This window comes from Sturnira hondurensis, unplaced genomic scaffold (assembly GCF_014824575.4).
Source record: "Sturnira hondurensis isolate 20B ecotype Veracruz unplaced genomic scaffold, ASM1482457v3 Scaffold0010128, whole genome shotgun sequence".
In the NCBI taxonomy this organism is placed as follows: Eukaryota; Metazoa; Chordata; class Mammalia; order Chiroptera; family Phyllostomidae; genus Sturnira; species Sturnira hondurensis.
Genome location: NW_028082759.1, coordinates 2,014,055 through 2,086,143, shown reverse-complemented (window position 1 = coordinate 2,086,143; position 72,089 = coordinate 2,014,055). Strand labels below are relative to the sequence as shown.

The window sequence follows — 72,089 nt, the reverse complement described above, 5'->3', positions numbered from 1 at the left end:
GTTCAACGAAGTAACATATACATAATCAAAGTTCTAGGTTCCATACTATAATGGTACCGAAGGGCAATGGATTCCATTCTGGGGCAATTTTAAAAGTATCAAGAAAAATCTTGGGAAAATGGAATCTCTCAGTTTAGACTGATTTGAGAGAGAACTGTTTGAAGGCTTAACTGTGCAGTCTACTTCATATATAAAACTGTACCTAGTTTTATGTGCACAATTTATATTTATTTATTAAATATTATCTGAATTTAATGGCTGTGATTGACATCTGGTTTGTCATAAGTTCACAAATGGAGGAACATTGAAGGGGAAGAAGGCAAACTTACCTTATGGAACTTCTAAAATGTTTTGCAATGTAATAAAGAAGAACATATTAGATTGCCTGTCTCACAAATAGAAGTGAACTCCCTGTGGAAAAAAGGCAGTTACTACATGGAAACTTACCTTGAACAGAAGTCTACAAACAAAATAAAAGTTAAAAATGGCCTTGTAAGTTCAGAGCTGGAAGAGCATTTAAATGTCTGGCCAACTCTAGTTCACAATGTGATATATAGTTCTCTTGGGTAGAAACTGTCAAACTGAGTTAGTGTCAATGAAAGAAAATGGGAGATGGACTTGCAGATGTTCTCATGCAGCTATAAAGAAAAATATAGTCAAAAGAGCTTTTATCCACTGAGCTGTTCAAATATCCACTCAGTAGGATGGACATAGTGCTTTGAAGAGAAGGCTCATAGGAATACTCAGACAACTTTGTATCTATCATCATTTTTTAAAAGTGAATCCAGGCAATTGCTTCTGCTCTTTTACTTTAAAAGAGTGAACAGGTGCTAAAGATAATATAATCTCATGGTCACTTATCTGGTGAAGTGAATTTACAATAAATAGATGTTCTCAAACAGCTTTTAAATAACTAATTCTCTGTATCAATCAACTGATGCTTTTCATTTCCTTTTTATATGTTATTGGGGACCGCCCTGCCTGGTTTCAGGAGCTGAAACCCCCCCCCCATGGCTATATCTGAGTGAGTGACCTTCATACCATAAGCCACTAAGGAGACAAAGCTTATCTCCCTGGTAGGAGCACCACTTCTGCTCCTTTTTTCATAACTGGCCCCCAGTGCTTGATCAGTCAGCCAATGACAGGTAAGATTCCCCAAGGGGGAAATCACCTAAGACAGGCATGATCCTGTGGAGGCCCCAGGGAAGGACTCGGGGGGCTATGGAGAAAGGGGGTGATGGACCCTTGCCCTCAGCTTTGACAAAGCCTGAGTCCTCAGTCTGTCTGCGAGAAGTCTCTGAGAATTCCTTGGCTATCTTCCTCCTCTGCCTGACTTAAGCCTGAAAACAATGACAGAGGGTGGTGCAGCCTTGTGCTGGGAGTGGCAGGTTCCCCGGGTGATCTAGCATGAGAAAGAATTTTTAAAAGTCCTGTGAAGCCTGCTTTTCTAAGAGTGCTTTCATTCATATGATAAGGGTATGAGCAGGAAATGAGTATGTCTCCCAAAGTTTCTGCATCCTCTTTCCTGACAGACACTGACTCAGACTAAGCCTTCACATTTCTTTGAAATGTTATCTACTGTTTGATCCTTGCCACCCTGTATTCCTGTGTATAACAACCCAATAAAAGCCCCTAGAGGAAGGGACTCAAGGCCTTTTTTCTCTGAGAAACTGGCCACCTCTCCTCCCCAAGCAAATCATGTCTTCCTAGTGTTTACTTTTATCCATGGTGGACAGGGGGACTTGCAGGCAAAGTCGCCCCCACAATATATATGATCCAATGTTGACAGTGGCCTCTGATCTTCTAAACTTCACCTTCTACCACAAATTGCTCTTAAGTTGGTAACAGGGGCATTTGAGATAATCCAGATGGGGTCTTTGTAACTTTTTTCCTCTGGATACATAGCAAAACCTAGACTTACTGTTGTGAAATGCAAATGTAAAATTTAGACTCACATTTTTTAAGTTCAACTTTTATGAAAACTATACTTGTAAATACTGTTCCTTGGTAACCCTAATGCCTTCCACTTGCCAAATTCAGGCATTTATATGGCATCTGGCAATTTCAATATTTGGAGATATCTCATTTTGGATGGTCCTCTGACCAACAATTTAACTTCAGAATACCACCATCTTTGACAATAAAGTGGGGATTACGCTATTATTTGAATGTTTTTTCTTGCTTATCGACTATAATAGAGCATCTGCTCTTGTGCTTTGTAAAACATAGAGTAGAAAACAAAAATACAAGTGTTGATGCTTGTAAAAAGTATAGTCTCAAAAACCTAATGAGGATGGATAAGATTAAGCTGGCCATCTGCCTCAATAAGGCCACTCATCTGGCCTGGTCAGCTAACTATGAGTGCAATCATGAAAGTAGAGGTCGAAATGTAAGACACATATACAATCCTGAAAATACATCATCAAATCTTGTATCTTAACATTTCCAGGTATAATTAAAGATTTTATCTACTTTTTTACTGTCTAGAGAGTTGAGTTAATTACACCTTTTCATTTAGAATGTAATATCAAGGAATTCTGTATAGATCTTTGTTTTTTTTCAGTAAACTTTTATCTCTTCAACTTAGAGATAACTTTCTGTGTGTTGATGAGAGACAAATGCTTTGCCTACTGCTATGAAACTAGCTATTTACTGGTTAGAATAATTCCCAGGTAACTTAAATTGCCATAGATATTTGCCATAGATTTTTTCTAATTGCATAATTATGCATGTTATATTTTTTAATTATGCAATTAGAAAAATAAACTCCACATATATATAAATGTTAAGGCTAACAGTGTATGAAGTCTTAAGATAAGAAACTACTGAATATCTGCACTATAAAAGAAATGTTCCTGATTGGTTCCAAAGGGGAAGATATTAAAACAGAGGGTGGAAAAGAAGTGTTTGATATTAATTCAGTCCTAACTCCAATGAAAAACCTGTGTAACTTTAAGTAAACTTAGGCCAAACATGAAAGTACTAGTAAGATTTAATTAAATACTGAGCACAGAGTCAAAGAGAAATTCTCAAATTGAGAAATTGTCTAATTCAGGAAAGCTAAGGGAAAGATGAGTATTGGAAATATTAATCTGTGATTTTAGGATCTTGGGATTTTTTGAAATGGGAAACCTGAGTAAATTACTCAGTCGATGCTTGCCTTCAGAGTTGTTCTACTAAAATCCCCAGCATCAAAATAACTTAAACTACCATCTTTTCTGCCCAGTTCTTCATCTTGCTTCTTCCTTCTCCACCATTCGCTCTTCAAAATGGAAATTGAAACCTCAGAAATAGGAACCAGAAGCCAACAGAAAAGAAAACTAGTCATTCAAGGTGAGAATGTGTCAAGAGAGAAGGTTTGAGTCCAATCCAAATGGCAATGTGCCAAGAAATGCTAACAGAACTACTTATTTTCAGCAGAGAGCAAGAACAGGCAGTGTTTACAATGACGTGTTAACATCTGTGTGTGACTGACATCTCCATGGCACCCAAGTACACCACCCAAACAATGGAAATTTACAATAAATAAAGGCAAGACTGTACGCTTTTAATAGGGAATTAGTATCTGAACTGGCAATGAATCATCCTATACATTTGACGAGTCCAATTAGAGTATATTGTACCTCAGTGAATGATTTTCATGCTAGATTAGACAGCCAACAAAAAAAGACACTGGGGGATTTTTAGTGTGAAGTTTGTCTAACCATGCACCTCCGTGGATGGAATGGAGACGCTTAATGTCCTATTTACCTAAATTTAGTCCCAAATCCATCATTCACTTTCTGTGTATGTCTGGGTAAGTTACTTAACTTCTCTCAGCTTCAGTTCCACTGTTTAAATGAGAAGAAATATAGGCAACTTATTGCAAGAATAAATAAGATAATTAATATTGACTCAGCAAACTATTTACCTGCTAATGTGCAGCAAATCTTAGTTTTCTGTCTGTTTTCCTTACCATATAGTCTCCATTTCTCTGATCTAAAGTTATAATTGTTCATTCATTGTCAAAGCAGATTATTGAGGCTATAAACACAAATGGCTTGATTTCTTTTTTTCCAGTCACTACTTTCAGCCACATTCATTTGCATCTCCTTTCCCATCCCTGAATGTCACCTCAGGCAGATTTTGTAATTTTTTGAATATTTTTTCTTATTGCAATTTGGTCCAGCCTAAGTTTATAATCCAGTCTCATATCTAGTTCAATGCTTTCCCTTTTGCCGTTTGTGGTTATGCTTGTGACATGGTCAACTCTCACTGCATCTCCTGTCCTGTGGTAACTTTCAAGCCCCGGTCACCGTGATCAGGAGGATGGATGGGGGAGGGACAGGCACATGTCATTTTGAGAGTCAGTGACAGTCAGGAGTCAGTGACAGTCCTCCCATTTTGAGTTGTTACTGCTCCTTCAGCTAATGCTGACTGGCTGTCAGTGCCTCTGTGAGGCAGACACCCCGGTGCTGGCCCCTGCTTGCACACCTGTGTGAGGTCCTTGGAAGGCACTTCAGGGCCCCCTAGTGCAGAGGTCCTGAAATGAGGAACTTGGGTCTGGTGTAGTTTCCTGTTTCCAGTACCTTCCAGCTCCAGACGCTGATAGTCCACCCTTACTTAGCCCATTGATACTAAGATCCCCTGAGGGAGTGAGCACACTAGAAAGCCAGCTCTCCTCAACCCCCTCTGGAGCTAACTGCTTGATCCAAGAGAAACACACATTCTTGCCGTGCCAGCCTGACTGGCACTGCCAGTTTCATTTCTCCTCCCTCTCTGTGGCCTGCCTTTTCTCTCCCAGACTGCCTTTCCTCTGCTCATTGAACACTGAACAGAGAGGTGGGAGTGTTGCCTAAGCAGGCATCCAACGGCAGATGAGAATGCCAGGCTTCCCCTGTTCCCACTTCTCACAGACCGGCTCTCCATCATTTAGATCCTACCTTTAACCATGGCTGCTGTCAACAGGCACCCGGAGTGGGACTGGTGTGACTCTTACTTAGCTGGGAAAGGAGGGACTCAGTTTTCACCACCGACACTGTACTGTCCAGAAGTCTGATGAATTTTTCTTCACCTCTTCAGGCTTCTTTGAGAAACACGACTCCTCAGTGTCATGGGCTGATTCTGCACATGTCTGGCTGCAATTGTTGGTACTTCTCTTTAAAATGTGAGAAGTGTGCCCCAAGTGGTGTGGTGCAGATGGTCAGGCATCCTCCAGCAAACCGAAAGGTCTGCAGGTCCATTCTGGTAGGGTACGTGTCCAGGTTGCTGGCCAGGTTCCTGGTTAGGGGTGTGCAAGAGTCAATCAATCGATGTTTCTCTTTCACATCAATGTTTTTCTCCCTCTCTGTCTCCCTTTTTTTCTCTCTCTCTATAAAAATAAACAAATCAAACCTTTAAATAAAACATAAATAAATGAATAAATAAAATGTGCTGTTAGATTTCAGTTGTGGAAACAGGCCACCAATTTTAGGGTAAAAGAAAAAGCGTCAATAAAAATTGGATTGCAAGCCCTGGCTGGTATGGCTCAGTGGATTGAGCATGGGCCTATGAAGCAAAGGGTTGCTGGTTCGATTCCCAGTCAGGACACATGCCTGGGTTGCAGGCCAGGTCTCCAGTAGGAGACACATGAGAGGCAACCACACATTGATGTTTCTCTCCCACTCTTCTTCCCTTCTCCTCTCTCTAAAAATAAATAAATAAAATATTTTTAAAAATTATTCTAATTTAAAAAATTGGATTGCAATATCATCACAAATATAAAGAAAGTCAAGGAAAATCTGAGAAACCGAAATTGAATAAATAACAGGAAACACAAATGTGGAGTGTACGCATAAATTTGATTTTCCCTCTGTAGTGTGGTCACAGACTTACTCCAACTAAACTTAATAACTGACCCCGTCTTCTTCACAAGCTCCCAAGCAGGAGGGTAGGAAAGAGTCAGCCTTCACGTTCCTCTCTAAGGCAGCGTTTGGTGTGTGACACAGTGAAAGCAAGGGCACTCATGGGATCTTGAGAGGGCATGGGGAGTGGATTCTTGGCGTGTAAAGTGTCCCCGAGATCCTTGCCAGTCTTGGCTAGACAGTGGCCAGCCTCATACTTCTTGAGGTGCACATGCATGACTCCATCTCTGGGTGTCCTAAGAGCATCTGTGGCTGAATCAGCAGCTGACTAACTAGAGGGCTACTAGCACGTAGCCCAGGCAAGCCACTTCTGCCTGCAGGCTCAGCCTCTACTTTGCTGTCCGGAGTTAGACACACTACCTTCTTTACCAGGTGGCTTGGCCATTAGAGCTTTTGAGGCAAATTCATCTCGCCACCAGCTGGGTGGGTGCCATGACAGGCCCACTGGCCCTCTACTCAGCACCTACGCATATGGGAACCAAGTAAGATTAGAAGCGCCAACAAGAACCTTTACATCTGCCCATTCTATTCCAACCCTTAATGAGAATATGGGTTCCTTTGTCTTCTGTGGGATGATTTTAAACATATGGTGTGCTTTTAAAATCAATTCTAGGTTTCCTTTGGAAATTTCCAATAATCATTGGGTTAAGAGACTGAACTACTAGATACTTAGTTTAGTGAGATTGTTCAAAATGATCATTGTCTCCAATGTAATTTACAGAAGGAAGAAGCCACCATTAGTTACTCGGTAATTTCCACTATGAATTTTGTAACATTGGTTGTTGCTTCAATTTAAAAGAAACTAAAATCTCACTATAATGTTGTGATGCGATTTTGTTGCCTTCATTAAAAATTGAGAACTACTGGTGGGAAAAGTTTCAATAACAATAAAACTGACAATTAGGTTACCATTGCCTTCTCAGTGGAGGGGGCTCTTGCACAGGTACATATCGTAGTATTCTACGGTACAGAGTCGAAGTGGCACTTAAAAGTAGTCACAATTACTGAAGAAAATAAACAGGTTTCCATAGTTGCCAGAAGTTTGCTTCTTTTTGAAAAAGATACATTAATATCATTAAGATTTTTTAAATGCATGGCCTCTAATTCGAGAGTTGAAAAAACATATAATTGTACATAACAACTAGGAAATGACACATTTGAGATAAAAGTTGCTTTTTCCCAAGAACTCTATTATATAACATAGAAATTATTTTAAAATAAAACAAGTTCCATTGTCTTCCCAGCCTCTTTAATTGACATTGCTTTGTAAACTCTATCATCTGTAACTTTGAAAAGACTCAAACCAGTCTTTCAATGTTGTAGCTGGAGAAGATTTTAAAAGTATTTATGCCTAGAAGTATCTTCTAAAACATGCTGAGGTAATTTAATGGCTTCTTCTAATGTTACTAAAAATTTTAGGTTTGAATCAGTTTTGCTACTTTTAAAAAATAAAACCATCAGTTCTGGGTTTGTATGATGATCATATGTGTTAAGCCAATCACATAAAATGTCTCAGAAACTCTGGATATTTTTAATATTCAGAGCAATAGAATAATTTGTCCTTTAAATTAGATTGCACTTTTTGTTAATGTATTAACTGGAGCTTTGCTTCCAAGCATCACAATATTTACCCCTTGTTATAAATAGTAATGTTCAATTCTTCTAAAGAAATGATTAACAGCTGGGACAAAGGTGGGATTCTTTCGAACAGAGTCTTTGGCCTGGTCTGTAGAAGCAAAGTGCAGTGTAAACCAGAGGCAGTTAGCATCAATTACTGCATACTCACTTTTCACAGAATTTTCTGATATGCCTGTAGATAACTTTTTTAAAAACCAACAATCTCTACCTTCACAGTGTTTAAAATTAAGTAATAAATGTTTTTCAAAAGCATCTATACATGTGAACAAATATGTTAATAGCTTAAAATATAAACAAATACACTAGACATTAGCTTTTGTTTGTAGCACATGCAGTTTCAGAGATGAGAATAGTGCTATTTTTTTTACTTGTTTGCAACAGGCGCAGTTGCAGAAAGAAGAGTAGGTTGCTTCCATATCTCGCCTATTGTAAATAATGCTGCAATGAACAGAGAGAGGCATATGTCTTTTCAAATTTGTGCTTTGGGTTTCTTCAGACAAATACCTGAAGTGGAGTTGCTGCGTCCAGTAGACAAATGGATAAAGATGTGGTGCATATATGCAATGGCATAGTACTCAGCCATAAAAAAAGAATGAAATCTTGCCATTTGCAACAATATGGATGGACCTAGAAACTATGTTATACTAAATAAAATGAGTCAGACAGAGGAAAACAAATGCCATATGATTTCACTTATATGTGAAATTGAAAAAAAACAAAATAAACAAACAAATAAAACAGAAACAAACTCATAGGCACAGAGACCGGTTTGGCGGTTGCCAGATGAAAGGAGAGTTGGGAGAATGGGTGTAAAAGGGGATGGGACTCAGATCTGTAAATCAGAGGTTATAAAATCAGTCCCGGGATGTAAAAGACAGTATGGGGAATATAGTCAATAATATTGTGGTAACTATGTATGGTGTCAGAGGGGTTCCAGGCTTTTCAGGACGATCACTTTGTAAATTATATAAATGTCTAATCAATATGGTATACAACCGGAACTATTATAACAGTGTATGCCAACTATAATTGAAAATAAAAAAAGTATTTTAAAAAATGAAAAAAAAGTAAGGTGCAAATAATACAGGAGCGTTGGACTCTGATACAGAGCAATAGACATAGACTTTCCACATTAAAGGAATCAGCAGTTTCATACACTACTTTGTGTATGGGATGCATGGTTTAGTCAAACTAATAACACTGTGTTCCTCTAAAGAGTTCACTGGGAAAACCCAATTTGGAAAATCACGGTGCACAGGTAACAGTGTCCCAGCACAAGTTTCCTGCTGGCTCTTCCATAAAATAAAGCCTTGTCCCAGGATTGCTTTCTAGCTTGCAGAGAGATACAGTCACTCAGAGGCCAGAGTTGCCCTAAGCAATCTGGGTTGTTTTCAGACATGGGGGTAAATCACTGGAGTGATCCTGAAGGGGTCTAGCAGGCCTCTTTAAATAAATAACAATGGTATCATTTTGGTCAAGGACATTGGATGTCACCTTCAATTTCTTTCAGCATTTTCCAATTAATCATTTTAATCTTCTCATCAGTAAATTCACTACATTGTTAAGTATACTTTAGCAGTGGGTGAATTACTCAGGTTAATGCTGTAAGCATGCTGTGTGACATCCACCGAATTCCTAAAAAACAATCAGTTTCTCATTCATTTGCATGTTGGTGGGTGATCAGCTATTTGGCTGCTCTCAGCAGGACTTGCTTTGTCTTTCCTGAGCCAGACTGGACCACAGGCTTTGGTATGGGGTGTGTCTCCATGTCAGGATCCAGGCTGAAGAAGCAATAGCAGCCTGAGCTTCGCTCCTCTGGTGCTAGAGGGTCCAAGGATACCGGCTGAAATTTGCCATTAAGACATCAGTTTGGAACAAGCACATTCTCATTTCTGTCCAGTGAATATTTCCTTAGCAAAAGCTGGTGTCGCTCAGCCAAACCCAAAGCCAAGGGGATAAGAAAATAAACTCCACCCACAGAGATGCAACAGCACAGCAGGGAAGGAAGGAAGGATTAGAGACACACAGCACAGTCTGCCCCAGTAATGTAAGTAAAGGGCTAGATAATAAAACTGGTATCGGCTGAGAACCTGCAAATACAACGCTAACAAAATCACGATGGCAAAAGAAATCAGGATGGAGCCATTTAAACCACTTAAGAAGGATGACTCAGGCTCCTACCCAGCCTCAGAGCAGCCCCATACCTACTGGGCATCTCTCAGGCACTGGTGCGGATGCTTCCCCGGCCCAGTTCCATAGAACGTCCTCTCCACCTTCATTCGCTTTAGTGTTTCTGCACTGATTTCCCAAATAATAGTTTTTCTTCTGGGTTTAGCTTTGGCCTTTGTTTCAGATATTCACTCCTTTCAAATCCGTTATTCTTATTCACTGGACTCCGGCCAGTTATTCCCGATGTCCACGTTCTCACCATAAGCATCTGGCTCTCAGCACCAAGCAGCCATGGCTTCAGACCCTGTGTTCTCCCTTTAAATTAATGATCAAACTTCTTATCAAGAATGTTTATTCTCCAAATAGGAAAGTTATAAATCAATAAAAATAATTGTGAACTTAGTACTTAATAATTCAAAAACAACTGTGATTAGATTTAACATATTTTTATTTAAAACAAAGGAGAAAATATTAGAGTACTGGGCTTTCTAAATACCGGAGAAGTCATAAAATATGGGAGAATAAGACTATTTATGCTTTTATCCTCACCTCTGTTGTTAAGATTCAAAGTTACTTTTCACAAAATATGTATCTCTGTGTTTGATCTCTTTGGAACCTCATTCAAATGATGGCAGTGTGAGCTTTCAAATAATCTTACTCAAATGGTACTAAATATTTGAGACAATGCCATGAAATTTTCTTTATTAAAGACATGCATATATTTTATTCAAAATTATTCCCAATCGCCTACCTATAGTCTCTCCAATAGAAAGTTTAGAAATTACTTACAAATTTAACAAATAAAATTAAATAATGCAATTTCTTATTTAGACTGCACTTGAACATACATTTGAAATTTGACTTTGTTATTTAAACTTGAACATTTTTGGATGAACATCTGATATAGAAGTCTCATTCCCATGAACCACATCCTCACACTATTTTTTTGTTGTTGTTGAATCAGAGTTGCTCATTTCAGAAACTAGTCAGTGACCATGTAGCACGCATTGGGCGTTATGTACTCTACAAAGCACCATCCAACAGTATAGGCAGGCTTCTGTGATAAAGATCATAGTTTAGAAGTATTATTAGCCAGGGATACAGACAAGAAAGGATGAATCTAAAATTACACACGCGCGCGCACACACACACACACACACACACCTTTGGGTAGTTTATTGTTATATGAAGAAAATAAACAGAAATGAATTTGAAGATTATTCCCAATATGTGTGCTGCGGGAATTACAAAGGTCAGGGAAGACATTTGAACTGAAAGCTAAAGGAAGAAAGTGATAAGCAATGTGGCTGTCCAGCTCTCTGGAGATCTGTGGTGTTCAAGAGACACAGGGAAGAAAGTGCAGGACTCTGATTCCCAGTGAGCAAGGGGGAGAAGGGATGTGGTACCTGGTAGGGTCAGTGTGGTGGATGGGGGCAGGTCACTGCGTGAGTTTTGACACAGACAATGGTGGTGTCCACAGGGTTGCACAGGCAGGCCAACAAAGAGAAGCAAAAAAATGGGCATTTGAGAACCTGATTTCTAATAGTCACTCTCTCATTCACAAACTATATAAGCTTGGCCAAACAAACTCATCCTGTGGCTCTCATTTTTCTTTTTTTTTAAAGATTTTATTTATTTATTTTTAGAGGGGAAAGGAAGGAGAGAGGGAGAGAAATATTAATGTATGGTTGCCTTTCGTGTGTCCCCTGCTGGGAACTCGCCTGCAACCCAGGCACGTGCCCTGACTGGGAATTGAACCGCGATACTCTGGTTCACAGTCCTCGCTCAATCCACTGAGCTACACCAGCCAGGGCTGGCTCTCATTTTTCTTACCTCTAACATTTAGGAGTCTAAACTATAAATGTGCCACTATAGGCCTTAATAAATTAAACTGAACAAAAATCTAATGCTCCAATATTAATTGACAACTAACACTGTTATAGTAAACCTCTGTATTTTATGTTAATCATACTAGAAATCTGTTATATCTTTCACCCTAAACTATAATATGCATACCTGGTTACTGACAAAGCAGTATCTTAGCAACAGACAAATAAGCACTAAGCTAATATCCTTAATATGCTCACACATAAATGGAAGGAAAAACGCTAGATCTCTGAGAGAAACAAAAATTATTTCACAGGATAACTAGTAGAATAGAATTCAGAAAATCAAGGGTTTTTTTGTTAAATGACTGCTAAATGCCAAACTCCTTGGTGACTACTGAGGACATAAGGTCAATGCCCAGGGTAAGGTAGGGGTTTAAGGCTTTAAAATTTAACAGATTATTTTTTAATTGATGAAGAATCCTAATTAGTAAATTATTATACAAATGACACTGGTTTTAATCAAAAACATATAAAAGAGCCAAAGTGTCTGCATTAGTCAGGGTTCTCCAGAAGCAGCAGAACTAATAGGGTGAAATAGGATGGTGTATGTATGTAAAAATATATAGAGAGAGACATTTATTATAAGGAATTGACTCATGTGATTATGGAGGATGGCAAGTCCCAAAATCTGCTGGGTGAGTTAGCCAGCTGGAGATAAACGTTAGTCCATAGCTAGAAGCCCGAAGGCCTGAGAACAGGAAAGCTGGTGAGGTAATTTAGTACTGAATGAAGGCTGACAGCTCAGGACCCAGAGTCCACCCTTCAGTTCAAGTTTGAAGGCTGGAAAAAAAGCCAACATTTTAGTTTGAAGGCAAGAGGAATTCCCCTTGCTTGAGAGGGTTAGCCATTTTGTGCTAGTCTTTCCAGTTAGCTTGTGACAGGTCCAAGGTGGCCCACCCAGATTATGGGGGACAACAGGATGTACACAGTCTTCTGATTTAAGTGATAATCTCATCCAACAGTGAGCTCGCAGGCCAAATAGCTGAGACCCCATGGCCCAGTCAAATTAACACATGATACTATCACAGTGCCCAATTTTTGAGGCTGGAGTAATGCAGATGAGCAGTAATTTTGGCAGAAGAGAAGGAAAAAGCTGTAAAGATTTAGAAGATACTAGGGAGGCAGAGAGAAATGGGAGGAGTGAAGTTGTGTAACAAGCTTATCTTGACTCACATTATCTGATGCTTATCCACAAGGCTTGGAAAAGCTGTGTATGTACAATGCACATTATCGGTGCAAAATTAAAGTATCTTCTTCCACCCAAGTACTCCCACTATGGTACCGACACGGGTAAATGCGTTTTGTGTTTTGCACATTTCTATCTGTATGTGTGTGTGTGACTATGTCACTAGGGAAGAAGATGCTGAGAAAAACATTTAAGAAAACACACACAAGGACATTTACTAGGAAAACGGGTGTGTTCTCTGCCTTTGTTAGCTCCTGCTTCTTGGAGAGAGTGCTGGGGTTTCAGGGCAACTGGAAAATACATGGTTGTGAGCAAAATATTAATGACAACCTTGAGAAGTCATACAGTTCAATCTTTTGCCTTCCAGTATATTCCTAAGTCTCCTAGAAATGAGATTCATTTTATTTTTCAATTTCTCCAGGAAGGCACATTCCTGTGGCTAATTCATTATGAGAAATGTTCGATTTCCTCTAAAATACCATCACACAAAATATTAGTGCAAAATAAAATGTCTCTCGAGTACCTGGGTGCTCTGATAATGCAATTACGGTTACCGTTAGTGCTGTAAACTGGTTCTTTGCTCCATCAGCAGACATCAGCTGCGTGACAGGACTTGTGGATTAGCCTCTTTGGACCTCAATTTATTCCATTGTAAAATGAAAGTTTGGATTAAAGAATCATTATAGAGTCTTCTGGTTTTATGTATCTATGATTTCTATAGCTTTAGTACTAGATTTTTTTTTTCCTCCAGCCAATTGACCTCTTTCCCTTAAAAGGTACCATGCTGCCCTCATGTGGTCAGCATTGAAATAACACAGTTGCTGAAATCAGTAAATGCATCTTGTTCTGTTTTCCTTAATGGCAAGTGGAACCCTCTACTTTCAATTAAAATTCATAAACGATCTGTAAAAACTCAACTTGAACCACCCATCCACTGAAAGTGTTGGGGTTTTCCCCATTCCTAATGGTGCAAAATTTTCATGTGGGAATAAGATGGTTACAAATACTAGTTAACATTAATTTGCATTGAGGGTAAGGCACTATAAATATTTTGCATGTCATTCCATTTGATTTTTCAAAGACAAGTTTTTTTTAATATGTTATTTTCCAAGTGTGGGAACAAAAACACAGCTGGGGGATGTTCTGGGACATCACAACAGCTACCGAGGACCTTGCAGTCTCCATCCAGCTGTCAGACTCCACAGTGTAAACCGTTCCACCAGGCTAGTCTGGCTCCTCGCTTTCTAGCACTCAAGTGTCCCAGGAGAAATTTATAAGGAGATGGTCAAAGAATTTGTGAAAATATCGTGAGAAAATATACACAAAGATTACACAGTACAATGCCTGAAATGGAAACGAGAGTCCAGAGAATGTTAACTTATTTATGAATTACTTATCTTACTACTAATACTCTTCTGTTCAATGATTATATATTCACTATCATTCAATTGTGACATAAATGAATAAAGACATTAAATATCTTACACCAACCAATAACCATTTTCTCAACAGAGTAACCATTTTCTAAACTTTATTGCTTGAGAGTGTGAAATGATCTGTTAAAAATGCTGTAATAATAGGGGACTTTTTTTAGGTTTATAGCCATATTGAGTGGCTTCAGGCAGATCAATAGTGGCTATGTTTCAACTCACAAAAAATAGTCACTTACTGTTTTTAAAGTGGAAAGGGACACCGGGGCTGGCATAGCTCAGTGAATTGAGCGCGGGCTGTGAACCAAAGGGTTGCGGTTTGATTCCCAGTCAGGGCACATGCTTGGGTTGTGGGCCAGGTCTCCAGTGGGGGCCACATGGGGCAACCGCACATTGATGTTTCTCTCTCGCTCTTTCTCCCTCCCTTCCCCTCTGTAAAAATAAATGAATAAAAATCTGTATTTAAAAAAAGTGGAAAGGGGCATATTTACTCCAAGAGGCAGCATAAGATACTAGAAGTATGAGAGTAGGAGTCGGGATACCATGTTCACTTGTGGTTCTCCAGGGGCTGGCGATGCACCATTATGTAGAGGTTCTTCATCTCCTTGGGAAATTTCTCACCTATAAATGGAAGAGACTAATCTCTAGGATTCGTATATGCTCTACCAGCTTCTATAGTCCATTATCCTGGCAGCTCTAAAGAGCTTTGGGTCAGATCCACCTTTATCTTTGGCCCGCTTTGTTTAATAATGTCATAGTCATCCCTTGACCCTATAGGTTAAGTTTCAGAAACCCCCATGGTAGAAGGATCTGTGTTTGCTTAGGGTTTATTTGGCTTATTTATCTGTTTCTCAACCAACTCCAAGAATCGAGGTTAGTGATCTTATCTCTGTTCATTATAAGGCAATGACAAAGCAGGTGCTGTAACAGATACAGAAAGCTAGTGACTCACTTTCATACCACACCTTCTCTCCCCAAAGGCCATGCAGAAATCACACCTCCAGCTTTGCCATTCATGTTCCTTCTACTCTCTACTACAAACTTCAAGAAATCTCTTTTCTTAAGGCAGAAAACTATACTTTAACAACAATAAAAACGTGTTTTGAAAAAAAGAACTTTATTTTCTTAAATACCTCTAAGCACAGAAATACAATATAAATTTACACCAAAATGTTCTGTGTTTTTTTTGGGGGTCAGTGAGAATATCTAAGAAGAAATGGTGACTGTATTTATAAAATCTAAGCAGAATCATTAGGAAATGGCCTTATTTCCCTGATAATGACAGCTCCTGTACTATATGACTACAAATGCAGATATGACAACAGTAAAGGAGACCAGTCAGATGCAGAGAAGACAGGCAAAGACTACAATCTTCAAATATACAATTACTTTTGTCTAAGGACTTAATGATAAAGGTGGTAAAGTCCACAAACTTTGGTTCTGAATCTTGTCCCAAAGGAAAACTTTATAGCTGAGCAATTGTAGCTATGGTTGCAAGTCAACTTCTATTACTTAAGCACTCTATCTATTTTCTCCAGCCCTGTGACATGAGAACGAGAAATTATTTCCAAATTATATATAATAAAATTAAGGCTCGAGAAGACTAAATAATTTTAAGGCCACATAGTCAATATGAAACAAGAATAAAAACTCACATTAATCCAAAACTAAGATTGTGTTTCAGCCACTGTAGATTGCATCATACTTTGACTTTCATTCCAAGAATTACCTCAAAGACTTTGTGGTACACAAAGAAGTTCAAAATGGTAATCATCAGAAAAGCAAGGATGTCTCCTCTTGCCACTCTTTTTCAAATTATACTGGAAATTCTAGCTAAATAAATAAGACAAGAAAAATACAAGTTATATAGACTTAGAGAAAAGGAATAAACTGCCTTGGTTCAAAGATGACAAATTCATTTATGTAGAAAATCTGAAAGAATCAACCAAATACTTCTGGAACTAATAAGTGATCATAGCAAGGTTGCAGGATATAAAGTTAATATGCAAAAGTCCATGTATTTCCTATAAATTAATTAAGATTAAAAGCACAGTCCCATTTACATAAGGACTTTCAATTTAAATAGGAATGAATCTAACCAAATATGTACAAAATCTATATGAGGAAAACTACAAAATTCTGGTGAAATATATCAAAGAAGAAGCAACTAAATAATTAAATACTTCATGTCCATGGATAGAAAGATTTAGTATTGTCAGTTCTTACCAATTTTATCTGTGAATTTTTATCTCAATCCAAACCGAAATCCTGACAAGATTTTTTGTGGGTATTGAAAAACTAATCCTAAAGTCTATATATAGAGGCAAAAGACTTAGAAGAGCCACCTAAATATCGAAGGAAAGGAATAAAGTCAGAGAGCTGACGCTGCCTGACTTGAAGACAGTATAAAGCTGCAGTAGTCAAGGCAGTGGGATACTAGTGAAAGTCTAGGCAAACAGATTAATGGAACAGAATAGAAACCCCAGGGGTAGATTCACACAGATACAAACAACTGATCTTTGATAAAGCAGCAAAAGCAATTAAATGGAGAAGAAAAGTCTTCAATAAATAGTGATGCAAACACTGGACATTCATATGCAAGAAAAATGAAGCTGTACACCTTCACAAAAATTAACTCAAAATAGATCTTAAACCTAAATATAAAAAACAAAACCATAAATTCTAAAAGCTATATAAGGGAAAACCTTAATGACATTGTGTATGGTAATAGCTTTTTAGATTCAACACCAAAGGCACAATCTATGGAAAAGTAAATTATAAGCTTGACATCATTAAAACTGAAAAGTTCTGCCTTGTGAAGAATAATATTAAGAGAATGTGAAGTCAAGACACAGATAAGGAGAAAATGTTTGCAAAAGACACATCCAATAAAAAACTGTTTTTCAAAATGTACAAAGAACTCCTAAAACTTAACAATAAGAAAATTAACAACTAGGCCCTGGCTGGTGTAGCTCAGTGGATTGAGCGCGGGCCTGCGAACCAGACGATCACAGTTCGATTCCCAGTCAGGGCACATGCCTGGGTTGCAGGCCAGTTCCCTGCAGGCCAACTCCCAGCAGGGGACGCACGAAAGGCAACCATACATTGATGTTTCTCTCCCTCTCTCCTTCCCTTCCCCTCTAAAGATAAATAAATAAAATATATTTTAAAAAAAGAACAAAAAAAACAAAATTAAGTTGTGTGTGTGTGTGTGTGGGGGGGGCAGTAGTAAAAAAAAAAAGAAAATTAACAACTAGATTTCAAAAATGGGCCAAAGACATTAACAGACACTTCACCAAAGAAAAGACACAGGTGGCAAGTAAGCATATGAAAAACGCATTGCAAATTAAACGAGATACTACCACACAGCTATTAGAAGGCTAACATCCGAAGCACATACATCACCAGATTCTGTCAAGGCTGTGGCGCTGCAGAAACTCTCATTCATTCATTGTAGGAATGCAAAGTGGTACATTGCTGTGAGAGACCATTTGACAATGTCCTGCAAACTAAATATATTTTTACCATATGATACAGCAGCTGAGCTCCTTGGTATTTACTCAAATGGAATTGAAAATATGTGTGTACACAAAACCTGTACATGGGTGTTTACATCAGCTTTATTCAGAATTGCCAAAACTGGGAAGCAGTCAAGATGTCCTTCAGTGAGTGGATAAATAAACTGTAATATATCCAGATAATGGATTATTATTCAGCTCTAAAAAGAAATAAACTATCAGACCATGAGAAGACATGGAGGAAACTTAAGTGCATATTACTAAGTGAAACAAACTAATTCGAAAAGGCCACAAACTGTATGATTTCAATTATACAACATGCAGAAAAAGGCAAAACTATGGAAAAAGTAAAAGATTGGTAGTTGGCAGGGATCAGGCATAGGATGAAAGAAGACTATGTAGAACATTTAGGGAAGGGAAGCTATTTTGTGTGATTCTATAATGGAATACATGTCATTATACATTTACGAAACAAGTGGCAGAATCCACACCCAATGTGATCTATGGACTCTGGGAAATGACATGTCAATGCAGGCCATCAATAGTGATGACTGCAACCCTCTGGTGAAGGATGTCCATAGTAGTGGAGGAGGATATGTGTGTGTGTGTCTGTACTTTTTGCTCAATTTTGCTCCTAGCCTAAAACTGCTTTAAAAACTAAAGCTTATCAATTTCTTTAAAGGGCGATTACTTAATAATCGTATAAACCAAGTGATCATTCAAAGCAATGAAAGGAAATCATCCTCCAGCAAACTGCCTCTGGTTTGGCAGCAAGCGCCAACCTTTTCCTTTTGCTGCCTGAGTGATGGGGTTTTCTAGAATTGTTAAATGTAAGGCTAGATTTGCAGCCAAGATGAGTGGTCCTCATTTATACACATTGCACCTAAAGACTGTTTTTTTCTTTATGTGTCTCCATTCCCAGGGAGACTTCCTTTTTCCTTACATCTAACATCTGCTCTTTGGGACGATGCCGTTTTTGCATGGGCATAGAGGTCTAGAGTAGATAATTCTCACAGACTCCATCTAACTAAAGGAGAATGGAGAGCCATTAGAAAACAGGTATGTTTGGATTAATGGCATCCTCAGAATAAAGGGTGCCAGAATTTTTTTCTTAGATCATAAAAATTTCCACTACTTAAAATTATTATATAAGAGAGAAGGAGCATCCTGAGCTCTGGCGAAATATTATCAGCATGCAAAATGTGTTGTTTTTGATCTACTGATGATAGATTTTTCTGAAGTGCCTTAGAACTGTAGAACAGTCTTTATCTATGAAGAGACAACTGACTATTTTGCTATGAGTAGTTAATAATTTTTCTAAGATAAACCCATCACCTCTGTCTACACCGTGCACGCAAGGCGGCAGGGCTGAAGCGGTTCTCTGTTCACATTCATTCAAATGTCAGCAGAATAAAAATGGATTGAGGTTTCCATAGAAACCACTCCTAGCTTCAGGTGTTTCTCAGGGCCTATTGTTCCATTAACTGTTTGGAGTAAGAAGGTATACATTATGGCTTTCCTGAAAGTTTTTATTTTTTAAATTTTATTAAATTCTTTGGGGCGATGTTGGCTGATAAGGTTATGTAGGTTTCAAGTGTAATGGTATTTTCCCTCTTTCTAAGAAGCAGGTCAGTGGAGAACCACATTCTCCTTTGTTGTCCTGCGTTTTTGGCAGCCTCTGTAACACAGCCTTTCCCTGCCAACTGAGAAACTGGAATGAGCTATTTCGAAAGCCTGACAAATCCTGCCCATTAGCAATGGCTGTTCAGGCAGCATTTCTTCTCTTTGGCCAGAAAGGAAATTTGAAAGCCTCGGACCTAGCAATTTTGGTAACACAATTTAATATCGGGATTTTTGTTGTCTCTATGAAATGTCGCCAATACAAGAGATTAAGGAGAACTGCAAGGACTCTGTGAACCCAATCAACAATAGCCAAAGGGGTGGGTGTTAGTAAAGTTTTCAGTGTAAACTCCTAGACCAAAAATCATTAAATCTTTTACTCCAGACAATAACTAATTAATTGCCTGAAGGTATAAGATCCCATGCCATAACATAAGGAGATAAACGAAAAAAGGAAAAAAAAATCCTCTTCAATTCAGAGGTAATACAACGACTTAAGTATATTACCAGGTGTCATGCTTTCCCGTAAGCTACACTAGAAAATGGAAAGTGAATAGTGGACTACAGAGCAGTCCCCGGCTACAGGTGGTATGATTAATAGAGAAAAGCCAACACAAAATAGGATAATAATAGCAAACCACCACAGCCATGCCTTGGAGTAACCAAAGGCAGGCTGAACTGGTTGGAAAGCACACCTGGGCTCTGAAGTTTGACAGGTCACTTGACATCTTACCATGGACATTTGCTGCCTAGGATTTTGAATAGACTCCTAAATCACTATACAAGTCAGTTTCCTCATTTGGAAGGGAGGGTAATTCCTACCTTGCAGGGGTTTTGTGAGGATTAGAGGTAATGGACAAGATCCTTTCTTGTCAATCCATTTATTACTTTGAAAACCTGCAGTCAGGGAGTGGTGTGGGATGAACAATTCCTCACATCACAAAACCAAGCCTTAAGGAACTAATCTCATAAAATTAAAATCCTTTCAAACATTCCCCCCACCTCAACACCAGCAACTTTCTCGGTTTGTTTGAAATTATTTGACACAAAGATACAAATTATTTGACAATCTTTAGCTGGTTATTTGAAGTTTATAATATCTCATGCAATTATAGTGCTCATTAATAATGAATTAAAAATGCACAGAATTTCATGAAACACATAAAAATGATAATGGAGAACTGGAGAGAGAAATAGCATAGATTAGTGCTAGGCTCTACTTACTCAAACACTAGATCCACAAGTTACTAAATATATAACCTTGCATGAATATCTTAACTTTTCTCTGTCTCAGTTTCCCCATCTATACAATGAAAATGATAATACTATTTACTGCAATGATTTGTTATAGGAATTAAATAAAGGCAATATTTATGAAGTGCTTAATACAGTGCTTGATAATCATAATAAATACATGAATATTAAGTAAAAATTGGGAATATAAGACAGAAAACTGTACTTGAACAAGAATTAAATAAAAATTAAAATTAAAAAAAACAAAAACAATCACAAACAATGAAACAACTGCATAGCAAAGCCATTTAAAAGGCAGTAGGATGATTCAAAACCGAAGAAAGTCCAGAAGAATCATGACAAGGTAGAAACAAAAGCAAATAATGATTTTAATATCATAGAGGTTGAGAAGCATTTGCAAAAGTGGGTAAAGGGCCAGATTATTTTCATACACAAAAGAAGTGCCCATGTTCTTTACTGGGCAGCTCAAGTCAAAGATGAGTCTGTGGTGGCTGGCTTCCCAGATGGCACACAAGAAACCTCACTTCCTGTTGTTCACACTCTGGGTAATCCCCACCCCTCACATAGTACCAGGCTGGGTCTGTGCAACCAAGAGCACAGGGGATGGTAGGTCACTTGCAAGACCAGGCTGTGGAGGACACAGCTGTTTCCTTCTTAGTTATCCCCTTGCCCATTCTCTCAGTCCTTCTGATCTCTCACTCTGGGGCAAGACAGTTGTCTTGCCGCAGCAGGTCTCTGGGGAACCCAGGTGGTAAGGATCTGAGGCCTTTGTCCAAAAGTCTGAGAAGAACCAAGGACTCCAGCCAACAGCCATGTGAGCTTGAAAGCAAACCCTCTAACCCTGTGATGCCTTCAGGTGACTACAGCTGTTTTAACAGCTTGTCTGCAACCTCATGACAGAGTCTGAGCCAGAACCATCCAGCTAGGTTGTTCCCCAGCTCCTCCACCAAAACTGTGTGAGATGATAAATGTCAGAATTTGAAGCTACTAAGTTTGGGGGTTATTTGCTATGTAGCAACAGAAAATTAATACAGAATTAATACAGGAGTGTGGTATTTTGCAAATGTAATGAAAAAGTTGCACCTCCCATGTAGATGTAATTTACAGTGTTTATTCTGAAAATTGGCAAATACTTGTGATCTGTACTTTCAAGATAAAAACCTTTCAAACCTTAAAAAACTATTTAATAAATACTTTTGATCCCCCCTTAACCTCCAAAAACCTATATAATCTGTGTGCTTCCTACTTACTTCATCTTCTGCTCTCTCCCTCTTTCCACTTCTTCCACACTGACTTCTCTTATATTTCTGGAATATGGCAGTCATACTTTCACTTCAGGGCCTTTGTATTCACTATCCCTTCTCAGTTTTTCTTCCCCAAATATCAGGATATCTCCTTCTCACCTCCTTCAAGCCTTTGCTCAAATGTGTCCTCAGGGTGGTCTGTCCTGAGCACCTTACTTAAAATCACAACCCCAGTCCTGCACACCTCTGATTCTCCCGGTACCACTTTATTGCCCCATAATATTTTTTTCTAATTTTTCTGTGCCTCCTTTCTCACTGCATGTCAGTACCATGAGGATGTAAATTTCATCTCTTTAGTCAGGTAAGCACTGATGGATCCTCATCACATACAACAATCCTGGCGCTTAATAAGTGCTCAATAAATATTTGCTGATTGGAGCTTAGTAAGCAAATCTATTGTAATGTTTGGTTTTTTTACACAGCCACTTATGCTAGGATAGGGACAACTGCCTATGGTTAAATTTTCTGAGTCAGTAAGCTGTCGACAAGCAGTAGTTGTGATCTGAATGGAAACCTCTGTTAAAAAAATAAGTATTAGCTTGAGTGATTTACAAATGAGGGCTAGGTGCAGAAGCACTACCGAGGTTGACATCAATATTGATCATTGAACGTACTGTCTAAATGAAATCTTTGTCACCATATATTCCAAGAGTAATATATCTCATCAAACATGCATGTAAAAAAGCTTCCAAGTCTTTACTCTTAGTTCCCAGAACTGATGTAATTTATTTTTATTACCAATTTTGCATCACAGAATAGCATGACTCACTGCACGTAGGTAAAAACTAGAGACATAAATCAGATGGTGGTTCTAAAAAGTTTATGAGGGTTATGACATCAATTTTGAAGCCTTCCGGAAGCACTGTATGGTAGAGGTTCTTACAGAAAGGCCTGTTAGAGCTGCCTTTGTGGGTGTGTAGCCTGTGCAGTCACATACGACCCTGTGCTTGTTAATTTAATGCCCTACTGTTTCTGTCTTGACATTGTTAATAATACATGAAGAAGGGGCCCCAATTTTACACTTGGTATGTAAATTATGTAACTGATCGCGAGGCCCAGGAATATTGAGTACTGACTACTCCCTTTTCCAGGAAATAAGCAGAGATGGAATGACCAAAGGGCATACAGAATTTTCTCTGAGATAGGTAGTTACCCCAGCCGTCTTCTCAGGTCCCCCTGACCCCGCGCGGGAGGAAAGCTGGAGGAATAGTAACGGTGGTGCTCTGCTTGTCACTTCACCCATGGCCTGTGTTACCAGAGGCAGCAACAGCCCCAGAGATGGTTAGAAAAGCAGAAGTACTGAATCAGAATTTGCGTTTCCTGTGCACTTATTTTTATGTGATTTCCTTTTTAAAAAAATTTTATATTTTAATTATAGTTGACACTCAATAGTATCTTATAATAGTTTTCGGTGTCCTGTGCACTTTAAGTTTGAGGAGCAGCTGAACAGCTCCGAGAGTCATCCCGGACCTGTGACAGTGGTGGTTGGAAGTCCCCCCGTCTCTCCCAGGGGGATTTTCTCCCCTTCCGCCAGAAAATCCTTAACTTCAGATGCTCCCGTATTAGGATGTTAACTTATTTAAACATTACTTTTGCCCTTTCTAAGGCCCATTCTCTAGGATTGGAGTACTATAAAATGAAAATGTTTGAAGAAAAAAAAAACAAGAAGAAAGCATGAAAATGAGATATCATGAGCTACGCTGAGTAGATGGAAATCAGTGTAACAATAAAATGGGAAGGGGCGAGTAACTTAAAAATTAAACAACTAGCCAATACTGAGCACTTAAAATGTGCCAGGCATCATACAAAGTGTTTTATGGGGATTACTTTATTTAAATATTATCACACGTTTAAGAAATAGGTGCCATCTCTGTCTCCCTGTGCAACTAGAGAAATAGACTTTGAGTTTCCAAATGGCCCTAGTATATAATACATCCAGAAATTGTGCACTATTTCCACCACTGTGAGTTTTTTCTAACGTATTGGTAAACCAATACCTGCTGAATTAATGTCTCCGTGTCAATTCGCAAACATCATTTCAGAGTTAGTTCCTGAAGGTAAGGGGCCATCGCAGAAGCAACAACAGGATTAAGGTCAAGTTAAATTCAACTACTGCCTGAACCTTACCATTTGACGTAAGAGGAAGACAAATAAGGACTTAATTGTGGAAGGGCAGACCCCTCAATAGTTTGTGTGTTTGTGTTCCTGTGTAAAGAGAACTTTTCTCTAATTGACAGGAGATGAGACCGGAAAGCACGTGGTCATGTGCCTGGTGTTTCTTTCCCCAAAACAGCAGCGAGAATCTCCATAGTTTGCACCTAAGTGGATTCCCAGGCCCAGAGCAATAGGGACTTAGGCAGTGACAGTCTATAGGACCACACACCCCGCTCCGCCGCTTTCGTCCCCCAGACCCTCGGAGGAGCAGGAGCAGAAGAACCGAAAGGAAACCCACGCTTCGGCGCTGACATGGAGCTGCGGGCGCTCGGGAGGCTATGGCTCCTTTGCTGCTGCTGGTGCTGCAGCGCGGGCCCGGGACCCTGTTCCAGGGCCACCTCCACCCCGACTGGACCGCGGAGCCGCGAGCGACAGGAGGCAGCTTTCCGGGTACCCAGCGCGCGCCTCCCTGTTTGTTTCCTTCTCGCCCTGCGCTCTCCGCCGTCTGGCTGGGGAAGAGGGGCCCCGAGCCCTGCACCTCCCGGGGGTGCCCATGCCTTCACACCCGAACTTCTCCCTGCCTCCCCCGTGTGGCTGTGTCTCGCTGTCTCCTGTGCCTTTGCTAACGCAAATACTTGATTTCCCATGAAAGTTTTGCCGCGGTGGATTTATATGACGCGCCCCAAGTAATCAACGGATAAGTCGAAACTGTTCTTGATTAGAACCTCCCACTGTTAGCAGAACCGCTTGGCAGGGGTCAAAAATAAGCAGAAGAAACCTGCATTGTTTTTCTTCCAAAGGAGGGCGCTGGTAAACTGCTTCTGGAATCAGAATTTTGTGAAAGAGCCTTGCATTGATTGAGCAAGCTGGAAGAATCTTGCCAGTTCATGATTTTCGTGTACCGGGCTCCTTAAGACTCGTGCGCCGCCTTAAAAGTCACCAAGTCAGAGCCTTGGTGGAGACTGATTTAGAGAAAGGGAACATTCCATTTCTTTTTCAGCTTATTTTGAAACATCTTCGTAGTTACGGTTAGATTTTACCCTAGCATTGAAACTCTGGTACAGACCGGTTGGCTAAGTATAAATTAGCTTGGTTAGAGAGCTTTAGAACAAACTATTAATGTCAAAAATGACGTGTGTTTCCCTGGTCTTATAATCATAAGATAATTTTAAGATAATTTTAAGCTGGATCCCCTTCCAGACAAGAATCTGGAATGTCTTACTGAAACTCATTCAATTAAACACATTCAGTTACAACAAAGGAAAATAAAAAATATATATAATTATTTTTCACCAAATCTGTTTAAAGGCTTATTTGCATTTTTTCACTATATTAAAAAACATATATCTAGTGCTCTCAATGGGCTTAGTGAAGATGAGTTACAAATAGATTAGACATACCTTCCCCAGCCTCAAAAATATGCGTGAAAGCAGATAGTAGTTCTAATACAAAACATTTACAAATATGGTTGCATTTTCTTATACAAATCTTTCATTGTTATCTGCTGGAAATAAATCAAGCGTTGACTTTCACACCTGAAGAATATCTCCAAGTTAGTTACACCCAAATTGCTTTGGAAAGTTAACATCGGTGATATAAATTACCTTTTTTTTTTCTTTTAGGAAAGTCTTAACAGACATCAATATTTGAATTCTTTATTTCCTAGTGAAAACTCCTCTGCCATCTATGGAATAAATCAGTTTTCATATTTATTTCCTGAAGAGTTTAAAGGTATGATGTAGTGATGCTATTAGTAGATTGGTTCCCTGATTTTTAACTTGTTTCCTTAACTTTTGAGGAATTGTTGAATTGTGAACCTAGAAAATTGAGTAACAGTTAACAATGTATTAAATACTAAGTATTGAGCATGTACTTGATGCTGACAGAAAAATAAATACATGGCCACTCTTCTAATTATTACATAAAACTATTGCAGATATAAGACATTTTCGTGTGGCTGTAAGGGACAGTGAACATTCCTCATTCCTTCTATAATTTTTAGTGCTGTTTCTATTCAAGTCACCCATGGCTCCATGGGTTCTGATAAAACAAATGATACTAATTATACTCATTTTGATTATTGTCCTGGTTCTTTCCAGCAAGTCATTTTATACGGCAGTTCCATCTCTGTTGTAAGAATTCTTATCTTTTATAGCTTTCGTTGGACTGCATTTCATGTTATGGAAAAGCACATAGAAAAATCACAAAGAGCAGGCTCTACTTGAGAGCTACAGTTTCTGTTTGAAAAGTCCCTCGAAAAAAGAACCTTCAGAGGCCCTTCTTGTAATCTAATATTGTTGTCCTTTCATTTCATTTTTCTACTCAGCTATTTACTTAAGAAGCAAACCTTTCACATCCCCCAAACACGCAGCAGAAGTGCCAGAGCCCGTCTCCAACGTGTCTTTGCCTTTAAGATTTGATTGGAGAGACAAGCATGTTGTAACACTGGTGAGAAACCAGCAGACGGTAAGTTTTTAGGGTTTGGTGTTTTTTAAATCATCGTAGCATGGGAAGTCACCTTTGAGGTCAAGTTCAATCAAATTTGTAAGGGAAGCCATCATTTCCCTAGATACAAACACACCCCCATCATTCAAAACATGGCAGTAAGACTGGACTCTGGTGGAATGGGAGGCAGACATCAAAGCTTGACTTTTATTCTGGGAAAAACCATCTTTGATGTGTTCTCTCACTAATTACCATTGCCACCAGCACACTGGCTCAGAGGTGCTTCCCAGCAGCTGCGTGACAGTTACCAAAGATTCTTTAGAATAGCAGATGGGAGGCTGGAGAAAATAAATTTGACTACTAGAAGGGAAACAGCACTGAAAAAGTAACATGATACCAGGTACACTTAGCCACAGTGCAACTTGGTCTCTCAAGTTCTCAGACCTCACCCCTCGAGTGCCAACAGAAAACCCTACCCTCTAAAAGATCGTACCCTTTCTACCTGTGACCCTTAGAAACGCCGTCATTTTTGCCATAATGGGACATATATTTTCATTCCTAAAAATCACCACCTGTGCAAACCGTGCAGAAAAATGAAAGGAATTATGGGGAAAATGAAATTAGAGTACATTTTAAGATGTGTCACACTTAGTGACACACTTAATAAAAAGAGAGGGGGTAGACAAATACTGTATGATCTCACCTTTAATGGGAACCTAAACAACAAAACAAGCAAACAAACAAAATATAACCAAAGACACTGGAATAGAGAACAGGCTGACAGTGACCAGAAGGGAGGGAATTTCAGGGGGAAAGGGGAAGGGTTTACAGGAACAAGTATAAAGGACACATGGACAAAAACTAAGGTCGGTGGGGAATGGGAGGGAGGTGGGAAGGGCTGTGTGGGGGGGCTGGGATGGGAGTAAAGGACAGAAAACCGTACTTGAGCAACAATTAAAATAAAATAAATAAAATAAAGACAGATGTAGTAAAAGTTGCAGCACGGGAGTTGTCAGCTGACCAGTCAATCCTCTAACCATGTGGCTGTGGTCTCAATGTATCTGCAGTGCATACCACAACAGGCCATTCAGCCTCCCATTTTTAATTTTTTTTCAATTAAAAAAAAGAGCTTAACTAAAGCTGCCTGTAGATAATGGTCTCAGCCGCCTATAGTCACATTTCTCAACGTGTGAAGATTCTGCAGTCTAGTCCCTTAGTAAATATTTTACTATGCTGGAGGCACTGGATATCTAGACATAAAAGGCCATTTTAATGCATAAAGTTGTTCAAAACTTCACTCCATGAAGACAACAAGTTGCGCTTGCTTTCTTTGCCTAATTCTGCAACACGTGGGCCTGTGATGAGGTCAGTGCTACCCAGTTCCGAATCCCACCCTCACCTCTGCCTTTTCTGGAGTTCTGTCTTTCTTATGCATGGTCCTTGATTCCATTTGCTCCATCGCCTCCCTTTCCTTCAGGACCCATCCTTTTACTCTTTTTGTTCTAGTCTGTCCAATAAAAGCAAGCTAACAGATCCAGAATCAGGAACATTGCCAGCCAATGTTTGAATGAAGAATGATGAATATGGGTTCCTATCATTAGGACATTTCATGGGCATTCATAATAGACACATGCCAGCATTTGAGAGTTTAGAACACAATTCATTCGGCTCCTATGTCCATCAGACAATGAACACAACATGTGCGACACACATCCTCACCCCACCTCACCTTATCACCTCCCCTCCGGGAAGATGGTGGATGATGCCACCAGAGTCAGGGAAAACCAGGGATTGGAGAATGGGGTGGGATCGGTGGATGTCTCAGAAACAGACATCACCTGTTTAATAAACTGTCTTTAAAAGCACCATCAGTCTTTTTTCTCAGTCTCTAAAATTTGCTTTTATCTTGCATTATCTACTTTGCAATAGTGATATGCCAATTCACCTTCAACTAATTATTAGATTTTGATACTTAAAATAATTTTGCTTTCCTTCTTTCAATTCTTAAAGCAAAAGGATGGGCATTTATATTCTTGTAAACCTCCGGACTTGACTCATTTGATTTGATAACTTGTGATATTGAAAAATGTTGGCAAACCTGCTCTGAGCAGTGCTTGATAAAAAGTTCTATTTTGTTTCTGTTTTAAAACAGTGTGGAGGGTGCTGGGCCTTCAGCGTGGTAGGTGCAGTGGAATCGGCATATGCAATACAAGGGAAGCCTTTGGAAGACCTAAGCGTGCAGCAGGTCATCGATTGTTCGTACAATAATTACGGCTGCAATGGAGGGTCTACTTTCAGTGCTTTGAACTGGATGAATAAGGTGACTAGTTTCTCCACCTTTTAAACTCTTTGCTTCCTTTTTGCTTATTTAATGTGTGCTCATAATTCAGTTTACTCTTGTTTACTAATATTTTTAAGTTTTGAAATTTAGATGACCAAAGCTTGTATTAATCAGATTTTAAAATGAATTGCTTCTAGGTAAGCCAGCCGTCAAAAGCAAAAGGTAGAAAATTTTACCTGAGATCTATTTACCCCAAATTATTTATGCTTATTTCTGAACATTTCTTAAAAGGTAATGCTTTTATTTTGCAGATGCATGTCAAATCATGAGCCAGAAAGAAAAGAGCATATGATTCACCATTTCTATAGAATTTCTGAATATTAAGGTTAGGGATGTTATAGGTCAGCTAATTTAATCACTCTTTTATACAGGTGAAAATGTGAGATTACACTGCAAAATCAGTATCTGAGCCAGAATTGCACCTTAAATCCTCTGCTACCTATTGGACATCTTCACCCACTATGTCCCAGTGTCCCTTAATGTTCTTAGGGTACTTTCTGACCTTGTCCTCGATCCAACATCAGCTGTGTGAAAGCAACCAATGAGGGTGCTGTTACGTTTTCTAAAACTGAGTTCCCTTTGGGGAACTCAAGTTAAAGTTCCCCAAATTCAAATACTCTTCCCTTAATCATCTGCTATATTTGAGTCACTGTATGCCAAAAACTGCTCTATAGTATGGGCAACAATGAATTGTTTCCTCTCCTTTTCATAAGCCCAACATTCAGAAAAGGAGGTGTGTGTACATGTACCTATAAAATAAGTGACATATGCCGGATGAAAGGCACAGAGGGAAGAGGACAGAAAAAAACGCTTGATCTGACCATTGCCTGTACACAAACCACTGTGCTGAGTGAGTCTGAGACTTGCTCATATAGAACCGGAAGCCCCGAAGGAAAGTGCGTTGCCTTATTATAATCTCTGAAGAAGAGGACAAGACTTTATTTTTAGATTGACAGAGGTTCCAAAGAAGGAGGATACAGAAAAAAAAAAAACAAGAATAAGAGAGAAAGAAAGATAATGACTAGTTTCTAGGATATCCGTAACAAACACTTAAAGATTGAATTTAAGATCTTTAATTCCTCAAAGAATAGCCACATAATGAAGGTGTGGCCAAGATGACTTTAATTTTGACACACTGCAGAAAGTTCTGTTTGACTTTTAAAACAATTACATGAGAAAACACTTTGGTTGATTATTTCCTTTTTACTTTTTGTGTGCATTTTTTAAAAATTAATGTTTGAATACAGTTGTCTGGGCCATTATTTTCTTTTTTAGACACAGGTAAAACTGGTGAGAGATTCAGAATACCCATTCAAAGCACAGAATGGTCTCTGCCATTACTTTTCCAATTCACATTCTGGACTTTCAATCAAAGGTTTTTCTGCACATGACTTCAGGTAAATGTCTTATGCTGCTGTTATTTTCTTTCTATTTCTTAATTTATAATCTATTGACTATTCAGAGTTAATAAATTGGTTGAAGGTTTCATGCATATTTGTAATTGTTTTCCAACCTCTTTTCTACTAGAGAGGCTAATTGTCAATCACCGTGGAGTGCTAGGGATGTTCTTCCTTAAATAGGATCTACGTGAGTGTTAATGTGTCATTATAATAAAAATATAAAGCTCAAATCAACACATTAAATCCAGTTAAAGGTATAACTTATATTTACCATCTTCCTTTTACCAATTCTAAGTGCCGTAATTACCATTAGTGTATTTTAATCCTCCCATGGAATCAGTGGAAAATGGCCTTGTATAGATGCTCCAGCTAATATCAAGCAGTCTACTTACCAGGAATCATTTCTTAAACACCCTCTATGCCCCTTGCATTTCAAGCTGTCAACTGTAAGAAAAGCATAGACTGAAACTTCCACGTTAGAAACAAGGCGGAATGTATTATTGGAGATAGATTCTGTAGCACACCCTGTATTGGCGCAAGGGAAGTGAGACACAGATAAGAAAAAGCTGAGGAAGATGATTTGTGTCAGAGTTTGAAGGGCAAGCTTTAAAATGCCTTCAAATTCTGTGAAAATTTCACAGCTGGTGAGAGACCAGCTTTGTGACCATTTCAATGTAGTGCAAAATAGATGATCAGAAATGATAAGAACAAAGAAAGACTCAGCCCAAACCTGGCTTTATTGTTTTGTTTGTTTTTAAATAGGAAGAGAGCTTTGTGCGGTCTTTTGAAACAGAGAATGCAGAGAAATTAAATTAAATTTGGATGAGGGGACTGCCCCTACAAGTTACTGGTACTGAACATGAACAGAAACTCCGCATCCAGATGGTGTCTACCCATGGGATGGGAAGGGAATCAAGGGTGAAATTGGACCCTTGAACAAAACGGAACCCCTCTAAATAAGCATAAGTATGCCAGAGGACTGGCAGATTGTCAACACAGCTCCTGTCCCCAACAAGGGCACTCAGGGTGACTGTAGGAACCATGCACCAGAAAGCTTCGACTCCACAGATGGCAGGCTACGCTGGATCGGTAATAACATGGGCAGGGTCACTGACTACAGTGGTCAGCATCTCCTTTGATAAGGGCAACACACTTTCTGAAATGAGTATGCTCTGTGAGCTCTCAGCTCCTTGACAGTGTAAGGGAAGTGTGTGTACAAGAAGGCACAGTTTTCAAAAAGTCACTGGAAAAAGATTCAGGGAATCCCTTGCCATGGGTAGTACCTGAGAAAGTTAGAAAGAAACAAAAGACTGAGAGGCATTAGTCTTTGGAGAGTTGGAGTGAGTTGGAGAGTGAGAGTGAGAATCTGCAAAGGTCACTGACACTGGGCCTGGAACAGGGTTTATGCACCCCTTTGATTAAACAGAAAGAGGTTCCCCCCAAAATCTCTGTGTTTACACTGGACTTTAAACACAAAAAATCTCTGTGTTTACACTGGAGAGTTTACAACTCTCTGGTAATACAACGCTGAGGTAACTGTGATAGATTGTGCAAGAAGACCTTCCTTTGATTTACTCTTTTATTCATTCAAATATTTACTGAACACTGTTTCAAGTTATAGGGATTCGGCAGTGAATCAACAGACCAAAATCCTTCCCTTGGGACTCTATTTTAGTGATAGAGTCAGGCAACAAATAAAACAAATGAAAATATGTATGGCATGCTAGATTTAATACATTCTAAAGAGGACAAAACAATGGATTATCATAGTTACAAAATGGTTTTTAAATTGAATACAGTAAAATATATATTATACACTAAAGCCTATGCTGAGAAAAAATAGTTTATTAGATAAGTTAGAAGTGAGGGGAGGAAATAATGTTTTTATTAACTTAGAGGGAAATGTGTTAGGCATGCTACAAAATTTACAGCTCTACTTTACCTTTATATTGATTCTACAAGGTAGGTGGGATGACTGCAGAGTACAGCTGGAATTGAACCGCAGTATGTAGAACTTCAAAGCCTATACCCCTCCATGATGCCTTTTGAGAAATTATATAATTTTGCCTGTTTCAGGGTAATGTTAATGAATACTCATTACTATTACAATAGCAAAAATTAGAAATGGCTGGTCAGAGATTTCCAAAAACCAAATCTTCAAGTTAAAAGGTAATGAATAAATGTGTAGAATGAATGTGCAGTTTCTATTTCAGTCATTTCTACTGTTAATCATTCATTTTTTCTCCTCATCTGTGGAGAAAATGTACTCTTGATAGAAACTGATGTCTAGTCGGTCATGATGAAGGATTATATACTCTTTTAAGCCACTAATCCACCCATGTCTTGCTGCCGCAATAATGTACCAAATACTATCTTCATGGCCAGAAACACTAGTAACTTGGTTATAGCCCCCTCCCCCTCCAAAGCTGACCTTTAAAAATGCAAATAATGGTTTACTCACATACTTCCAAGAATAGTGAAGGCTGAATGTTGTGAACAGAAGATTTATCATTAAATGTCCATGTGTGGAGTCTGGAAGGAATAACTGTGTCTTTGCAGTCTTCACAATCTAGGACTAGTTCTCTGATGTCTTCACATGTCTTCTATCAGATAACGTATTTGCTACTTTGGGATACTCTTTTGCTATAATTTCTGTATTTGAAATTCACTAACATAAGTTGATCAGTCTTGATTTTCATGTTGTGTGGCAGAGGTATTTCCATGCATCCCTTCTTTCCACTTTACTTATTAAAAGAATCTTTATATTATAGCTGAATACTTGGCCAGCCAGCTAGTTGCAAAACTTCATTCACCATCTTCCTTGAAGCTAGACTTAGCTATATGACAGAGTTCTAGCCAAGGAGATCCATACAGATACATGCAGAGTGTGTGTGTTACTTCTGGGAAGTCTCAGCAAGGATATAGCACCTCTTCTTTCTACTTCCTGCTGTGTGAAATATGTGTTAAGTGCCTGGAGCCCCTGTGGCCATCGTGGACCATTAACTGGCCTTGGGAATGGACACCTCACGTGGCAGAATAATAACATCAAAGGAGCCTGGCTTCCTGATATCCTGCAGCCCCACTGCAGCCCTTAGATTCCCGACATCACAGACTTCTTTAGCCCCCATTGTTTAAGTCTTCTATAATTGCAACCAAACCGACTTGTGTTTATACAAAGATTAAAGAGATCATTTTTATAAAATATTCTGATCTTAAAAACTAAACTCCTTAAACAAGTATTTTCTCTTTTGGTAGTGACCAAGAAGACAGAATGGCAAAAGCACTTCTTACCTTTGGTCCTTTGGTAGGGATCGTAGATGCCGTGAGCTGGCAAGATTATCTGGGAGGGATTATTCAGCATCATTGCTCTAGTGGCGAAGCCAATCATGCAGTGATCATAACTGGGTTTGACAAAACAGGTGAGTGCTGGTAAGGCTTGATTGATTGCTTTCTAGCTTAGGGTGATTGACAAATGATCGCCATCTTTTAAAAGGTTAAAATGTGGTCTTCTTATGTCTAAGTCCTCCTAGGACCTTTGCAAGTTTTCAAGACTTCTGGGACAAATGACCCCAAGGTGTTTCTGCCTATCAATTTTGGTAGATAATTTGTTTGAATGTTGATAATTATTGATTTAAATAATGTGCATTTTCCCTCTGGAGTGTTTAGGATAATTGTTAGAAAAGCATGATATTTTATCACATATATCTAACAATTATTTTCATTTTCCTTTTTCTAATTCCATGGAAATATGTGTGTGTTTTCATTTTATGCTAGACCCCACATTAAGTGAAATGAGTTCAAACATATTTTTCTATTAATTGGAGTGTTGACATAAGTACCGCTCAGGTTTACTTAGCTAGCTTAAGTTAGCATCCTGTTAGTTTTAATCGTTTTCTCAAAGTTACTATACGGATCAAGAAATAACATTTAAATTAACGTGCATTAACACCAATATGAGTTTCTCAGGTATGTTAGCATGTTTTGTTTCATAGGAAGTACTCCATATTGGATTGTGCGGAACTCATGGGGAAGTTCATGGGGAGTGGATGGCTATGCCCATGTCAAAATGGGAGGGAATATTTGTGGTGAGTCATTAATTGATGTTGAAAACTTCAAGCTAAATGTCAAAAAAGATACTCTGAATATATTAAAAGTACAAGCCTGTGCAGTCCATAATATGCTTCCAATGTACCTAAATCACTTTTATAGTATAGTAATAATTTTTCACTTTAGCCAATTGACAAAAATAGTTCTATTAATTATTTTATCACCTCAGTTAATAAGTCATTTTGGGTTATATTGTAGTTTCTTGAAACAAAAATATTGGTCATATCCTCTAATATCTGCTTTTTAGGTTATCATGTTCATATTGAGAGCTATAACTGTTCAATTATTTCCTTAGTAGATGCTAACTTTTTCTGAACCCAGATGAAAATTATTTTGTTTTGTTTATACACAAGGCATGTAAAGAGGAAATAGACTCAATCTAATAATTTCTTCTTTTTTCTTTTAGGTATTGCAGATTCTGTTTCTGCTGTATTTGTATGATATATTGATTGGATCAAGAAACAACCACAAAAATGAAGGTTCATAATTAAATGTAGCTGGTAGTTCATTCTCAGCATTATTTACCTTTAGGTTTTAGCAACTACCCACAAAAATTTCTAGGGCCTAGTAGCATTTAAACTCAGTTCTAGAATATTCCCTTCTTGTATGGAGACGTGGGCAACCATATTCATTTGGAAGAACACCAAAACCGTGGCCTGAGAAACAGTTTCCTACTCTGGACTGAGTCTCACAGTAGGGGATATCTCAGGTCTCTTTATTTTGAAGAGGCTATTATCTGGTTGTGTTTGATTGCTGTTTTGTTTGTTTTTTATTTGTTTATTCTTAATGTCAAGATTAAAAAGGTGATAAAAATGTCTTTTCCTTTGCGTAATATAACCACTGCCTTAAGTCACCTCTATATACAAGAATAGCCAACTTAAAATTATGTGCACCTCAGAGTTATACTCTCAGCTCTCTGAGATTAAATTTTGTAAGGATTTTGAAATATCAATAGCTTTACCTCAACAATTAGTGCTTATCCTTTGAACCGCAGACAGATCATGTAGTAAGAAACAAAAGGACAAAAATTACTTTTTTACAAGGTTGAAATTAAATGGCAATAAATTATACGGCAACTGTGTGGTAAGAAAACCTCAAGGAGCATTGCCTGAAAGACAAATTAATTACTTGGAAATTTTCGTTGTCAAGAGGATTCCACTAGACTTCATTTCTTACTTTGATCTCTCTATATTGAAGGACAGTGTATTTTTCCGTTTTCCCACTCTCTTTCTCTTACTCTTTACTGTGATACTCCTAAGTTTTCCTGGTTGTTTGACTTCCCTGGCTAAGAAGTCCCATTGTTTATATTTCATTTCTATTCTACAACTATATATTTTGTTCTCTCTAAGCCACAAACATCAAGTCCTCACCTTTCTCTTTTTCCCATTACTTGTAGATAGTATGCCTTTCAAAGTCTAATGTTGTTAATCTGGGGTATCAGACAGAATGCAAGTTTCTTAGGCTCTCCATTTTCCCAGTCTCCTGCATGTTTCCCAGACTCCCATTCTAACTACTTTGTCGTGTTCCCATTTGGTTTTCATCTGGTTCTTAGCCCTTTATGGCCATGTTCCTTGCCTAAGTCATCATGGGTGGCTGGGGAACAACCTCATAGCATAAGAGTTGATCTTTTGATTGTACAACAGTATTAAATGTTATATGAGAAAATCTAATCAAAGACTACATATGTAAGTATTTCTTCTCTAAAATTCGTGGTTGCTGCTTTTTTCCCCTAATTTTTATTGAATGTATTGAGGTGACACTGATTAACAAATTACATAGATTTCAGGTGCACAATTCCACAACGCATCATCTGCACAACCCATTATATGTTTACTGCCCTAAGTCAAGTCTCCTTCCAACGCCATATATGGCCCCATACCCTCCTCCACCTCCCCCATCCACACTCCCGCTGGCAATCACCCCACTGTTGTCCATGGCCATAAATCCTCCCTCTCTCTCTCTCTCTCTTCCCCTCTCTCTCCCCACTGCTTAATCCCTCCAGGTTGCTTTCTAATGTAAAATATATTACAAAAGTGAAATTTTAAATATAGAAGCAACCACTAAAAAAATTGAGGACATCCTGTTTTTTATTTCCCTTTTGGTTTGTATCCATCCCATTTATTAGAAATGAAAATCAAAAACAAAACACTATACTTCTTTTTCTTATACCAACCAGAACCAATCTCAAAAGAATATGTGTTGACTTGGGCTTAAAAATGTTCCAGGAAGATAAACATTGATAGCTTACTTGATTAATATTCTAATCAATTAAATATGACAAAGGGAACTAAGTTTGTGTGTATTTACTGATTTCTGTATAATATAAATGCCTTTCTGATACTCTTTTAAATGCTAAAATATTTTTTAAATTACAAAATGATTAATACCTCACAACTGCTCTGAATTGGATGACATTTGTAATAAAACAGCCTTTATTTGACTTTGTGTTAAGAAGACTATTTCCAGAAGTGTGTGGCTTACATTTGTAAAAACAGTGTTAATGTGCTTTACATTCACCCAAGAGTTTGCTTTGTTCCAAATCCATGTACTTCATTTTTGGTTTTCTCCACAGATACCTTCACCTCAATGTCTCAAAAAAAAAAAAAGAAAGAAAGGAAAGGAAAGACTGCTACACCTCCTAGCGTCTCTTTATTAGTTAACAGCATCAACATTCAGTAATCACCCAATTGGTAAAATGAAGGGAAATCTCTTTGGATATTTAATCAGGCTGATTATACCTTAGTAACCAATCACCTGGTCACCTGCCTCCTCTCCATTTCTAGTGTTCCTTTTTTAATGCATGTTCTTTAATATGACATCTCCACTATTGAGTAATCTACCCAGCCCTGGCTGGTGTGGTGCAGTGGGTTGAGTGTACCCATAAACCCATGTTCCTTAATCCAATGGTTCTCAAAAGTATAGTCCCCAGACCAGAAAATACCTGAGGATTTGTGAAACCCTCTGTTTTAATAAGCCCTCCTGATGATTCTGATGGATGTCATTATAATCCACCTGCTCTGTGTTCCTTAGATTTACATTTCGTAAAGCCAATGGCATCGTGTTATTCTCCTGTTTAAACCAGAGACTCCCTGAAGCCTAAAAGATAAAATGCCAACTCTTGCAAATGAGAGCTCCTTCTCATCTCAACCTCTGCGGTTCGATGCAGGCATATGCTGTGTTCCAGTCATCACAAACTACGTGAAGTTACCCAAACTACTTTTGTCTGAGGCTAAGACAAAAGCAATGAGGCCTACACATAGTAATTAGCCTTCACAAAGAAAACCATCAAGACGTTCCTGGGGGTGATTTCACGAGCATATCAAAGTGAATTCTAAAGTACCAGGAGGCACTGTGTACATGGGTACGCGCACCGTGCGCAGAGCCACGCAGGCAAAAACAATTCTATGTAATTTAGAGATGGACTGAACAATATGATCTTCGTAAGAAAAAATGTGTAGTTGAGACAAAAGAATAGTTCAATTCCAACAAGAGATTGCTACTTGCTATGTATAAAATTACCTAGGTCAACATCGATGTGAGTTTTAGATTCCTTTAATAATATTTTGTACTCTTCTCATAGCAAAAAAATAAGTGTTTCCAACATCCAGGCCAAGCCAGGAAAAGAAGACTAAAGCTCATATCTGATCTCAACGTCAGGTCTAATGGTTATTAGAAATGAACTGAGTCATTGCTTAGTCTCTTTACCTCCCCTTTCTTCTGGAAAGAACATCTTTCACCTGAAGGAACTCTCATTCCTGCCTCAGTCCTGTGAATTTGAGGAGACCGTCCCTCCCAGACCACAAGCCCTGGAGCTGAGGTGGCTTCCTATGCCCTTCGGGGAGTTCAGAGGTGCTAAAATTGAGACCCAGCCTGAGGGAGGAGGAGTGGGCCTATATCAGGGAAGACTAAAGCCAATACCCACACAGAGGAGATGAAACCCAGAGGAACCACGAAGTGTTCCAGGAATACAGTACTCTAGGAACTGGGTCCATCCCCATGGACTTGGAGCTCCAGGCTCTCTCAGTTCTTTAAGCTACTGAAGTAATCCTTGGGTAAACCCCGCTTTGGGCAGGCTTCGCACAGATTGCACTGATCACCAAGAGTCCTAACAAATACAAGGAATGTTTTCAAAACACTATATTGCAGAAAGACTAATTTTCATCACTTCAAAATTTTTTTTATTGAATAAGTTTGTACATAATGACACATTTTACTGCATAAAGTATTTGAAATAGTTGAAGCCTGCCAGCTTATGAAATGTGAAACAATGAGAATGATTACATGAAATGGTTACATTAAGGTAAACTTCAGGGGACATCAAGTTTTTAATAGGAAAATATAATAGGAAAATTTTAAATTTCCTATTAAATTTTAATAGGAAAATTTAATAGGAAAATACCCTATGTACAATGTTAGAATGTAACTGATTTCATTCCTTATCTCAATGTCTTGTGCCATCACGAAAGTACTTAATCTTATCACGAAAAATTAAGTAAATTATTTCTGAGGTTGAATCAGAGCACCATAGTGCTGAACTATGTGTTTACGTATGTTACATTAGCACCCTGTGTTCATGAAAATTCATAGAAAAAATGCAGAAATCTGTGTTCTTCATGGATTATTGCAGACACTTTTAATCTGATTCTTCACTGCTGAAGTAAGAGCTGTCACAGTACTCGGCTGTGTAGAGGAATTTATGAACAACTGGGTTCATCTTCGGTATCCAGTGTCGGGGAACCAGATATGTTGACAGATTAAATAAATCTACAAATACTTTGTACCTGTCACTGGAAAAAAAAACACATACAGATGTTTTAGATTTGTTGAAATGGAATACTTAAAACTTTTCACCAAAACATTTTCTCCGATGGTATTTTGCCATAAGTAATTAGTATTCAATATTGTATGTTACATGTGTATATCACGCGTATTACATTAAGTGTTAGTAGCATTAAGGTTGCTCCATTTTTATTCTGTATCCAAAGTTCATGCCCATAAAACCATGTTACATGTTTCATTGATCTTGACCAGGCAGGTTCAAAGTACAGCCTAGTCTCATTACCGTCCTGATTCTTTAAAGGACAGTATTCAAAATAATGAATTTAAAGCATCCAGAGTTTTTAGTTGTTCATTGGATAACATTTTACACCTGCAAAGTAGCTGCCAAGTAAATGACATAAATGGATTAAAACAGAGAAATACCATTTTAAGATTCACAGTAAGTGTCATCAGAGTGTTTATAACACTAAAAATTGCTTTTGTGTTTGTCAGTCCACTATTGTAACTTGCAGTTTTATAGCAGGAGGGCATTGGCCTTTGAAGTCAAATTTGGGTTCAAATCCTGTTCTGTCACTTGCAAAGCTTTTTGTCAAAAAAGTGAAAGAAGTCTTTGCTTTTACCTTACTGTGGAACGCAGGTAGTGGTAGCCTGAGGAGCCACCAGTGCCGGCTTTGCTGCCCAGCATCCTGTGCACCAGGCACACGTGGTTATCTAGGCAAACACACAAGTTAACTTCATGGATACTTTTCTGCTATTAGTTCCACAATGTTCTAAAGAGAGAGGGTCAATAATGACTGCCCTTCTGAGAAAAGGGCTCACGCCTTATCAATTAGCCCTATGGAATATTCACCTGTGAGAGCCAGATGAGACCCACAGGTTGCCTGGCACCCCACTTGGTTCAGAATTCTATTTACCTCCAACCATATTTACATTTAGTCTGTGAACACAGTAGGGAAGAGAAGGGCTATAGTACAATTTTAATGCACTCTGGTCATTTTTCTTTATGGATCTCTTCTTCTATTAAAAATATTAAAATTATATATTTAAATTATATTGTCATAAATATGAGTAAGTTACTATTATATAGTAAAACATTTATTTGGACCTACAATTTATTTTTTCCTTCCGATTATCAACTAAAATATTTTTATGGGCCCCAAAGTTACTGTGGGCTCAGGCATTGTGCCTTTGTGTGTATTGGATAAGTGGACCCTAGGAAAGAATAATTGTCAAGTTTTTTTTTAACAGCTCACACTAAAAAGATGGAATAAAAGAGAGCAGGAAGGAGGGAAGATGGAGAAAATGGGTAAAAGAATAAGATTGAGGAGAAGAGTTGTGGGGGAAGGGGTGAAGGGGAAGACGTACATCTCCATTTGGTGAAGAATGTGTCTATGTCCATGAGAGAAGTCAGCAGCTGGAAAGGGACCTGGAATCTAGGTTCCTCCCTAAAGGAGAAATAAGAAAACATTTATTCAAGCAAATCTAGTGTGTTGGGACGAGCATGACTCTTATAATCTACTGGCCCTGAAGACAAATGTCAACTTTGCTCTTAGAAGCTATGGAATTACCCAATTAGTCTGAATTACCCAATTAGTCTTAGTTTCTTCATCCAAAAAAATGGCGACACTACCTTTTACCTACATCATTTGTGTGAAGAGTCTAGACTATTCCATAAGTGAAGTAACCTGCCAGAGTCACACCTAACACTGATCCTCATTAATAGGCAGACATATACACTAGCTCAGACTTTCCAGTTATTATAGTCAAAAACTTTTTCCAAACAGAGATATTAAAACTCAAAAACAAAGACTGCTTTTTATTTTCTCCAAAATATATAAATATGTAGTATATATCTACTCCTTCAACCCTCTCTGTACATTTTCTACTTTGGATACATAAACTTGAGTGGCATATATTTAGTAAGAGTTTAGGAAAAGAGTAAAAAAATTGGTTTATGTTATCATTCTGAAAAATTATTTGAGAGGATTTCAAATTAAATAAATACTAATTGGTAAAATGTCCTGTAAATATAGGTGTTTTTGCTAGTGTGTTGATTTTGCCATTCTTCTGATTCATTTAATTCATGAAACATGAAGGTGAGATCTTCATGCATATGAAAGAGTATGTGGACTTCCAAAGGACACCTCAAATGCATTAAACAGCAAAGGCATTGTACTTGAAATTGGTTAATAAGTAGAACGACAGTTTATGAGGTGTTTTCACTTTACCCATTATTTTTTTTTGTCTTTATAAAACAAGAATAACTCCACAACATTGTTTAAAGATGGACCATTTCTGAGGCAGATAGCATGGTGGTCTTTTGGGACACAATATCATGTAATAGTAGAATTTTTTCGTTTAATCTTTATTGTATTTTCCCCATTACCATTTAGTCCTCTTATATCCCCTCCCCCCAGCAATCACCACACTGTTGTTTATGTCCATGAGTCCTTTTTTCCTAAAAGAATATTTGATTAAATATTTGAAAAAAGAATATGGGTTTTTTTAAACCAACTACAGAAATAAAGTTATACCCTTACTATTTACGAGAGAGAAAATCTCATTAAACCTCACAATGAATTATTTCCTAAGTTTCCTCCAAAACTAAATAACTTATTAGAACTATGATTGCAACTTATTGGCTTTATAATTGATACATTATCTATATCCAATCCTCAGTTTAATGTCTGCTTCTTTTCTAATTTGCTTTTACCTGTAAAAATATATCATAAAGGCCCCCTGCAGTGCTCTGTATGACAGTCGTCTTTCACCTGCAAGACACACAGAGTTTTAATTTAATAGGTCATTAGGGTAGTCATATTAATTTGGCACCATCACCTTAAATAATGGTTCTACACTTTTAGAAAACAATGTAGCTTTTATGTTAAAATTGTTATCTCTTCGTTTGGAATTGGAATACTATCATATAAATCATTGTTTTAATATTAGAATTTAAAAAACAAGTTAAATATATACACATATATATATACCCTAAATTCTCAAAACCTTTAATATGTTAGTTATGAAAGCCATACATATATAGAAACTACTTAAATTCCATGATAGAATGTATTGTTCAAGTAAAATAGCATGATAGCTTTTTAAAAAGTTAAACAAGGCTTATTCCAACTTTCATTTGAAAGTAGTTTTTAATAATTTACTTAAAATTACGTCAATTACTTAAAACCACTGATTTCAAGGAGTATTATCATTATATAACATTTATCTGTTGCTCTATCTGTAGGAAAACAAGATTTTGCTATTCTTTACTGAAGTTCTATCAAAAACCAAGGCTGACTACCTTTCAGCTTATAGAATTTCACACTGATTTCATATATTTCTATGCCTTATACTTGTATTATAAAAATTATTTTTTACTTCTATCTTTTCCCACAAGATTTATAGGTACTTTTGAATAAAAGTTTCAAATAAAAAATGAACACAGAGTTTTAAACAGATCAAAGAAAGGAGTTAAATAGTAAAAGTATTTTGATTATAATGGTCAATTAGTTTCAAGAACTAATTGCTCAATATTAATTATGCCGGAAGTCTAAATGTGTGTTTTTCTTGGTCAGCTTGAGAAATACTTCATTGGCTAAGCCACCCTTGCCCTTCCAATGGAGTTACTCCTTCCCTTTCTTACTGCTACTGTAGTATTTACAATAACATCAGTGTCTTATTCCCATTCCTATTAGGCTATGAACTACTTGAAAGAACATTTTCAACGTATCTTGGTATCTCTCATGTCTGATATATTATGAACATTTCTACCAATGTCTTGGTGATAAAGTGGACACTTAAACCTGCTAATATAATAAATAACATTAACCAATTCTTGTTTCTATGAGTGAAATACCAACTTTCATTTTATTTCCCCCAAGTGGGGTTTGATCTTTTGATGTCACATAGTAAAGTGATGGGAAACAAACCGTAAAATAAAATACCTACCTTTATGAAGGAGATGCTCATGGCGTTTCTCATCAAATAAAGAGAGTAGTATCTCTTCTTGTTTCTGAAATTCAGCCATTTGCTCCTTTCTTTCCTCTGACTCCTTTATAGCCTTTGGGGAAAATACTGTATTAGTATTTTCATGAGAGAGAGTAGATTCTAATTTTAGAAAACATTGCACGTGAGAAGTAGCTTTGCCAGACGCAGAAAGGTTGTGCTAGGAATATTACCATTCCATCTAATATTAGAAGTTGGAAAGTATGGCTTATGAAAAGGACTCTTCTTCAAGTCACTAGTTCTATCCTTCTATTTTAGTCTAAATGATCTGTTCATCTCAAATATTCTTCTCAAGAGGGCGTAACTGGATACAAGTGATCGATACTGATCTACTTTTTGACAGAAATTATTGAACCCAATAAGTAAAGCAATTCCACTTAGGAAAAGTTAAGAATTCCTAGCCAGAAAAAAGCAGAAACACAACTGAAACTCTATATTCAGTATTACATTTTGTAAATATAATTTCTCAGCTATATTTCACCCTAATTTTCATCCATTTTATAGCTATGGATTGACTTAAGAAAATTCTTTTCTGCCTATAGCACATGCTCTACTTACAACTCAGTGAAGTTGGAGCAAAAATTAGTTAACCTAATTATATTCAATTCTTCAGAAAAACCAAACTGTTTGGTAAAGCTTGTATACATCCTGTTGCCAATTAAATATTCATTTTTTAACACACGTCATGCTCAGGTCATCAATAAAATTATGAGCAAAACTGAGTCCCCTGATATTATGCAATATATTATCTGGTGGGAACAAAACATGGAACAAATAATAACATGAGCATTACGTTTTGACCATGAACACACAGTGGTAGATGGAGCAGGATAGTGGCATGATAAATTATAGCAGTAAAGAGGTCAAGAAAGACCTTCCCAAAGAAGTTTTCCTTGTACCAAGACTTGAAGAATGAAAAGGAATTATCAGGGGAAGACTATTCCAAGCCCAGGGAATAAGATATAAAAGGATGTGGTGGTAAATTCAAAATAACTAAGTCTAGCTTAAAGAAAATTTAATATGATTGGCACACAAAAGATCATGAAATGCCTTGAAGATTATGCTAAAGATTTTTATGGTTGTGCTGAAAAAAAATGAGAAGATATCAAAGAGTTTCGATCAAAAAGAAAATGTGAGTAGATTTGCATTTTCAAAAGATCACTCGAACTGCAGTATACGGAGTAAATTGAAATGGAGCCATACTGGGTAGCCTTGTAAAATAGTTGAAAGAATACAACTTTAGTCCAGGTGGAAAACAATGAGAATCTGCTCTTGATGGGTCTTGGTATATTAAAAGGAAATACTCGAGAGCTATTTAGTAGGTTAAGTCAACAGCATGTTGTGATAATTTGAAGAAGTGGTTGGGAAAGAAGTTGCCAAGGGTCAATTGTATGTGTCTGACTTGACAAACTAGACAGTTTGTAGGAGAAAAACTTGGAGAAGACCAAGTTGATACTAGAGTGGATGGAAAGAAATTTTTAATTTTTTTTTAATCAGTGTGATTTTTAAAAAAGATTTTATTTATTAATCTTTAGAGGGGAGGGGAAGGAGAAAGGGAGAGAAATATGGATGTATGGTTGCCTATCATGCGTCCCCTGATGGAAACTGGCCTGCAACCCAGGCATGTGCCCTGACTAGGAATCGAACTGTGATCATCTGGTTCGCAGGCTCGTGCTCAATCCACTGAGCTACACCAGCCAGGGCTAGTTAGTGTGATTTTGAGAGGACCAGGAGCAATACAAACTAAGGTGTTAAATATATGATCTGAAATGTAAGGAGATAGCTATGCTAGAGATAAATGTTTAAGAATCATTGGTGTATAAGTAGATATTGAAGCAGTGGGTATAAACAAGTTCAACTAGTAAAATAGCACAGAGAAAGGATACAAATCTGTAAGCTAATGCAGCCTTGGGAAATGCCTCCATTTTATTGGTCTGACAGATAAAAATGAGCGAGTACAGGAGGAAGAGAGAGAGGGACCAGAGAATTAGATGAAGACAGAATATTGTGCACCAAATTAAAGGTGTGGGTGGGGGTATGAGTGCCTAAGAAAGAGTAAGTAGTCATTAGTATTAAATGTCACTGTTTGCTCAAGAAAAGTGAAGATAAAAAATGGCTATTGGATTTATGTACATGGAGGGCATTTGTGAATCATAGGACAAGAAGACGGACTGGATCATGTTGAAGATTAAACGAGTGAAAAAGAAATAATTATGCTAAGTACTGTTCTAAAACACTTTACAAATATTATCTAATACTTATAATAATCCCATGAAGTAGATACTCTTATTTTCTATTTTATCAATGATGAAAATGAAGCAAAGAGAAGTTGCAGAAGACATTCAATGTCACACGGTTGACAAGTGGAGATGAAACTTGAATCCATGCAACGTAACTTCAAAGTCCCTGCATGAAGTATTACCTGAAACAGACTCTCAAGACATAGAATTAAAACAATGCTTCAGCATATTCAGTCATGAAGAAAGGAAGAGTCCTGTGCTTTGAAGGCCATGAGGAATCAACTGTATTTTCTTAAGTGAGAAACTTGACATTGTCTGAGAACCACTGGGAAGAACCCAGAGCCAGGGGAAAATTCTATGATTTAGTTAGTTGACAGGTCTTTTGTGAGCCTATTTCTGTCTAGAATTGGTCATAATCTGAAATTTTCAATAGAAATAAAAAAGGTCTATTAATCTCATCTATTTTTAAAGATAAAATCTTGCCTACAATAAACTTAATTTGTTATTGTACATAAATAAAATTAAATTAACCATGTAATATATTCTAAGCAGATGCATTTATGAAAGAAAAAGAACATAAGAAAAGCAAAAGTTTAAGAGATAAGTGCATAGTTATTTTTTTAAATTCCCAGTACTTTTGTAGTAAACTTATATTTAGGTATGGCATCATAAGTACCTGAATCATTGTGAATTCTTCTTCCAGGCCTTTAACAATATTTTTTTCCAACTTTCTCCAGAAGTTAAATCCTTGTGGCTCTAAACCTGGTGTTCTTTCCAGCCATGCCTTAAGTAAATATTATTTTTAAGTGAATATATTATAAATTACTCTGTAAGACTTTTTACTCTAATCTAAATAAAACCTAATTCCTGAATCTTTGTGGGTTCTCATTTAACCTAGTTTTGGTTTGAAATCAGCTCTCTGATTCTTTTTTTCCCCATCTTTATAAGCTGATAAATTGCATTATATATATATATATATATATATATATATATATATATAAACCCAACTCCATAATTCATTAAAATAAAAGTTTCATCTGCAAAGAAAAAGTCTCTGTAAAAAAAATCAGGATAATACAATACTTATTTAATAATTTATTTTTGAATAAAATTAAAAGTTTCTCAAAACTATTATAGACCCATGGGGGATTAAAATATGAAAGAAAAAATTCTGAAGAGTATACACCCTTAGTAATATACTTTAATTTGCAAAAATACACAGCTTGGGGGACTATTCGATTTTACAATATTTTAAAACTTTTTTATTGATGTCTAAATACAGTTGTCTCCATTTTCCCACCACCACTCTCCCCCGCCCTACCCACAACATTTGGAAGAAATTAAAGCTCATTAGATAATGAACCACACTTAGTTTAAAAAATCAGCTCATTAAATGTTGCTTAGAAGGGGTGTTTAAAAGATTAGATATTAACATATAACTGATTATATTGATATTTCTAAAATTCTCCAGAGAGTTCTTAATATTTTAATTACTTTAATTAGTTGAATTTATACACTTAAGTCTTTGTGTAAATACTTTCCGTTCTTACTACAATTACTGTGACCAAACTTCGATAGGAGTTATACAATTCTCATCTTGTGGAAGCTAAATTAAAAAGATGTAAAGTAGAGTATAGGAAATGGAGTAGCCAGTGAACTTATATGTATGATCCATGAACGTGAACATAGTATGGGGACTGCATGAGCTAGTAGGGGGTGCGGGTCGAGGGGGCAAAGAGAGAAATTTTAGGACAACGGTAGTAGCATAATCAATAAAATATAAATTTAAAAAATGAAAGAAGAAAAAAGATATTAAGTTAGACCTTAGAAACAGCATTTGAGCATGTACCTCCACTAATTGCAGGAGCGTTTTCTCCTGCTCTGAATGAAGTAGCACTTCGTTATCTTCTTCTTTGAAGTTATCGCGATAGTGTCTTCTGTTGTAAGGTACTCTTGAGCTCTGAAGGACACCTATCTTGTTTTCTAATAGTCGGAACTGCAAACTCTGAAAGCCAGATGCTGGAGATAAGTACTCTCTTTCAGGGAAATAGGGGGAGAGAAAAGAAAGGGGAAAAAAAGCATTGACGTTGTAAGTCACTGATGATCTATTGTGAGGGGCTCTCAGTTTCACTGCGCTAGCTATCATCAAGACCACAGACACACAACTGCCTAGAGGTGGACCTATGATTTCGATGTTGCTGAAGCAAAGGAAATGAGCTACTTTCACATCACGGTTGACATCTGCCAATCAATTTAAAGTTGAAATGTTTGTATAATTTGTAAAATGTTACATTGTAACATTTTAAGTTTTTAACATTGTAACTTAAGTTTTTGTCTTAAAGATGGGTGGATATGGAACAATATTTTTTTCAATAATTCAAAAAATATTTATAATTTATAAATATTCAATCCCTCCTAAAACTTACATTTTTAAATGTTATTGATGATATCACTACCTATAACTATTATGATCACCAATAAGATACTACAAGTGAAATGAAGGGGGTATTCCACAGGGCAAAATAGACAATGAAAATGTTGGTACTTCTACCCTATACAGCCACCTCTTTGTTGAAATCTTTCATCTAGTTGGTACCAAGACTATAATTTTTAAAATCAACCACAAAGGAATTCTTTTACATTTTCTTTGATTGTCAAACATGTTAGATGGCATATTACACTGTCAAATGCACCTAATGGTCTAGGAAAATGTACTTTAAAATTTGGTATATAAAAAAGCTTTTTCATATATATATATATATATGACTTTGGCTGCCTAAAACTGTAGAGCTAAACTTTATAAATCAATCCATAACTTATTCCAATAATTTTGCTGAAATCCTTCTTTACATATCATTCCAGTTTCTCTTCTTAGTTTTTAGTTTTTTTAGAAATTTAGTTATATGAGTTATATAAGCCATTTTAGCCATTTTAAGTGGTCTCAAATTCTCTTTGGGTAAAATCATGGCAAAATGATGAATTGAAATTAAATGATCACATTATATTTTTATGTAAAATTAAATGATGAAAAGTTTTAATTACTCCTCCAATGCTTTGTGATTAAGACTCCCAGGTACTCATGGTGACAAATTGTCAGTAGAACAGATTCCTCTTATGACACAACACACAAGTTCTCTTTTGACTCCAAGAGAGTGAGAAGGTCAACCCCACTGCATTATCACCAAGCCACAGGTGCACACCTGAAGTCATTGAAGTCCAAGGCCGTCATTGTTTCCAGAACAGAAAACTGATGTACAAGTAGTTTAAGGATCACCACCACTCGATGCATTCGTGTAACAACCTTAAGCATATTCCTCTCATCCCTGACCTGATGGGTAAGAAATAAAACATTGAGCAATCAATTCTAGATTTTAGAAGATAAAAAGTAGTCTACAAACAGTACATCCCTATTAATTTTATCTTTACTTCAAAAAGGAATGTTGGAATAAAATTTGCCTTAAGTAGGAGGGGGGACTCCAAAAAACCAGGGATTATCCTCTAGAGGGCTGGTCCTTTGCAGTACAGGCTTCCCCTGCTAGGCGAGTGTTCTGGGAATCCATCTGTCAGCGTTCCAGCTGCAATTGCTGTGAGAGGCTGGGTTCAGCTTCACTGAATGTTTTTTGAAGACTTTCAAAACATTTGCCCATTTCACAATTGGGTGATTTTTTAAGCACCCCAGGCCACATGGTGCTGAGTGTTCAGCAGTTTTTGATCAACAATGGCTGACCATTGGTCCCTACCCACCCCCACCCCCCCCCATTCACCTGATCTCACCCTAAGCAACTTGGGTTTTTTTTTCCTAGATTAAAAAAAAAGTCCTCAAAGGGAAATGTTGACTTGGAAGAGGTGAAGCAAAACAGCAGAAGCACTAAGAGGCACCAAAATTGCTCAGTTCCAAAACTGAGCAGAGAAAAAAGAACTCAGTGGGTGTCTCGCATTAAATGGAGAGTACTTGGAAGGTGACTGAATTTAAAGGTGTAAGAATAGATACACACTTTTTTATAAATAAATTCTGGGTTTTTTTGGGTCCCCTTCATATATATATGTTGAACTAATGGTAACTGGATTGTGTGCAGGGAATGTCTGCAAAATTAGAATCACTTTTCTTTCTTTAATAATAGGAAATTACGTGGAGGCAAGTTAGGAGTAAATTCTGGAACACAAAACCCACTATTTTTAAACCAGTTTTTCTATAAATTCGCTCTGAGGAATAAAGGTCAAAGTGCCATGGAAAGGTAAGGTGAGGATTAAGCAACACCTGGGCAAACCTGCTCTTTCCAGAAGGACTAGTGCTGCTGACATCAAAGGATCTGCGTTCGCGTAAAAAGAAGAGCATCGCCTGTGTATGGCTCTTCTCTCTTTCCCAGCCCCTCCTGAGTAGGGGCTTCCCGGTAGAGGACCTGTGGCCAGGCCCTGTGTCTGGCAGGCTGTGAGAGCGGGAAGCAGGGTGGAGGCCGGTGAGTGCGGCTCCGATCTCTGACATCAGCCACACCTCCGATGTCCCCCCCTCCCCTTCTCCTTGTCTTTTTCTTCGTTGGCCTCTTCTTCTCCGCAACTCTTTTCTCTTCTTCCTCTTGCTACTTTTTTCCTACCTCCCCCTTCTCTTCCTGTTTACTTTTCTCATTATTGTTTCTCTCCTCCCCTAACAAATATTCATTAGAAATACAATGTACTTTTGATGATGGTAGATTTCAGAATAGCTGAAATACAATTCTAGTACTTAGTAATTAAAGGCTGTATATCAGCTATTCTGAAATCTACCATCATCTAAAACAACTATTCTTCAGGGCAAAAAAAAAAAAAGTTCCAAACAAGGGGCTTGAAACTGAAATTTGAAAGGAACCTGACCACCTGGCTTTATATCCTTAGCTCTCATCTATAAGTGGAACCTAACCAACAAAACAAACAAGCAAGCAAAATATAACCAGAGACATTGAAATTAAGAACAAACTGACAGCAACCAGAGGGGAAGTGGGAGGGAATAATGGCGGGGAAAGGTGGAAGTGTTTTCAGGAGCATCTATAAAGGACACATGGGCAAAACCAAAGAGGGGTAGGATCAAGGGTAGGGAGTGGGGATGGCTGGGCTGGGGGGGAGTGGTGAGGGGAAAATGGAGACAACTGTACTTGGACAACGATTAAATTTAAAAAATAGTAAAGATATCCTCTGGTGTGGATTAAAACAATTTTAATTTTTTTTTTAAAAAGGAACCTGAATGCAATGTGGAGCTCAGGGTAGCAACCGCACTGGGGAATTGTGACTACACTCTTGTCCATTGAAAAGCTTTTTTTCTCCCTGGCTGGTATAGCTCAGTGGAGTGAGGGAGGGTGGGGCTGCGAACCAGAGGATCTCGGTTTGATTTCCAGTCAGGGCACATGCCTGGGTTGCAGGCCAGCCAAGAGCAGGGGATGTGTGAGAGGCAACCATACACTGATATTTCTCTCCTGTCCCTCCCTTCCCCTCTAAAGATAAATAAATAAAATCTAAAAAAATAAAAAATAAAAACAATATGTTTTAAAAAAAGCTTTTTTCATTAAGTAAAAATGTCACCATTTGGTGTGAATTTTTTGTCATTAATAATATCTTCTACATTCTCTAAAAAGAGTGAGAAACCAATAGTATGACAATAACTTACAAGGCCATTATGAAAGATCTCACGAACAGAATCTAATTCCCAGAGGATTTGCTTAAACCAGAGTTCATAAGCTGCAATGAGAAAATCATCGTCAGTTGGAAAATTCTCAGAGCCTCCTTGACCATAATTATATAAAAGACATGATTAATATACTGCAAGAAATAAAAATGTAGTTTAAAAATTAATAAATGTCAATATAGCCTTTTAATGCTATAGCCAAATATTAGTGATAAACTTACAATAGCTCCCTTTTATTGAATGTTTTAATATGTCATGTGTATTATTTATATGCTTTAGAGTTGTTATTATTACACTGATTTCTCTGAACAAATATATTGTTTAAGTCTTTTAGGATATAGCACATGATCTAATTCCACCTTCTTATTGGAAGATGGAGGTATATAGGGAAGTATAAGTGATACCCAACTTTATGTATAAACTGAAAATTCAATATTTAATAACCTAATGTATTTGACAAAGTTTGGGTTCTGGGAACTTAGAATATTAAGGGAGGACAAGCATATATGAACAGTCCAAATCTAAAATGTTCTCTTACTCATCAGTTTCCCTTAGTACTTACTTAGCACAGTGTTGGGGTTAGCGTTAGGGCTAGGGATCTTAATATTTTGGGGTCACAGACCTCTTTAAGATATATTTTAACAAAATGTTGCATACAATTTCAAAGTGTTCAGGGACTTTACAGACTCCCAAAGTTATGGACTCCTACATTAAAAACCACTGACCGTGTTGGCACCACCATTGCTACCAACCTGGAACAGCCACAAACCGTTACCCCTTCTCAAAGTGACCCTCTGGGGGACCTTTTAAACCTTGACCTCAGTCCCCCAATCAATGTGCCACAGAATCCTCCATGTAGGTGGGAGCAGTAGACCTCTTGAGAGGAGGACAAGATAGTCTGCTTGGCAGTGACCTTGGCCGGGGCATTGGAGGAAGAATGGCAGGGACTGATCCTTCATCACATCATCAGTGCCTGCAACCTTTACTCCTTAACCTATTATTGCTGTGGCCAGCAGTGATCTGAATGATTGATTTGAACTCTCTACAGGGGTAGGCATAGCACCTGATGGAAATGTGGCTCCTACGGCTGTCTGGCTGCCTGCAGTAAAGGCTAAAGGCTTGGGAATTTCTGAAACATTTACTCATTACCAAGGGCACATCTATATGGAAATGCACTTCCCCAACAAAGCTATGCAGCACATGACACTTTGCTGTCAGCTTAACAAGAATGGCTTTGGTGTCATCCTCAGCACTCCTCTGGCCAAACATTCACCACTGACGCCAAACCAGAGCATTGATGTCTCCCTGCTTCTCAAACCCTTGGGCCCAGTCATGAACCTGGGACCTCTGAATAACCTGCAGGTGCCTGTGAAAAGGAACATGGATGTCTCCTTCATCCCACTCCATGTGCTTTCTGTAGATGGTGGCAAAATAAAGAGCAAGGTCTTCCTTGCAACATGGAAGAATATTCCCAATAAGGATGAACTTCAATGTCAGTTAAAGGAATATTATTAAAATACCAGCCCTATTTCCAGCAAGTCATAAAACAACAACAATTGCCAAGAGGATTTTCGAAGGAAAGGGCATGTTGTGTCAATCTCTGATGTTCATTTAATGGCCTTTGGATCTTGGCTAAGCTACATATCCAGCCAGGAAACCCCAAGAGGATGCTGTTTCCCCAAGAGGAAGTATAGAGCTACTGAAGTCTCTCAGTACGTCTGTCGGGTCTACAACAGCATTTTGAAAAACTAGTTGATGGTCCAGTGCCACCCTGTGATCAGTTCAAATCAGGAACTCTTCGCTGGAAGAAACTGTAGAATCTGAGCCCAAATACACTGAGGCCATCCACCATGGTAGAGACTAATATGACCTGTGCTAATATCAGGGCACAGGTTGTTGGATAGTTTCAGCTTCTTGTGAACGTTTGTAACCACTGCTCCATCACTTCATCTCTCTTGCCACCTGTTGCTGCTACCCGTCCTTACTTGAGGGCTTCTCTATACTGTGCCAGTGGCTGGCACTTTTAAATGCAATCTGACATATTGTCATTGAGACTTCATTTCAAAAGCAGAAAGAGACAAAATATTAAAGCAAAGCAAAGTGTCATTGAAACATGAAAATAAGGCAAAACAGTGCCTAGAGGTTTTAAGTCTAAAGAGGATACACACACATTTTAGATAAAATTTTCATTTCTATTAAATACCAGATTTATATAGGACTATGTAAAGCCACAATAAATTTGAAAGTTGTATTTCTTGAAAGCAGTTTTCTAAAGTTCCAAGTTGAAAAATAATAACATACTAGCTTGAAAATTCTTTATCAGTTCCAAGATAAATGTCTTATTGGATTGAGGACGAGGCTTAAAAATTCAACCTGATCCAATTAGCAGTGAAGTGACATAAAAAAGACTTTCAAATCCCAGTAGAACATTCTGCAAGAATCTGTCTGACAGCAAAATATCTTGAGCATTTTTAACAGAGCAGATTCCTTGGGCTTTCACCATTTTATAGTTAAGATAATTGTAGTTTCCTCGTTATTGATGCAAAATACCTGTGGAGTAGTTATTGTCCAAACTTTTGTGCAACTTACCTTGATGAGTTATGATGAAAAGGTGTTCATCATGGATTTTATTTCCTTTTATTTCACTTTGAAGCTCCTGTGCCTTCAAAATTTTTTCCAACTTTAAACAAAGAAAATGGAAATCCTGATTTTGTATAAATTTCCAGTTATAAGATAAATAAGCTACGGGGATCCAATTCATAATAGAGTGATTATGTATAGTTAGTAACACTGTATTATACACTTGAAAGTTCCTAAAACAGCAGATTTTCAATGTTCTCACCACACCAAAGAAACAGGGTAATGATGTGACATGATTGACATGTCAGCTCAGTGCGGCACTGATAATCATATTGAAATATATAAAGGCACCGAATGAACAAGTTGTATACCTTGAACTTGCATGATGTTATATATTAATCACATTGCAATAAAGCTAAAAAATGAGTGACTGATTTTGATATTGCAAAACTCAGATTTTATCAACTTTTATATGAAGTTGAATACAGTGCTGGAAAAATAACCCCAATTCTCAAATTCTCAGACTCCATTCTATTTTCTTTTAAACAATTAATGAGTCTCCTCATAAACAGTGAGTTAAATTTGTGGCTTTTATTTATTCTCAGGAATTTTATATTTGGTAGGATCTATTATAACAAATGCTATTACACTCAGTAAGAAGCAAGCCACAGTTCTTCCATCTCTTGAAAAAGTGTGATAAAAACTTGATAACTTGCTTAGCTAATGCTGAAACTTCCATTATTCTAGTCCCCTAAAAAGCCTATTTTAAGAAGATCTTCACATTCTTAGTCAGCTCATCATTAGAACTGCATTGATGAAGGCATCAAGAGCTCTCATCATTTTACTTCTTAAACAATATAGAAGACCAACAGGCTAAAATTTACCCTAGAATAATCTCCAATACCTCATTTGTATCATTCCTCTTTAATTTATTAATGATGTCAAGAAAATGTTTGCCTTAAAAATTTCTACTTTATAAAAGATATTTAAAAGAGATTTTTTTTCTGGAACCATTTGGGATTTAGTGACCTTGTCTTATTTATACAAGTTGTGTAATACTTTCTAGTCATCTACACTAATTTGATCATTTATACTCTTCCACCCAGATTCTACATTCTTTGCCTTTACAGTACCTCTGTTGAAGAGATTACTTTTCATATGAATCTCTTGAATTGTTCAAACAAAAATTGAAAAGCATAAATTTCTATGAGAAAGGGTATTATTAGGGCCAAAAACTATTTGGTGACAGAAAAAAAAGACAACAAACACCCCAAAATAGAAGCTAAATACAGTAAGATAATCAGCCACTTACATGAAGATAATCCCCATAGATAAGTCCTCCTTTGCTGGCTTTATTTATACCAGTTTGTGATTCATCTTCTTCACTGCCTTCTAAAGACAGTTTTTCAAAAGGGTGCCTGCAGGTTAAATAAGTGATGGAAAAATAGATCTTGAGAAAACACAGTAACTAATAATATGAGGGATTAAAATTCTCCTATTGCTACTTATTTTAAAAGAAATTATTAAACAAGGGAACAAGAGTGACAGTTTTCAATGCTCTTGGGATTTTGAAACTAAAGTGTGCGTACTCAGCATTTCTAAGAGCCTAACCATATTTAGAATAGAGGCAAATACTTACCTAAGGTCATTTCTTAAATACGGGCAGCCACTCATGTTGAAAACACTCTGAGAAGCCCTAACGTGTGGCTCTAGATGGATGGTGTGTCATTGACCTTCACAGATGTTCTGCCACTGCCTTTTATTTATTCTGCTCATCCTGAACAGGCCAATCAGCTGTGTCCTTTCAGCTAGGCTCTCATTTCAACTGATTCATAAGTTGAACCTCTGTAAACTTCAGAACGGATTTACGTTAGGGACAGTTTCTTTGCCAGAATAGTTAAGTAGTCTGCCAAACTGAATCATTTGACTTGACCAGCTCCCTTTTTGTATCCAAAATAGCAGATATTAAATAAATTAATAGAAACCAAGTTAAAAAAAACCATAACTATTCTACTCCTAGGAAACATTTGGCATAGTATCAAAACATGTTAGATGATAAGCTTATAAAAAAGCAAATATTTGTTCTTAGTCTCAGATTAGAATATTCTTATAAATCCTAAGCAAGAAACTGAATTTGAATGTCTCTGGGGAAAGGAAACCAGTATAGAAAAGAGACAGGGTACATGCTCAGACCCTATTTCCACCTCACTTCCACAGGACTTCTGGCCTAAATCTCATCTCATAATCAGTAGCAGGCTGCTATATTGTATTGGAATTTACTGAACAATTACAGTTCACCTGTAGCACCACAATTACAGGGTGCTAGGAGTCATCCACACTGGGGTGCTTGGTCTCTAGATAACTTAAAGACAATAATAATGTGTCCACAGTTTCAAACAATGTTAGTGATAAAATATGCTTCCTGGAAAACATTATTCATTAGTCTAAGTTCTACTGAGGAGGCTTGAGCCAGGGCAGAAGCTCCATCACCCTGTCCTTAGGGCACCACTACCAAGAACTCAGAGATGGCATTCTTCGTGATTTGACCCTTTAAAATGGTTAATTCACATCTAATCTACCAAAGTCATTAAAAGCCAGAAACTTTTTCTCTAGTCTTGGTTCCAAAGAACCCACAAAGGCCTGGGGTAAAATAGAAGAAAAACAAGCTTGGCTAGGGGAAATCCCAGAATGACCAGGCACTCAGACTTTGGAGGCTTAGGGACCCCTGTGTGAGTACAAGGATGCCCAAAACACCTGCTGCGGTAGCAGAGTTGTGGAAGGTGCTGAAGGTAGAAAAAGAAAAAAAAGATGTAAAGGCTACAGTGGCTGCTGTGGTCTGGCCTCCCATGTGCTTGGAGGTTCTCTTGGGAAGAGGCACTAGTGCTGGCCACTGGGAATCGTCATTTGGAAGATGACCTCAACTGGAAAGGGAAGCTCACCTGGCACAGGCAACTACTACCGGAAGGCCCTGGCAATTTCTGTGGGTAGTATCAGTAAGACAGTATCACTTAGGTTGGGGACATGCATGGATCACCAACAAAGTTAAAGAGCTATACAGAGTAGGCATAATTTTTCCCACCCATAGTTCTTTTAACACCCCTATCTGGCCAGCCCATAGCCAAATGTATCATGAGGAATGACAACGGACTAGGAAGAACTTGATAAAATAGTTCCCTCAACCCATGCTGCAGTGCCTAACATCGCCCACTTATTCAGTGAAGTAAATCCCTAGGAATGTATCATTTTGTATTAGCCTGTGCTAATGCTTTCTCCAGTATCCCTATACCCCCCAAAATCAAGATGAGTTCACCTTCAGCTGGAATGTAAAACATTGGATGTTTCCGGTGTGACCATAAGGCTACTTGCATAGCTCTACCACCTGCCATGGCTTAGTAGCAAAAGAAAGATAAATATCTGCATGGAAAGACAGAGAGGAGGTGGGATTATACCATTATATTGATGGCATTCTGCTAACTGGTAATGATCTTGCTATTTTACATAAGGTATCAGAGAGTCTCCTGGAACATCTAGAAGGATGGCATGGACCACGGATCTCAACAAGGTGCAAGGGCTTGAGTCTTCTGTCAAATTCTTGGGCATGTCTGGTCAAGTAGGACAAAAATTATTCAAGTTGCTATGCTGGGTAAGATTCAAGGTTAACCCACGCTAGTTTTTCTAGTGTAAAACAATTACAAACATTCTTGGAATTACATGGATATTGAAGGTCCTTTATTCCCCAACTAGAGGAGATGTTATATTCCTGTACGGATTAGTTAAGAAAAGAACAAACTAGGATTGGAGCCAAAAGCACATTGACTTAAAACAAACATAAATATGAGGGGTGGTGACTGTAACCAACACTTGTAATTTAAATGTTTAAGTGTATCCAGAGGGTTTTGGGTGGGGCTTATGGCAAAAGCAAGGAAGGTGCCCCGAGGTTTTAGGTCCTGATTATAAAAAGAACTGAACAAAGATAGAGTCCCATGGAAAAACAACTCTTGGCAGCCTACCTTAGTCTATAGCATGTAAGGTCTATCATGAAAGCCCTGCCAGGGAAGAGAAAGATGCAATACCTCATTGCTAGGTGATTGCCACGTCCTCTTCCAACCATGTTGTCTGACAAGGTCCGGACGTGGAAAGAAGGATTTCAAGGAATACAATTCCTTGGAAGAGAACACGGCATACAAAGGGGTGTAATGATTTGGGGGGTTGCTCTTAATAATTTCCTTGCTGATATTATTTATGGTCTTACTTTGCACTCTGACTCTCATAAAAGTAGTCCATGAGGAGAAAGAGGCTAATAGTGAGTCAATGATTAACTTTGAGAGAAATTCTGGAGACAACTAGTTTTCCCCAGACTACTGAATCATGCCCAAAACTGTGTAAATAAGGTGTTTATAAACCTGAGTAAGAAATTATCCCCGACTGTCCCCATAAAATAACTCATGAATCAGTTACGATGTACATAATAATTTCTTGACCAGAGAACAAAATCCCCTCTAATGAAATAGCCCCTGAATGTCTGAAAGTTGTTGGAATAGCAGCTCCTCCTTTACCTTGAATAGGAATATGTATCAATTAGAATTATACAGGCAAAGAAATAAGAGAAGCTGGTTAGCTATTACAAACTGAGCATGTAGAAACAATTACCATGGAGTCAGAATTCTTAGTACATAGAGAAACATTTTAGACAAAAGATAGACAGCTAAGTTATACATCACAAAGGCCTTATAATAAATTTCCTATAGCCTCTCCTCAACCTAGCGTATCCTTTTGCCCCATGACGAATTCTGAGAACTTTAATAAACAATGAGACATTCAAACTCTGTACATACAGCTATTTCTAATTGTCTGATTTCTGTTAGAAAATTTCCTGCTTCACTTAACCACAAATGTTAATCACTACCAAAAATGAAAATATAAAAACCTGCTTGTACTTGCAATAGATGGAACAGAGCCTCACGTCCTCTGAGTCGTATTGTCATTTGTCTCCCATCGCCGACACCTTACCCACCTTTCAGGAACCCCTGGACCCAGCTGCGGCTGGACCACAGCAGATGATTCCAGGAATTTGCCAAGCCCCAGTCAGGGCTGGCCCCATCGGCTACCTGCACGAGTCCTATGCATATTTTCAGCAACAATGTGCTCTTTGAACCAGTCCACTTAGTGCTGAGCTACATGTCATTTGAGGCCCAGTCACACATGTTAGTGAAATGCCTGAAAACACTGACATGGGCCTATGGGTATACCTGCTGTTAGAGTGCATGTTAAAGAAGGTGACGTACCAATCCCCATGACTACATGGTACAGCAATCCACTAGGAGCAGTTCACCCCATTGGACCATGGTAATAACACAGCCAAATACAATTACTATATTGAGGCAGGAGATAGTCAAGAGGAAACTCCAGAAGTGCCCCACGTCTAAGATAAAGGACATCCATACAAGACAATGACCCTCTAAGACTGGTTGTTCCTGCTTTCTGGAAAAGCGGCAAATCATGGTGACTCGAGAATGCACCTGTGCAGAAGATCCTACACGACCTCTGCTTCATTATAATAGCATTATAATAAATTAACATTGTGGGACCTCCTTCTCAGTAGCCAATCAAGAAAAATCATGGGAGACCACATGCACAGTGGCTTTGAAATGCAACTACTTGTACATGCACAATAGAAGCCCACCAAAAACTAGCCAGGAAGCCTCTGCCCTATAAGAATAGAATCCCTTCAGCCCACGAGATCAATATCTGCTCAGATTTGGCCTGCTCCCATGTTCTGTGGAGTGTACTACCACTTAATAAATCTTCTCTCTTTCTTTATGCTATAAACTGTGTGTTGGGTTCAATTCGTTGTCCTCGGTCACTAAGAACATGGTTACCTGTGCCCACCAGTGATGATATGGCTGGACGAAGGAAGCCAACAAAGCAGTCAATGGGCAGAGCTGCGAGATCCTTGGGTGGTGCTGATGCACAAAGCCTTGTCACTTTGGTAGCTGACAGTTGAGCTATCTATAAAGGCCTCACTTTGTGGATGGGACAATGGAGAAATAACTAATAAATTCAACACCACCTGCTTTGGAAAGCTAAAGTGTAGAATGAGATGCAGGAAAAGTCAGAAGTCTTGAAGGTCACAGTATACTGATGCAGACATCGGCTTGTGGGGTCCTCGACACTGTGGATGGGGGAGAGACATTCACACAGACTACCAGACTACTGGGTCCTGGGGAGGAAAAGGAACAGCATGGCTTTTCTCGCAAGGGGAACAAAAAGCCCCGGCCTCAGCCACAACAGGCCTTTATGAATTTCTCAGCACATTATACTGTGGTCTTCATTTACTGTGCACAAGTTGCTTTAAGTGGTTACCTTTTACAGAAAACGAAGGAGCCAATGCCACTAATCACATCACAGAAGAGGGATATTTGCAAATGAAAAGGGCAAAAGTGGTTGAACCAGTTACCCTCATTCTTGGAAGGTTTAGCATGGATTTTAGGAAGTTATTTTGCAGTAAATGTTTGACACAAATCCGGGTGAGGGCGTTTTTAGGAAAAGCAAGACTCAAAAGTGGCCTAGGTGTATTGCAGGTCTGATTCCCCATGGGAGAACCTATCCATGGGCATGGGTCCTGTGCATCTCCCAGTGGTATACTGGGAGAATGGTCTCCTACAGTATACCATGTACGGCCTACAGCGTTAGATCCCCTCAAGGAACTCAGAAGGCAAATCAGTTGGCCCAAGTGAGACACATAGAGAAAATCAATGACCCTCAAGAGCTGGCCCATTGGCTACATGAAAAGACTGTGCGCGAGGAGTATATCCCCTTTGGGAAGTCATTAAACTGAGGGGCATGAACCTCACACATATTACATAGATATGCTATGAGTGTACTTCTTCTCTCAAACACAAAAATGTTACCTTGGCATTTAGAACAAATAGCAAGGGCAAAAGCACTGGTCATAAGATGGCAGGTGGATTATACAGGGCCCCTGCCACTGTCTCAGAATATGCTTTTGACCCTGCCATGCATGCATTGACCCTGCCACTGGCCTATGGCAAGCATACCCTAGCAAGAAAGCAACCCAGAAAGCTGCCATGCAGGGACTTAGACAATTATGTGCTATGTACGAACCACACAGGGACATCAACAGTGATGTTGCTGATGAATTCCCATGGAAGCTATATGCTTCCTGCTGTCCAAGGAGGAGCCTTTGCCCTCATACATACTGACTATTGTATGCGTATTCCTGACAATCATTATAAAATATCCCTTACTCTGATCCAAATAACTAATGAAATCTCAAGTACCTAGCCATAAGAAAGTCATCTCTGCCACTTGGTTTCAGTGGTTATCACGACCTTGAAAAGGAGTTCTGTTGGATTTTATTGTTGTTTCTGCGCATTATTCTAGGCATCTGTGGAGTATATTATTGCTTTCCCTCAGACTCCAAACAATTATGGTAGAAAGGGTCAAAAATTTGCAAAATGTTATTGCACAAAACAGAAGGACCCCATGTGGGGTAGAGAGTAGGGAAACTCACTTTGGGGAGGCAATGGGGCTCCAGCAGCAAAGGCATGTGGGAGATATTGAACTCTCTGTGACTGTTGACCCCTTCGGGACTGTTGAATTCTCTGCAATCTCACGCTTGGCTAACTATGCCCAAAGATGAAATATCACTCAGAAAATATTATGCCTTTAGGAAGAAGTTAATGAATATGTAAACTGTAATAACTTCCTGATGTTAATTTTTAACTCTTCAATTAATTTACTGATGTATTGTTTTCTCCAGAGGTCTACACAACCACCCATTATTTAATATTGCTTTTAACCCTTCCTATTCATCCTTTTGAACAAGAAACTCTGTCCTGGGAGGGGTGTGGATTCTTCCTGGCTGGCCGCCATTGGGAGCAGCTGCTTTGCCCATGTATATAAGATTATCCTATTCAAGCACTTATAAATTCAAATAAGGTTATGTGTTGGTTCTTCAAGTCAATCCTTAATTTGGACTTTTGGGTCTTCCCCCGGCATTTTACACTGGATAGGTGTAAACCTCTTACAGGTTTGTCTGCAGGACAGGTAGAACTATTCCTGCTAGTGCCACGGTCTGGGGTGTTTGGAAACAGCGTATGTTTAATAAATCTTCTCTCTCCACTTGGTTGTCCATCTAACCTAATGTTTACAAATTACAGAGCTAAATAATTTGTTTGGCTCTCTTTTGGGCTAAGAAATGCTTCTCATCTGTTGCTCAACATACTGGGGAATGAAGTGAAAAAATGAGAAGCAAGACTATAAGACAAAGTAAATGAATGAATGAGAAAAAATTTTATAAGGTCTTTAAAAAAATAATATTCTACTTGACTCTTCAAGGTAATGTCAATTCAGTGATTTATTTTAGCAATACAGGAAATGTTTATTCAACCATTTGAATTTAGTACATCAAAGAAATAGTAAGTTAATCTAAGAAAAGTTTGTTGTTTCCTTCAGCCAGGAAAGTAACTTAAATGGCAAACCGTACAACACATAGAATCCCTATTAATTTTTGCAATAGAAATCATTATAAAATTTATAAATGGTTATATTCTGGTCAGTATCTTGCCAATACATGAATTTTTCCACTTGTAAATGAATTTTCAATCTGATGTTTACCTCTGATTGAGAGTGTTTTCTTCACAGATTTAAAACTTCTACCTAATTTAATATTTATTGATCTGAATGTATTTTATTTACTTGATATTTTATACAAACCATTTAGAAATACACCTTAACCCAGAGAATCAAATCTAATGGTGAGAGCCTCAAACATTATAAAAAGAAAAGAATATATGGGCACTGGCAATGATTTATGATAACCTGCTAAAGTCACTGTGGTTCCATATGCCCAAAACTCTGTACACATAGATTACAGAATGGACATGTTGAAGGCAAGATTGGCTGATTGCATGCTTAAAATAAATGAATCATGACCAATTCAGAGCCTAAAAAAAATCCCAGGGGCCATCTAATCTGTCTTAGAAATAGAAATACTGAAAACCCAAACGACAAAAAATTATATTTTCTTTCTCAGGTTTGTCATAACAGAATAGCAAGAATAAATTTAGACTATTAAAACTAAAACTTATGTCTCTAGTTCTTTTCTTGTGATTTCAAAGATTAGGAAATAGAGTACAAGTGAGCCTGTAATATAGAACCAAGAGTAGAATTAGCATGAACTGGTGTTGAACTGAATTTAGACAATGAATAGGAATTTACTTTATTCCTTCCACCATCACAGTATTAGTTTCCAACAAAAGGGCATGTGTAATGTGTTGCAGAATGTTATATTGTCTTCTTTTAGTCAAGCCTCAATGCTTAGAGCAACTGCAACCCCCTCACCTCTACCCTGCAACCCCATCATTCACAGTTTTCTTACTCAACAGTTAAAAATTGTGGCAGACACAGAAACCCGAACCCAAAAGGGGAGTTCTCTTGTGTAAATGCTCTGGCCTCCTATGTTTTCAGAAGCTAATTCTGAAGGCACTCTGCATCTTTCTCCAAATACTGTTGGAGGAACCCTCAGTTGTTCACCATGTTGCCAGTGATAATGAATCCTTATTTTGGTCTTTCCTCCTTCCCTCCTGTCTCACACTCCCTACTCCCTCATTACTTCCTGGGAACACTTCCCAGATAAATTCCCACTGCTCAAGTCCTTGTCTCAGGCTGTGTGTTGCAGAAAGCCAAACTAATACATAGGTCTCTTATTCATCATGAGATTTAATACATGTGGGGACTGCAGAGTTATTTTTCTGTTTTTTAAAATAGTTGTTTTTAATAAGCAAAGAAGCTTCTATAAACATAGCAGCCATTCAATAAGCTATTCATTTAGTTGATATGACATATGACCATTTGCTATATTAAGTAATCCTTTGTTGTTGTTTGGCTGTTGGTGTTTTGTTTTATGCTCATGGATAGGAGTTTAAAGAGATTTAAAAACTCCTCTGCTGGGATTTAAACTCAGTTATACAAGCAGGAGCTTTATAAAGTACCTTTGATAAAACCCAAGAACATCCATCAACCCATAATGTTTACTAAGTTATAATGATTATGGCAGACCCCAAAAAAGAAGAAAAGAAGCTATCAGGACACCAACTTCAAGGGAAGGGATACTATGTTACTAATTATGGATCACTTAAGAGATTTAATTGTCATCTGGAGTCACCACCCCCCACTTCCATAGTCAATTCCCACACCACTGTCCATGTCCATGGGTCCTTCATATATGTTCCTTGGCTAATTCTTTTCCCTTCTTCAGTCATTCCCCTCCTTCCCCTTCCCTCTTACAGCTGTCAGTCTGTTCTATTAGTTGATGCCGCTAGTTCTATTTTGCTCATTAGTTTATTTTGTTCATTAGATTCCTCTTATAAGTGAGGTCATGTGGTATTCGTCTTTCACCAACTGGCTTACTTCACTTAGCAAAATAGACTCCAGTTCCAACCATGCTATCACAAAAGGTAAGAATTCCTTCTTTTTTTTTCGGCTGCATAGAATTTCATTGTGTAGCGGTTACACAGTTTTTTAATACACTCATCTACTGATGGACACTTAGGCTGTTTCCAAATCTTGGCTATTGTAAATAGCACTGCTATGAATATGGGGGTGCATTGAGTTGGTGTTTCAGATTCCTTGGGTATATTCTCAGCAGTGGAAACTCTTGGCCAACAGGCATTACCATTTTTAGTGTTTTGAGGAAATTCCACACTGTTTTCCACAGTGGCTGTACTAGTCTGCATTCCCATCAATAGTGCACTACAGTTCCCTTTTCTGGATCCACATCCCTGTCGGCACTTGTGTTTGTTGATTTATTAATGACAGCCATTCTAAGAAAGTGATATGTCATTCCGGTTTTAATCCGCATCTCTCCGATGGCTAGTGATGTGGAGCATTTTTCATATGCCTAAGGGCCCTTTGTATGTCCTCCTTGAAGAAGTTTGTATGTCCTCCTATTTGGGCCCGTTATTCATTTTTAATTGGATTGTTTGTCTTCCTGATGTGGAGTCATATAAGCTCAAAATATATTTTGGAGATTAAATCCTTGTCCTATGTATCATTGACAAATATGTTCTTCCATGCAGTCAGATTTCATACTATAGTCCCCACATCAGTTATTTCTTTTCTTACCCTATCCCCCCAAAAAAGAAAAAAAAAGAAGTCAGTAGGTGGAAGAGTAGAGAAATCACTCAAAGCATGGAGAATTTAGGATATTCTAGAATTTAGGCTCAATGCGCTAGGCTTATTATGAGATATTTAGGTGGAATATGATGATAAGCTAAATGTGAACATTATACAATCTGGAGATACAAGATGGCATAGGAGTTAGTGGAAGCTACACTAACCGCCTCCCAGGACCAATCTGAAATTACAAATAAATTGTAGAGAAATTATCTAGAATAACCAACTGAACACTACTAGCTGGAGAAAGGCCTTCTGACCACAAACAGACAGAAGAAATTACTTCACCACAACAAGACTGATAGGCAGTGCAGAGGACGCATGAGACGGCTGGCTGGGCTTCCAAGGGTGGCAGCTGAAGTTCCGGAGGGATATTTCAGCAGCTGGGTTGTTCCCCCTGAGAAATATGATGTCTAAACCCCACGCTGGGCTCCCCAGCCTACAGCGCCAGGGCCAGAAAGGAGCCCACATAACATCAAGCTATGAAAAGCATCAGGGTTTCTGTCTGTCAGGGATAGATGGCTAGAGACACCGAGAGCCCCTTTAGGTCCAAAACACAAAATCTCTTTTTCAGCCATGTGCCCTGGGGTCGAGGAAAGGGAGGACAAAGTGGACTAGAGACACTAAAGAGAGTCTGAAGTTGGCGGCTCTGGGGAGATAACTGAAGGGACAGCCCCTAGGATCCCTACACTGAGTTATTCCAAAAACTGCAGGAGCCTTTCCTCTCAGGCAGAGCACTCCTCTCTGAATGGCATCAGTCTGAGGGTAAGCAATACCGCTGCCACAGGACTTGCTCTGCCCTCTGCCTCACCTGTGGTGCTTAAGTCTGACTATTGACTGTAGCATGATTAGATTAACAAGTGATCAGTCTAAGGACTCAGTGTAACAACTAAGGCAGAAAATACAAAGCAGCATCCAAAATGGGAAGGCAAAGAAACAGACTCAAGATGAAAGAACAAGAGAATTCTCCATAAGAACTAGATGAAATGATGGTAAGCAATTTATCATATAGAGAGTTTAGAATAAATGATTATAAAGATACTCAACAGCATAAATAAAAGACATAGAAACCATAACAAAGGACCAGTCAGAAATAAAAATGCAGTATCTGAAATAAATAATACACTGGAAGAAATAAATAGCAAGTTAGATGAAGCAGAGGATTGAATCAGTTTGGGGGAAGACAAGATAGAAAAAAACACCCAGGCAGAGCAGCAAAAAGAAAAAAGAATTAAAAATTGAAGAGAGTTTAAGAAACATTTTGGACAGCATGAAGTGTAACAACATCCACATCATGGGAACACCAGAAGGAAAAGAGAGTCAGCCAGGGATCGAGAACCTATTGGAAGAAATAATGGCTGAAAACTTCCCTAATCTGGTGAAGAAAAAAGTTATACAAGTTCCGGAAGCTCAGAGAGTGCCAAATAAGTTGGACCCAAAGAAGCCTACACGGAGACACATCATAATTAAAATAACAAGTTGTAGAAACAGAATCCTAAAAGCTGCAAGAGAAAAGCAGGTAAGTACTTACAAGGGAGCACCAATTAGAGTGGCATCTGATTACTCAACAGAAATACTTCTGGCCAGAAGGGAATGGTGTGAAATATTCAGGGTGATGAAAAGCAAGGACCTACAACCAAGGATACTTTAACCAGCAAGATTATCTTTTTAAATCAAAGGAGAAATAAGAAGCTTCCCAGACAAGAAAAAGCTAAAGAAGTTTGTTAACCTCAAACCAGTACTTCAACAAATGTTAGAGGGCTAGCTTTAAGAAGAAGAAGAAGAAAGGGAAAAAAGAACAAAGAAAAACAGTCTAACAATAAAATGTCACTATATATGTATCTATCAATAATTACCTTAAATGTAAATGGCTTAAATGCTTTGACCAAAAGACAGAGGGTAGCTAAATGGATAAGAAAACAAGACCCATCTCAGATCAAAAGATAGTTACACACTAAAAGGAAAGGGTTAGAAAAAGATATTTCATGCAAATGGAAAAGAAAAAAAAGCTGAAGTACCAGTACTTATATCTGACAAAATAGAATTTAAAATCAAAAGTATAGTAGGAGACAAAGAAGGACACAGTATAATGATAAAGGTAACAATCCAACAAGAGGGTACAAACCTAGTAAACATTTACATACCCAACATAGGAGCACCTAAATATGTAGAGTGAATTTTGATGGACATACAGGAAGAAATAGACAGAAATACAGTTATAGTTGGGGATTTTAACACCCCATTAATTTTAATGAATAAATCTTCCAGGCAGGAAATCAACAAGGAGACAGCAACCTTAAATGATACACTAGATCAAATGGATTTAATTGATATTTTCAGAGCATTTCACCCCAAAGCACAGAATATTCATACTTTTCAAGTGCACATGGAACATTTTCTAAGATAGACCACATGTTAGGACACAAAACAAATCTCAATAAATATAAGAAGATTGAAATTATATCAAGCATTTTCTCTTATTGCAATGGTATAAAACTATAAATTAATCACAAGAACACTGAAAAACGTGCAAAGAGCTAAATAACATGTTATTAAACAAAGGGTTAACAATGAGATCAAGGCAGAAATCAAAAGATAGCTTGAAACAAATGAAAATGAAGACAATAGTTCATAATCTGTGAGACACTGGCAAAGAATCCTAAGAGGGGAATTCATAACATTACAGACCTATAGGGGACCGTTTCATGTGGCATGGGAATGTAGAGCAGCCCCCACTTGGAAAAACCAGTGGGAAGCGAGGTCGGGCACACAGGAGATACATCCATGGACAGGTTCTCCCATGAGGAATCAGGCCTGCATTGTACCTAGGCTGCCTTGAGACTTGCTTTTCACTAAAACTTCCTCACTCTGAATTGAGGCAGCCAACATTTATTGAGTATCTCTAAAGTAACTTCCTAAAATCTGTGCTAAACCTCCCAAGTATGAAGTGTAACCAGTTCAACCACTTTTCTCCCTGATCTGTAACATCCTTCTCTTTGAAGTAATTAGCCATTTATCTTTACTACTGGGTAAAGGTAATCACCTGCAGTGAACCCGTGCATAGTAAATGAGGACCATCCTCAATGTAATATACCCAGAAAATCAATAAAAGCTTGTCCAGGCAGGGGCGGAGGCCATCTGCCATCTCTCATTCACTGAGAGAGAGTGGCCATGCCATCCCTTTTTCTCCATTGGACTTCTGTAGTCACGCGTATTTGTTCATAGCTACCACAACACATGGATCCTGCTGGCTAGGATTCACGTCACAGGCCTGTCTCAAAAAAAACAAGAAAAAGCTCAAATAAACCATCTAACTGTGTACTTAAGGGAACTTGTGAAAGAATGACAAATAATGCCCAAAGTGAGCAGTAGGAAGGAAATAATAAAGGCCAGAACAGAAATAAATGAAATAGAGTTTTTAAAAAAAGATAACAAAGGTCAATGAATCCAAGAGCTTGTTATTTGAAAGGCTAAAAAAGATCAACAAAACTTTAACCAGACTCATCAAGAAAAAAAAAAGACCCAAATTTACACAATCAGAAATTAAAGAGTTGAGCCCTGGCTGGTGTAGCTCAGTGGAATGAGCGCGGGCCTGCGAACCACACGATCGCGGTTTGATTCCCAGTCAGGGCACATGCTTGGGTTGCAGGCCAGTTCCCAGCAGGGGCCAGTTCCCAGCAGGGGATGCACGAGAAGCAACCATACATTGATGTTTCTCTCCCTCTCTCCTTCCCTTCCCCTCTAAAGATAAATAAATAAAATCTTTAAAAAAAAGAAATTAAAGAGTTGAAATAACAACTGATACCAAAATACAAATTATTGTAAAAAGTATTATGACCAATTATTTATGGGAACTGCTCTGCCTAGTTTCAGGAGTTGTAACTGCCCCCCATGGATAAGGTTGAGTGAGCAACCTCCAGACTGTGAGCCACTAAGAAGAGAAAGCTTATCTCCCTGGCAGGAGTGCTGCTCCTGCTTCATCCATCTCTGCCCCCAACACTTGGTCCGTTAGTCAGAGATCAGAGATGAGTAAGACCCCTCAGAGGAGGGGCAACCTAAACCAGATATGATCACTTGGAAGGCCCTCAAGGAAGGACTCTGGGGGCTGCACCAAAGAGGGGGTGATGGACCCTAGCTCCCCGGATATTCTGACATATCCTGAGTCCCCATTCGAGTCTGGGAGAAGCACTTCCTGGCTCTAATCCACTTATGCCTAAAAACCTATGAAGGGGAGGGCGGTGCAGTCCTCTGCCAGCTAGAGCAGGTTCCAGGATGATTGGGCATAAGAAAGAATTCACAAAGTCCTGGGAAGCCTGCTTTGCTAAGAGTGTTTTCATTCATATGATGAGGGGCCCAGCAGGAAATGAGTATGTCTCCCAAAGTTTTTGCAACCCCCCTTTCCTGATAGACACTGACTCAGATTAAGCCCTCAGATCTCTTTGAAATGTTGTCTATTGTTTGATCCTTGCCACCTGACATTGATTGATGAGCTTTACCTTGTTCCTGTGTATTATGAACCTAATAAAAGCCCTTGAGGAAGGGGCTCTTGGTCCTTCTCCTGTGAGAGATTGACCATCTTTCTTCCCCAAGCAGATCATGTCTTGGCAGTTTTATTTTCATCTGTGGCAGATGGGGGGTCTTGCAGGCAAAGATTCCCCCACAAATTATATGTCAACAAATTAGACAACATGGAAGAAGTGGGTACATTCCTAAAAACAGACAATCTTCCAAAAATAAATCAGGAAGAATCAGAGAATTTGAATAGACTGATTATACCTAGTTAAACTAAAGCAGTAAAAACAGCAACAACAACAACAACAAAAAACTCCCAACAAACAAAAGCCCTGGACCAAATGGCTTCACTGGTGAATTTTACCAAACACTCTGAGAAAAACTAACACTTCTCCTGCTCAAACTATTTCATAAAACTCAGGAAGAGGGAAGTCTACCAAACTCATTTTATGAGGCCAGCATTATCCTAATTCCAAAACCAGAAAAAGACACCACAAAGAAAGAAAATTATAGGCCAATATAACTGGTGGACATAAATGCTAAAGTCCTCAACAAAATGTTAGCAAACCAAATACAGCAATGCATCAAAAAGATCGTACACCACGATCAAGTGGGATTTATTCTGGGAATGCAAGGTTGGTACGACTTTCACAAATCAATAAATGTGATTCATCATATAAACAAATGAAGGATAAAAACTGTATGATCATATCAATAGATGCAGAAAAGTCTTTTGATAAAATGCAGCACCAAGTTATGATCAAAACTCTCAGCAAGGTGGGAACAGAAGAAACACACCTAAAATAATAGAGGCTATACATGAAAAACCCACTGCCAACATCATACTCAAGGGGCAAAAACTACAAGGGTTCCCCTTAAGATTAGGAACAAGACAGTGATGTCTGCTTTCACCTCTCTTATGCAACGCAGTCCTGAAATTCTTAGCCACTGGAATCAGGCAAGAAGCAGAAATTAAACCCATCCAAATTGGAAAGAAAGAGGTAAAACTGTCTTTATATTCAGATGACATAATACTGTACATAGAGAACTCCAAAGATTCCACCAGAACTGATAAAGGAGTTCAGCAAAGTAGCAGGATACAAAATTAATATCCAGAAGTTAGTTGCATTTTTATATGCTAAAAATGAACTAACAGAAAGGGAAATTAAGAAGACAATACCATTCACAATTGCTTCAAAATGAATAAATCATGTAGGAATAAATTTAACCAAGGATGTAAAAGACCTATACATAAAAATTTATAAGATACTGATGAAAGAAATCGAAGAAGATACCAATAAGTGGAAACACATTCCACGTTCATGGATAGGAAGCATAACAGTTTTAAAAAATGTCCAAAGCAATCTATAGATTCAATGCAATTCTTATCAAGATTCCAATGATGTCTTTCACAGAACTAGAACAAATATTTAAAAAATTTATATAAAACCACAAAAATCCCCGCATAGCATAAGCTGTCCTGAGAAAGAAGAACAAAGTTGGAGGAGTCATGCTACCTAATATCAAACTATAGTACAAGGCCATAGTAATCAAAACAGTGTGGTACTGGCATCAAAACAGACACATAGATTAGTGGGACAGAATAGAGAGTTCAGAATAAACCCACACCTATATAGTCAATTAATATTTGACAGAGGAAGCAAGCACATAAAATGGGCTAAAGATAGTTTATTCAATAAATGGTATTGGGAAAATTGGACTGACACATGCAGAAAAAATGAAACTAGACCACCTTCTTCCCCCCACACTCAATAATAAATTCAAAATGGATCAAAGAATTAAATGTTAGATCCAAAACCATAAAAATGTTAGAAGAAAACATAGGCAGCAAAATCTTGGACATTGCTCATAAAGGTGTTTTATCAGATATATCTACCTAAGTAAGGGAAACAAAAGAAAAAATGAGTGGGACTGCATCAAACTAAAAACGTTTTACAGAGCAAAGGAAATCATCAATAAAATAAAAAGACAAGCCATGGTTTGAGAGAACATACTCCCATTCAGTATTTTTTTGTTTTTCATTGTTACTTTAATAATAATAAGATGGGCTGTTTGAACTTGCTGATATTCAACCATTCCGACTTAAAAAAACCCCAGTAATTTCAAAGTCAAGTGTGTTTCATTTGCCAGAGGAGGTTTGTGGGCAGGAAACTAGGACCCTGCCCCCTCCCCACATCACCCCATGAAAGGTATTCTTGCGTCTCCCATGTGTTTGGTTTGGAGTTCTTTGTGGCCTCAGTATCCTGTTTCTCTGGGGCAGAGTCCTGGTCGGGGTGAGGGGGTGGGGGGCACTTTTTCTCCTTCAAGCAGTCATTGTGTGGTGGAGACACGCATGGCCACAGGCTTGTCAACCTCTCGTCTGCTGGATCAGCAGGCTAACTGGCTGTCCACTCTTTTACCTGGTCTCCAGGTGTCCAGGAGTCTATAGAGTCTATATTGATTGTGAGAACTATTCTCAGTAATTCTAAAAAAGAAAGAGCAAATTACTTGGTGTAGGGAAATACCTCCACACATTTGGTGACTAGAAATGAAGTATTTTGCGTAAAAATAAAAGTGACACCAATAGGTAGAAAACTGAGGGGGTTTTTTTGTTATACATATTTTTACTGATTCTCCTCTTTTTGGAGGATTAAGGTCCAGGTTTTGCATTGCTGTAAATCCAGAAATACCTTTATCTATCTTATGCAATAAATAAATAGATTTTTATAATTTGACTTTGAATTTAACTATTGTTTCATTACTGACAACATTATAATATTCAGA

At 38.1% G+C, this 72,089-nt stretch overlaps 2 protein-coding genes across 3 annotated transcripts; one reads left to right on the top strand and one right to left on the bottom strand.

The window, feature by feature from the left end:
* The first annotated feature begins 24,170 nt into the window (after positions 1–24,170).
* On the top strand, positions 24,171–35,645 carry CTSO (cathepsin O). The gene is made up of 8 exons (XM_037058274.1): positions 24,171–24,494; positions 25,667–25,775; positions 26,371–26,510; positions 28,642–28,809; positions 30,106–30,227; positions 33,486–33,649; positions 34,223–34,315; positions 34,744–35,645. The coding sequence occupies exons 1-8, from the start codon at positions 24,357–24,359 to the stop codon at positions 34,776–34,778; spliced, it is 969 nt and encodes a 322-aa protein (XP_036914169.1). The 5' UTR covers positions 24,171–24,356; the 3' UTR covers positions 34,779–35,645.
* Positions 35,646–38,726: 3,081 nt separating this feature from the next.
* Positions 38,727–55,317, bottom strand: TDO2 (tryptophan 2,3-dioxygenase). 2 transcript variants are annotated; one of them, XM_037058273.1, is made up of 12 exons: positions 55,234–55,317; positions 54,907–55,012; positions 53,604–53,694; positions 50,997–51,067; positions 48,562–48,689; positions 47,211–47,397; positions 46,038–46,145; positions 43,065–43,176; positions 41,830–41,887; positions 40,482–40,561; positions 39,737–39,827; positions 38,727–39,124 (listed from the first exon to the last, which is right to left on the bottom strand). In XM_037058273.1, exons 1-12 carry the CDS (start codon positions 55,266–55,268, stop codon positions 38,971–38,973), a joined length of 1,221 nt encoding a protein of 406 aa, XP_036914168.1. In that variant the 5' UTR covers positions 55,269–55,317; the 3' UTR covers positions 38,727–38,970. The 2 variants fall into 2 exon arrangements, 1 of the variants encoding a protein (XP_036914168.1); XR_005068251.1 differs by lacking the exon at positions 38,727–39,124 and adding an exon at positions 39,967–40,053.
* Positions 55,318–72,089: the final 16,772 nt, after the last annotated feature.

Bases quoted from the DNA above. Each gene is read 5' to 3' on its own strand.
- CTSO (XM_037058274.1), top strand. From the start codon at position 24,357: ATGGAGCTGCGGGCGCTCGGGAGGCTATGGCTCCTTTGCTGCTGCTGG. The intron at 25,776-26,370 runs GTATGATGTAGT...TTTTCTACTCAG, and splicing joins ATTTCCTGAAGAGTTTAAAG to CTATTTACTTAAGAAGCAAA. The intron at 26,511-28,641 runs GTAAGTTTTTAG...GTTTTAAAACAG, and splicing joins TGGTGAGAAACCAGCAGACG to TGTGGAGGGTGCTGGGCCTT.
- TDO2 (XM_037058273.1), bottom strand. From the start codon at position 55,268: ATGAGTGGCTGCCCGTATTTAAGAAATGACCTTAG. The intron at 47,398-48,561 runs GTGTGCACCTGT...TTTCCCTGAAAG, and splicing joins TTGGACTTCAATGACTTCAG to AGAGTACTTATCTCCAGCAT. The intron at 43,177-46,037 runs GTACTTATGATG...TTTTCCCCAAAG, and splicing joins AAGAATTCACAATGATTCAG to GCTATAAAGGAGTCAGAGGA.